The following is a 72,089-nucleotide window of genomic DNA, read 5'->3' on the forward strand; positions in this document are numbered from 1 at the left end:
CCTCCTCGCCCGCCGCCTCCAACTCATCTTTCTGCCTTCAAGGACAACACCTCGGCGTCCTCCGCATTGGCTGCGATCTTCACCTTCTTTTCTTCGAGTATCATCTTCTTCTCCCCGAGCATGGCCTTCTTCTCTTCGATCAAGGCCCTCTTCTCTTCGAGCGCTAGCTTCTTCTTGGTCGCCTCCATCAACAGTTTGAACCTCTTCGCCTTTTTTTTCCTTCTTAATGTCCGAGCACTTGACGTATGCCTTCCTCCTCCTTCGACAAGATGTCATCGAACCTCTCCATCATCTTGACCGCCACACCTTCTCGCTTTTCCCTCTCCTCCTCCCACTTCTTTCCCCGAAACCCTCTTCTAACCTTCTTGGGTGGTTCTTTTGTTGGGTCGTTTGGGTCACTGGTTCGCCAGGAAGTTGGGTGGGCTCATCATGAATTAGGTCGGGGTGGCTGGTGGTTTCGGGATCCCGTAGAAAATGCGTCTTTTATGCCTCGGGTATTAGCCACAGCTCGTATTCATTTAGCAAGTCTATCCCTTCTTCATTTTTCGACCTCGCTTCTGAATATTTTGACTCTTCTTTCTTCCTCGGTGACTTGGGCGGCGGTCCTGGCTATGAATAGGTTCCACTTCGGTTGCCTGCTACAAAATTGTGCATATCCGCCTACAAAACTATGCATATTCGGCTATAAAACTGTGCATATTCGGCAAATGATCAGCAAAACTATGCATATCCCGCCAATGGTCAAGAAAACTATGCATATCCAGCCAATGATCAACAAAACTATGCATATCCGGCTACAAATCTATGCATATCCGGTCAAATGAACTTACTTGCTCGGTCATTTGGGCACCACTAGGCCACCGTGCGATGAGATGCACCAAGTGGCCGAATGCTTCATCACGGCCTCTACCATCGATGATTGAGGGACTTTGGTTCACGGTTGCGGATGATCGCATCGGAGTAGCGCGCAAAATGCTTGTGTTCATGGAACCACGTGTGAATATTAGCCCAAAAAGTTGAGCCCTTTTGCTCCGTGCCATGGATCGAACCGAGGCTAGTAGCCAACCATGCATTGTGCAACAACTCGTCCTTCCGCATGTTGAAGCTTTCTCCTCTACCCTTCTTCTTCGGATCACCGCCAAAATCATCCGGATCATCGTCCTTGCCATCCTCCTCCTCCTCCACCTCCTCCTCCTCCGCCTGTCTGGCGGCCCAATCCTGCTGCTGTGTGCCCATGCCGGTCTGGGTGTAGCTCTGCTGCATGTGGGTGTAGTTTCCGTACTAGGTGGGATCCGAGTCTTCCACTTGTCCGTCCTCATAACCTCCTCCCCCCGCCTCCATCATGGATGATGTCGAGCATCTCACTGTCCGTGTTTCCGTAGGCCTTCTCTCCCACCCCGCCTCGCTTTATGCATAGGATTGAATAGCGTGCATGAACCCATGTGCTCCCCGCTCGGTCGTCCGTGCCGGGACGAGCCGTGGCGAAGAAGACTCCGAGAAGAGCAGCGGTGCCGCATTTACATCGATGATGTAAGGCACTTAATTACCTGGCGGCGGTTGTCGTAGACAACCTACTAAGTTGTTTGGCGGCATAGTAGTATAGAGTCTTGTAATGCTCTAGCCATGGTGGCGTCTAGACGGTCGGCGACACCATCTAGGCTCCGCGACCACGTCCGCGACCTCCACCGCATTCGCAACTAGCACGTCCACCACCACAGACGCCATCAACACGCCCTCTGTCGGCCTTCCGCTTCCTGAGCGTTTCCTCCTCTGCGGCCCTCACTTTGACGGGCGATTTTTGTTGGGTTTCGTAGTAATTTCAAAAATTTTCCTACGCACACGCAAGATCATGTGATGCATAGCAACGAGGGGGAGAGTATTGTCTACGTACCCTACGCAGACCGACTGCAGAAGCGATGACACGACGTAGAGGAAGTAGTCGTACGTCTTCACGATCCAACCGATCAAGTACCGAAACTACGGCACCTCCGAGTTCGAGCACACGTTCAGCTCGATGACGATCCCCGGACTCCGATCCAGCAAAGTGTCGGGGAAGAGTTCCGTCAGCACGACGGCGTGGTGACGATCTTGATGAACTACAGCAGCAGGGCTTCGCCTAAACTCCGCTACAGTATTATCGAGGAATATGGTGGCAGGGGGCACCGCACACGGCTAAGGAATAGATCACGTGGATCAACTTGTGTCAACTTGTGTGTTTAGAGGTGCCCCTACCTCCGTATATAAAGGAAGAGAGGAGGGGAGGCTGGCCGGCCAAAGGGGGGGAGGCGCAGGAGAGTCCTACTCCCACTGGGAGTAGGATTCCCCCTCCAATCCTAGTCCAACTAGGATTCCTCGGAGGGGAAAAGAGGAGGAGGGGGCCGGCCACCTCTCCTAGTCCTAATAGGACTAGGGGAAGGGGGGGGGGGGCGCAGCCCATCTAGGGCAGCCCCTTCTCTTTTCTACTAAGGCCCACTATGGCCCAAATAGCTCCCGGGGGGTTCCGGTAACCCTCTCGGTATTCCGGTAAAATCCCGATTTCACCCGGAACACTTCCGATATCCAAATATAGGCTTCCAATATATCAATCTTTACGTCTCGACCATTTCGAGACTCCTCGTCATGTCCGTGATCACATCCGGGACTCCGAACAACCTTCGGTACATCAAAATGCATAAACTCATAATATAACTGTCATCGTAACCTTAAGCGTGCGGACCCTACGGGTTCGAGAACAATGTAGACATGACCGAGACACGTCTCCGGTCAATAACCAATAGCGGGACCTGGATGCCCATATTGGCTCCTACATATTCTACGAAGATCTTTATCGGTCAGACCGCATAACAACATACGTTGTTCCCTTTGTCATCGGTATGTTACTTGCCCGAGATTCGATCGTCGGTATCCAATACCTAGTTCAATCTCGTTACCGGCAAGTCTCTTTACTCGTTCCGTAATACATCATCTCACAACTAACATATTAGTTGTAATGCTTGCAAGGCTTATGTGATGTGTATTACCGAGAGGGCCCAGAGATACCTCTCCGACAATCGGAGTGACAAATCCTAATCTCGAAATACGCCAACCCAACATCGACCATTGGAGACACCTGTAGTACTCCTTTATAATCACCCAGTTACGTTGTGACGTTTGGTAGTACCCAAAGTGTTCCTCCGGTAAACGGGAGTTGCATAATCTCATAGTCATAGGAACATGTATAAGTCATGAAGAAAGCAATAGCAACATACTAAACGATCGGGTGCTAAGCTAATGGAATGGGTCATGTCAATCAGATCATTCTACTAATGATGTGACCTCGTTAATCAAATAACAACTCATTGTTCATGGTTAGGAAACATAACCATCTTTGATTAACGAGCTAGTCAAGTAGAGGCATACTAGTGACACTTTGTTTGTCTATGTATTCACACATGTATTATGTTTCCGGTAAATACAATTCTAGCATGAATAATAAACATTTATCATGATTATAAGGAAATAAATAATAACTTTATTATTGCCTCTAGGGCATATTTCCTTCAGTCTCCCACTTGCACTAGAGTCAATAATCTAGATTACAATGTAATGATTCTAACACCCATGGAGCCTTGGTGCTGATCATGTTTTGCTCGTGGAAGAGGCTTAGTCAACGGGTCTGCAACATTCAGATCCGTATGTATCTTGCAAATCTCTATGTCTCCCACCTGGACTAGATCCCGGATGGAGTTGAAGCGTCTCTTGATGTGTTTGGTCCTTTTGTGAAATCTGGATTCCTTTGCCAAGGCAATTGCACCAGTATTGTCACAAAAGATTTTCATTGGACCCGATGCGCTAGGTATGACACCTAGATCGGATATGAACTCCTTCATCCAGACTCCTTCATTTGCTGCTTCCGAAGCAGCTATGTATTCCGCTTCACATGTAGATCCCGCTACGACGCTTTGTTTAGAACTGCACCAACTGACAGCTCCACCGTTTAATGTAAACACGTATCCGGTTTGCGATTTAGAATCGTCCGGATCAGTGTCAAAGCTTGCATCAACGTAACCTTTTACGATGAGCTCTTTGTCACCTCCATATACGAGAAACATATCCTTAGTCCTTTTCAGGTATTTCAGGATGTTCTTGACCACTGTCCAGTGATCCACTCCTGGATTACTTTGGTACCTCCCTGCTAAACTTATAGCAAGGCATACATCAGGTCTGGTACACAGCATTGCATACATGATAGTGTTGGAAATATGCCCTAGAGGCAATAATAAAAGTATTATTATTATATTTCCTTGTTCATGATAATTGTCTTTATTCATGCTATAACTGTATTATCCGGAAATCATAATACACGTGTGAATACATAGACCACAATAAGTCCCTAGTGAGCCTCTAGTTGACTAGCTCGTTGTGATCAATAGATAGTCATGGTTTCCTGGCTATGGACATTGGATGTCGTTGATAACGGGATCACATCATTAGGAGAATGATGTGATGGACAAGACCCAATCCTAAGACTAGCACAAAAGATCGTGTAGTTCATTTGCTAGAGCTTTGCCAATGTCAAGTATCTCTTCCTTTGACCATGAGATCGTGTAACTCCTGGATACCGTAGGAGTGCTTTGGGTGTATCAAACGTCACAACGTAACTGGGTGACTATAAAGGTGCACTACAGGTATCTCCGAAAGTATCTATTGTTTTATGCGGATCGAGACTCGGATTTGTCACTCCGTGTAAACGGAGAGGTATCTCTGGGCCCACTCGGTAGGACATCATCATTTGCGCAAATGTGACCAAGGAGTTGATCACGGGATGATGTGTTACGGAACGAGTAAAGAGATTTGCCGGTAACGAGATTGAACAAGGTATCGGTATACCGACGATCGAATCTCGGGCAAGTAACATACCGATAGACAAAGGGAATTGAATACGGGATCGATTGAGTCCATGACATCGTGGTTCATCCGATGAGATCATCGTGGAACATGTGGGAGCCATCATGGGTATCCAGATCCCGCTGTTGGTTATTGACCGGAGAACGTCTCGGTCATGTCTGCATGTCTCCCGAACCCGTAGGGTCTACACACTTAAGGTTCGATGACGCTAGGGTTATAAAGGAAGCTTGTATGTGGTTACCAAATGTTGTTCGGAGTCCCGGATGAGATCCCGGACGTCACGAGGAGTTCCGGAATGGTCCGGAGGTAAATATTTATATATAGGAAGTCCTGTTTCGGCCATCGGGACAAGTTTCGGGGTCATCGGTATTGTACCGGGACCACCGGAAGGGTCCCGGGGGCCCACCGGGTGGGGCCACCTGCCCCGGGGGGCCACATGGGCTGTAGGGGGTGCGCCTTGGCCTACATGGGCCAAGGGCACCAGCCCCAAGAGGCCCATGCGCAAGGAAACTTGGAGAGGGAAGAGTCCTAAAGGGGGAAGGCACCTCCGAGGTGCCTTGGGGAGGATGGACTCCTCCCCATCCTTAGCCGCACCCCTTCCTTGGAGGAGGGGGCAAGGCTGCGCCCTCCCCCTCTCCCTTGGCCCTATATATAGTGGGGAAAAGGAGGAGCAATCAGACCTAAGGCCTTTGGTTGCCTCCCTCTCCCTCCCGTGACACATCTCCTCTCCCGTAGGTGCTCGGCGAAGCCCTGCTGGATTGCCACGCTCCTCCACCACCACCACGCCGTTGTGCTGCTGTTGGATGGAGTCTTCCTCAACCTCTCCCTCTCTCCTTGCTGGATCAAGGCGTGGGAGACATCGTCGAGCTGTACGTGTGTTGAACGCGGAGGTGCCGTCCGTTCGGCACTTGGTCATCGGTGATCTGAATCACGACGAGTACGACTCCATCAACCCCGTTCACTTGAACGCTTCCGCTTAGCGATCTACAAGGGTATGTAGATGCACTCCCATTTCTACTCGTTGCTGGTCTCTCCATAGATAGATCTTGGTGTTGCGTAGGAAATTTTTTGAATTTCTGCTACGTTCCCCAACAGATAGATCCTATGGCTGATGCATAGGGAACATCTTTCATATTCTCTCTATCTTCTGCAGTGGTCGGGCATTGAGTCTTACTCAATTTCACACCTTGTAACACAGGCAAGAACCCTTTCTTCGCTTGATCCATTTTGAACTTCTTCAAAATTTTGTCAAGGTATGTGCTTTGTGAAAGTCCAATTAAACGTTTTGATCTATCTCTATAGATCTTAATGCCTAATATGTAAGCAGCTTCACCGAGGTCTTTCATTGAAAAACTTTTATTCAAGTATCCCTTTATGCTATCCAGAAATTCTATATCATTTCCAATCAGTAATATGTCATCCACATATAATATCAGAAATGCTACAGAGCTCCCACTCACTTTCTTGTAAATACAGGCTTCTCCGAAAGTCTGTATCAAACCAAATGCTTTGATCACACTATCAAAACGTTTATTCCAACTCCGAGAGGCTTGCACCAGTCCATAAATGGATCGCTGGAGCTTGCACACTTTGTTAGCTTCCTTTGGATCGACAAAACCTTCCGGTTGCATCATATACAACTCTTCTTCCAGAAATCCATTCAGGAATGCAGTTTTGACATCCATCTGCCAAATTTCATAATCATAAAATGCGACAATCGCTAACATGATTCGGACGGACTTAAGCATCGCTACGGGTGAGAAGGTCTCATCGTAGTCAATCCCTTGAACTTGCCGAAAACATTTTGCGACAAGTCGAGCTTTGTAGACAGTAACATTACCATCAGCGTCAGTCTTCTTCTTAAAGATCAATTTATTTTCAATTGCTTGCCGATCATCGGGCAAGTCAACCAAAGTCCATACTTTGTTCTCATACATGGATCCCATCTCAGATTTCATGGCTTCAAGCCACTTTGCGGAATCTGGGCTCACCATCGCTTCTTCATAGTTCGTAGGTTCATCATGATCTAGTAGCATGACTTCCAGAACAGGATTACCGTACCACTCTGGCGCGGATCTTACTCTGGTTGATCTACGTGGTTCAGTAGTATCTTGATCTGAAGTTTCATGATCATTATCATTGGCTTCCTCACTAACTGGTGTAGGTGTCACTGAAACCGTTTTCTGTGATAAACTACTCTCCAGTAAGGGAGCAGGTACAGTTACCTCGTCAAGTTCTACTTTCCTCCCACTCACTTCTTTCGAGAGAAACTCCTTCTCTAGAAATGATCCATTCTTAGCAACGAATGTCTTGCCTTCGGATCTGTGATAGAAGGTGTACCCAACAGTTTCCTTTGGGTATCCTATGAAGACACATTTCTCCGATTTGGGTTCGAGCTTATCAGGTTGAAGCTTTTTCACATAAGCATCGCAGCCCCAAACTTTAAGAAACGACAACTTTGGTTTCTTGCCAAACCACAGTTCATAAGGCGTCGTCTCAACGGATTTTGATGGTGCCCTATTTAACGTGAATGCGGCCGTCTCTAAAGCACAACCCCAAAATGATAGCGGTAAATCTGTAAGAGACATCATAGATCGCACCATATCTAGTAAAGTACGATTACGACGTTCGGACACACCATTGCGTTGTGGTGTTCCGGGTGGCGTGAGTTGTGAAACTATTCCACAGTTTTTCAAATGTACACCAAACTCGTAACTCAAATATTCTCCTCCACGATCAGATCGTAGAAACTTTATTTTCTTGTTACGATGATTTTCAACTTCACTCTGAAATTCTTTGAACTTTTCAAATGTTTCAGACTTTATGCTTCATTAAGTAGATATATCCATATCTGCTCAAATCATCTGTGAAGGTGAGAAAATAACGATATCCGCCTCGAGCCTCAATATTCATTGGACCACATACATCGGTATGTATGATTTCCAACAAATCTGTTGCTCTCTCCATAGTACCGGAGAACGGTGTTTTAGTCATCTTGCCCATGAGGCACGGTTCGCAAGTACCAAGTGATTCATAATCAAGTGGTTCCAAAAGTCCATCAGCATGGAGTTTCTTCATGCGCTTTATACCGATATGACCTAAACGACAGTGCCACAAATAAGTTGCACTTTCATTATCAACTCTGCATCTTTTGGTTTCAACATTATGAATATGTGTATTACTACTATCGAGATTCAATAAGAATAGACCACTCTTCAAGGGTGCATGACCATAAAATATATTACTCATATAAATAGAACAACCATTATTCTCTGATTTAAATGAATAACCGTCTCGCATTAAACAAGATCCAGATATAATGTTCATGCTCAACGCTGGCACCAAATAACAATTATTTAGGTCTAATATTAATCCCGAAGGTAGATGTAGAGGTAGCGTGCCGACTGTGATCACATCGACTTTGGAACCGTTTCCCACGCGCATCGTCACCTCGTCCTTAGCCAATCTTTGCTTAATCCGTAGCCCCTGTTTCGAGTTGCAAATATTAGCAACAGAACCAGTATCAAATACCCAGGTGCTACTGCGAGCATTGGTAAGGTACACATCAATAACATGTATATCACATATACCTTTGTTCACCTTGCCATCCTTCTTATCCGCCAAATACTTGGGGCAGTTCCGCTTCTAGTGACCAGTCTGCTTGCAGTAGAAGCACTCAGTTTCAGGCTTAGGTCCAGACTTGGATTTCTTCTCTTGAGCATCAACTGGCTTGCTGTTCTTCTTGAAGTTCCCCTTCTTCTTTCCTTTGCCCTTTTTCTTGAAACTAGTGGTTTTGTTAACCATCAACACTTGATGCTCCTTTTTGATTTCTACCTCCGCAGCTTTCAGCATTGCGAAGAGCTCGGGAATAGTCTTGTTTATCCCTTGCATATTATAGTTCATCACGAAGCTCTTGTAGCTTGGTGGCAGTGATTGGAGAATTCTGTCAATGACGCAATCATCCGGAAGATTAACTCCCAATTGAATTAAGTGATTATTATACCCAGACATTTTGAGTATATGCTCACTGACAGAACTGTTCTCCTCCATCTTGCAGCTATAGAACTTATTGGAGACTTCATATCTCTCAATTCGGGCATTTGCTTGAAATATTAACTTCAACTCCTGGAACATCTCATATGCTCCATGACGTTCAAAACGTCGTTTGAAGTCCCGATTCTAAGCCGTAAAGCATGGCACACTGAACTATTGAGTAGTCATCAGCTTTGCTCTGCCAGATGTTCATAACATCTGGTGTTGCTCCAGCAGCAGGCCTGGCACCCAGCGGTGCTTCCAGGACGTAATTCTTCTGTGCAGCAATGAGGATAATCCTCAAGTTACGGACCCAGTCCGTGTAATTGCTACCATCATCTTTCAACTTTGCTTTCTCAAGGAACGCATTAAAATTCAACGGAACAACAGCACGAGCCATCTATCTACAATCAACATAAACAAGCAAGATACTTTCAGGGACTAAGTTCATGATAAATTTTAAGTTCAATTAATCATATTACTAAAGAACTCCCACTTAGATAGACATCCCTCTAATCTTCTAAGTGATCACGTGATCCAAATCAACTAAACCATGTCCGATCATCACGTGAGATGGAGTAGTTTCATCGGTGAACATCATTATGTTGATCATATCTACTATATGATTCACGCTCGACCTTTCGGTCTCCGTGTTCCGAGGCCATATCTGCATATGCTAGGCTCGTCAAGTTTAACCTGAGTATTCTGCGTGCGCAACTGTTTTGCACCCGTTGTATTTGAACGTAGAGCCTATCACACCCGATCATCATGTGGTGTCTCAGCACGAAGAACTTTCGCAACGGTGCATACTCAGGGAGAACACTTCTTGATAATTTTAGTGAGAGATCATCTTATAATGCTACCGTCAATCAAAGCAAGATAAGATGCATAAAAAGATAAACATCACATGCAATCAATATAAGTGATATGATATGGCCATCATCATCATGTGCTTGTGATCTCCATCTCCGAAGCACCGTCATGATCACCATCGTCACCGGCGCGACACCTTGATCTCCATCGTAGCATTGTTGTCGTCTCGACAATCTTATGCTTCCACGACTATCACTACCGTTTAGTAATAAAGTAAAGCATTACATCGCGATTGCATTGCATACAATAAAGCGACAACCATATGGCTCCTGCCAGTTGCCGATAACTCGGTTACAAAACATGATCATCTCATACAATAAAATTCAGCATCATGCCTTGACCATATCACATCACAACATGCCCTGCAAAAACAAGTTAGACGTCCTCTACTTTGTTGTTGCATGTTTTACGTGGCTGCTACGGGCTTAAGTAAGAACCAATCTCACCTACGCATCAAAACCACAACGATAGTTTGTCAAATAGACTCCGTTTTAACCTTCGCAAGGACCGGGCGTAGCCATACTTGGTTCAACTAAAGTTGGAGAGGCAGTCGCCCGCAAGCCATCTCTGTGCAAAGCACGTCGAGGGAACCGGTCTCGCGTAAGCGTACGCGTAAGGTTGGTCCGGGTCGTCTCGTCCAACAATACCGCCGAACCAAAGTATGACATGCTGGTAGGCAGTATGACTTGTATCGTCCACAACTCACTTGTGTTCTACTCGTGCATATAACATCAACATAAATAACCTAGGCTCGGATGCCACTGTTGGGTTTCGTAGTAATTTCAAACATTTTCCTACGCACACGCAAGATCATGTGATGCATAGCAACGAGGGGGAGAGTATTGTCTACGTACCCTACGCAGACCGACTGCGGAAGCGATGACACGACATAGAGGAAGTAGTCGTACGTCTTCACGATCCAACCGATCAAGTACCGAAACTACGGCACCTCCGAGTTCGAGCACACGTTCAGCTCGATGACGATCCCCGGACTCCGATCCAGCAAAGTGTCGGGGAAGAGTTCCGTCAGCACGACGGCGTGGTGACGATCTTGATGAACTACAGCAGCAGGGCTTCGCCTAAACTCCGCTACAGTATTATCGAGGAATATGGTGGCAGGGGGCACCGCACACGGCTAAGGAATAGATCACGTGGATCAACTTGTGTCAACTTGTGTGTTTAGAGGTGCCCCTGCCTCCGTATATAAAGGAGGAGAGGAGGGGAGGCTGGCCGGCCAAAAGGGGGGAGGCGCAGGAGAGTCCTACTCCCACTGGGAGTAGGATTCCCCCTCCAATCCTAGTCCAACTAGGATTCCTCGGAGGGGAAAAGAGGAGGAGGGGGCCGGCCACCTCTCCTAGTCCTAATAGGACTAGGGGAAGGGGGGGGCGCGCATCCCATCTAGGGCAGCCCCTTCTCTTTTCCACTAAGGCCCACTATGGCCCAAATAGCTCCCGGGGGGTTCCGGTAACCCTCTCGGTATTCCGGTAAAATCCCGATTTCACCCGGAACACTTCCGATATCCAAATATAGGCTTCCAATATATCAATCTTTACGTCTCGACCATTTCGAGACTCCTCGTCATGTCCGTGATCACATCCGGGACTCCGAACAACCTTCGGTACATCAAAATGCATAAACTCATAATATAACTGTCATCGTAACCTTAAGCGTGCGGACCCTACGGGTTCGAGAACAATGTAGACATGACCGAGACACGTCTCCGATCAATAACCAATAGCGGGACCTGGATGCCCATATTGGCTCCTACATATTCTACGAAGATCTTTATCGGTCAGACCGCATAACAACATACGTTGTTCCCTTTGTCATCGGTATGTTACTTGCCCGAGATTCGATCGTCGGTATCCAATACCTAGTTCAATCTCGTTACCGGCAAGTCTCTTTACTCGTTCCGTAATACATCATCTCACAACTAACATATTAGTTGTAATGCTTGCAAGGCTTATGTGATGTGTATTACCGAGAGGGCCCAGAGATACCTCTCCGACAATCGGAGTGACAAATCCTAATCTCGAAATACGCCAACCCAACATCGACCATTGGAGACACCTGTAGTACTCCTTTATAATCACCCAGTTACGTTGTGACGTTTGGTAGTACCCAAAGTGTTCCTCCGGTAAACGGGAGTTGCATAATCTCATAGTCATAGGAACATGTATAAGTCATGAAGAAAGCAATAGCAACATACTAAACGATCGGGTGCTAAGCTAATGGAATGGGTCATGTCAATCAGATCATTCTACTAATGATGTGACCTCGTTAATCAAATAACAACTCATTGTTCATGGTTAGGAAACATAACCATCTTTGATTAACGAGCTAGTCAAGTAGAGGCATACTAGTGACACTTTGTTTGTCTATGTATTCACACATGTATTATGTTTCCGGTAAATACAATTCTAGCATGAATAATAAACATTTATCATGATTATAAGGAAATAAATAATAACTTTATTATTGCCTCTAGGGCATATTTCCTTCAATTTTGCCTTGTCGCCGAGTTGATCTTCTGGGCAAGGGTGACGGTCAAATCCTCCTGCACCTCCATCTCCAGCAGGTCCTCGTCTGGTTTCATGCATCGATGGAGGCAGCGAAGAAGAAAGTAGGAGAAAAAAGGGCGGGAATTGGATGGAGAGTGGCGGGATGGAAGGAGAGAGTGGAGGATTTTGGCGTGGAAACAGTGTGGGACGCTACAAAAGGGCGGGCTTTGCCTTCTTTTTTGGGTGGACCATGGGTGTATGAGTCTGACGTATCTTGTGTCCGGACTCCCGCAAAGCCTCCCCCTCCCCCCCGCCCCCCGTTTGGTTCTAGTCTGCAGGAAAAACATGGTCCGAACCGCTCGGTGGACCGATACAGGCCCGCATTGGATGGCTTCTGGGGTCCGGACCCCGCGGTCCGGATGCATGTGCGTGGTTTAAAGGTCGGCGTTGGAGATGCCCTTAGCCAACACCAAGACGACAAGGCAATGCACCGAATAGGTCGCCCTCCAGAAACCTTGGCTGGGCTTTTTTTTAGGGTCAAAGCAATAGCTTTATTACTCAACCAGGTTAGGCAAATCGCCTAGTACAGAGGCCGCCACAGAAGGCGGGACAGTAGCCTCCCACATAGTGGGTTCATTTTCATTACAATCATATCCAAGCTTTGCTAGTTCATGAGCCGCGCAATTGGCCTCTCTTCTACATGCAATACCTCATATCGTGAGAACCAGAGCTTCATTTGGACCTTCAGGTCCTCCAGGACCGATGCGTACGCCGTGAGAGAGTCCGTTTCTATGCAGATCCTGATCGCTCCAAGGTGTGTGGCTAGCTCCAGAGCCGCCGCTGCCGCTTGTAACTCAGCTGTGAAAGCATCATGGACATGCTCACTCTTCCCAGCCATGCAAGCAGCAACATCCCCGGTATGGTCGCAGGCGATGACCCCCCATGCAGACTGGGCGCTCCCCGGCATGTGTGCTCCGTCAATGTTGAACTTGAGGATCCCGTCATCTGGAGCCCGCCACCTGGTCTGATCTTTAGGGCTTTGCTGTTTGTGCTTCCCCACTACCTCCCAATATTCCATGGTAGCAAGCTTGACCCGGTGCACGAGTTCCTCAGTCTGCATTCTCTTCTCTTTCGTCCTGACCCTGTTTCGCTCATTCCACCATTCCTACCAAAAGTACATGATCTGCACTCTGTCCTCCATTTTGAGTGTCCATAGGTGATCCATGACATCACCCACTACATTATATCTCTCCAGGTCTCTTCTCACTGCTTCCATGCCCATTGCACGCCACACCATTTTCACTTCTTTGCATCTTATAAACAGGTGCCCACCATCCTCGGCATTCCTGGAGCATAGCGGACAGCTAGTATCCTCGATCACCATCCCCCTCCCTGCTAGGTTTGTGCGCAGAGCAAGCGAGTTATGTGCTAGTCGCCATGTGAACATTTGGATTTTGCTTTGGCAAGGCATCTTCCAAATACGGCTCCAGTACGTGCTTTCCCATACATCCAGCAACCCATGCGCATCTCCGCTCCCGCCGGCCTCCTGATCCGCCATGATCTCATGCATTTTAACATGTAGTTTGTATGCCTGCTTCACTGAGTGCACGCCCTTCTCATCGAAATGCCATGCAATGAAGTCTTGCATGCCGTTCCTCATCGGGGTCGCAAGGATCATGCTTGCATCTTGTGGGACGAAGATGTCCCTCACCAGATCATCGTCCCATAGCCCAGTGAGCGGATTTATGAGCTCATGCACCTTTTCCAGGAGGATGCCGTTCCTCGGCGTTTGGACTCGACGCGACCATGCTCTCGGCAGCCAAGGGTCCTCCTAGATGTTCACTTGCTGCCCGTCACCTATACGCCATATGTAGCCCTGCTTCACCAACTCTAGGCCATGGAGCAGGCTTCTCCAAGTATAAGAGATGCCGTCCTTCGGTGCTGCGTTCAACAGCTGTGCATAAAGGCTCTCCGGTTTTTGGATCAGACGCCAAATCTGACGTGACAACATCGCAATGTTGAAAGAGTGGATATCTCTGAATCCTAGGCCCCCATGTGCTTTCGACTGTGTTAGTTTTGGCCACCCAATCCAATGGATCTTGGACTCATTATCTTGCTGGCTCCACCAAAACCTTGCAATAAGCGAACTTATTTCCTCACAGAGATTTTTCGTGAGGTAGAAGCATGACATGGCATATGTCGGGATAGCTTGCGCTACCGCCTTCACGAGCACTTCCTTCCCAACTTTGTCAAGTAGTCTCTTCTTCCAGCCTTGCATGCGACGCCATATAGCATCTTTGACATATGCAAAAACCTGTTTGCGAGATCGGCCCACATACACAGGCAAACCAAGGTATCGCTCGTTCCAAGTTTCAGATGAGATTCCGGTTCCTTGTTTCACAATCTCCTTCTGCTCCGTACGGGTATTGATGAGGACATGACTACCTTGGATAAGACCAAAAATATTGCATACATGCATATTTGTCAGGTGATTTCTAGTGCAAACTATTCAATAATCTATTTATGTTATCCAGAACAAAAATACTTCACACATTTTTGTGTTTTATCTAATTGCAGGTGTATGGGACATTTGTACAATCCACATATGAAGATAAGGGAAAAGGAGAAGTTTATGTGCTGTTCTAAAAGTCCTCTCACGTCACTTTTGGGCCAAGAGATGATAGAGTCCAAGTCTCTCACGTTCTGAATTCAGATTCGGACTGCACAGACATACCTGACTCAAAACGCCAACAACTTTTTCATACGGACTTCAAATTGGGTGATTCTTTTTTTGTTGGAAACTAGATTTCGTGCACTTTCCAACCCAATTGGATGCACCTTCAATTTCGTCTAGAGCGTTGAGTTATGGACGAAACAATCAGATGCTGCAGCAGAATCCGAGTTAAACTACAAGTCCAAAGGTGTTACATCACCTCCACTTGGGCCCATTGGCCTTGTACGACCTAGGGTTAGTTTTAGGCTGCCTTGGGATGTCCTCCCACCTCCTTGGCCGTCACCCCTTGCTCCTATATAAGTAGATCCATCTACTAGCTTTTTCCTTGGGATTTGTTTAGTTAAAAGTTAGCCATTGCAACTTCGTGTACTTCGTTTGTGTCCAACGACCAGACCAAGACCGCTTACGGATCCCCACCTTTATCAATACTTCATATATACTCGCAATATTTAGATTGCTTTTATCATATTCTTGCTTGTTCTTCGATTGCTTGCAGGAATAGACCTTCGTGGTTAGGTTGATTGTGCTCCGGCGTGGTCAATAACCTCTCGGAGTTGGTTTAGCGATTGCTAAGGCGCAACGTCGTGCATGTTTGTAGTCGTATCGTCAAAGTCGTCTCCACCAAAATGATAGTTATCATCTCATCGAAAGATCGGGACACCCCGCCTCTATCAAGTGGTATTAGTTTTCAGGTTGCTCGGTGAGAATTTCCAGTTATCCTTAGATTAGATTTATTTTCTTACCTTTTGTCCAAGAAAAAGCCACAAAAAAAGATAGAGAAAAAAAGAGAGAAAAAAGGAAAGAAAAAAAAGAAAAAGAGAGGGAAGAAAAAGAAAAAAAGTGGGAAAAAAAGAGAGAAGAATTTTTTTTCTTCAGATCTATCTATAATCAATCTCGTACCTGAATTCGGATTGGAATCTGTTTTGCACATTGTTCAGTAAAACAGGTGTATCTTCCTCATACAAAGTCCGTTTTGGCCCCGTGAGTACTCAAATTAAAGTTAGCGACGAGCCGCATCTAAATAGTTGCAGAAGGTACTTCAATATTTGACACCTCAAAATTGGCTTCTAAATAGGTCTTTTTGCCCTCCGAAGTTTGTGAACACAACTTGTTCTAATATCTCAGGTCAGCTTTAGAATTCTTTGACTCCTCATATCAATTCAGAATTGAGTGATTCTTTCTGCATTGGAAAGCTTGAGTTAGTACCATTCTTTGAAAAATTTATCAGAAAATTGGCTCAAACTTTTCAAGAGGAAAGTTGGAGAGAGAGTTGTTGTATATCCTGCTTGGCAGTTTTTTCATCATTATCTTCACTGCCGTTGCGATCTTCACTTATATCTTGCTGTCCAGAGCTACTTAGTATCCTTTATTGATGTCAGTTGTGCTACGCAGTGACCTCATTAGTGTTCTTGGCTCGCGTCTCTAGTCCGGTCTAGCCTAGGACCAGCACAATACCGTCATTGAGTGTTTATTCAACATTGCATCTTTGAATTGATTATTGCTAATTTTTTGCTACCATATATAGCCAACCCAGCTCCACATATTTCTACACCATGCATACGTACGTTTCCCTGGCAATCGCTTTACACAATCTTTAGAGTTATTTGACACCGCTGGTTGCTTGTCACCACCTGCTGCATGGTAAGAACTTGTAAGATATTGATATTTGCTATACCGTGAGCGTTTTACCACCGCATCCTAGTAGTTCATAGGAACATTATTCTCGAATTTTGTTTCTTGTTTCTACTAATCATGACAGGTTCCGGAGATAGAAGTTCTTGGATGACGGACACATCTCCACCATCACAAGAGTTGGGACAACACACACAAGTACATGGTTAGGTTATCTCTTTACCGTCATTTGAGGGTAGATTTAATCCTGCTATTTATCTTGCTTGGGAGCTTGAAGTAGAACAGGTTTTTAGTCACCATGACTTTTATGAACTTGAGCGAGTACGAGCTGCCACTAGAGCATTTACTGGTTTTGCTTCTGTTTGGTGGAGTGTGCATTGTAAGAAAAACATTAATAACCAACCCACAACTTGGAAAGATTTGAAAGATGTAATGAGACAACAATTTTTCCCTCCTTACTATCGTCGTGAATTGCTTTGCAAATTTGAACAATTTAAACAAGGCAACAACACTGTTCACGCTTACTACCAAGATTTCAAATCTTATATGCATCATTGTGACATAGAAGAATCTAAGGATGGTACAATGAATATATTTTTTGGTGGTTTGAACCATAATATTCAAGCAAGATTTCAGTATATTCCTCATTGCATTACTGGTATGTATGTTCGTGCTTGTACCTTTGAGAGACAGTTACAGGAGAATGCACTGGGTGACTACAACAATTACTATTCCAATTCATGCTCACTACCATCGGTTGATTCCTCCATCGTTGCACCTTCTAGAGTAGCCACACCTCAGATTGTGAGTGCGACATCATCTCAAGTGTATGATATATTGCCATTGTCCATACCTACATCAGCTACATCTTTGCGACAAGGTAACAGTAAAGGTATTGATGATATAATTTCACATGAGAATGATGCATGCCTAATTAACTTAAATACATTATGTGTTGAGTTACCTGTTGATTTGAGCACGCCACCTAGTTTAGAGAATCATGTTACTATCATGAATGCATCATGTGATCAAACAACTGAAATACCAACAATTTTGACTGCGCCCATTGAATTAACTGTTAATGTCAAAGAACCATGCGAATCAGGATATAATTCAGATTTGGACCAAATACATTTTAAAATAATTGTGCCAATGTTTAATCATTTTGATATGACCTCTAATCTTGGTGATCATTCTGTGTCAAATGACTTATTGCATGTTTTCTTATTTAAGCATGTTGTAGCATATAAATTTGATGTACGTAAGGTTTATTCACCAATGTTGGGATGGTTCAATGATGAATATTGCTAATCTTTTTATATGAATAAGAGCTTCACTTATATGTGCAAACTGAGTTGCAATATTTTCATGCATTCTACTTATGATAATATTTTGGCTTTATATTTTATAATCTATGAAGGTTCCTCATATACACATGTGTCATATGTGCAAAAATCAAGGGAAGTAAAAATGGATGACATATACATATACAACATGTACACCTTGTCTATTTTGTTAGCCACATTTCAGATTAAGCAACGCCGAGGACGGCTTTGTTTTTAAGAAGGGGAGGATGATGAAGACATGACTACCTTGGATAAGACCAAAAATATTGCATACATGCATATTTGTCAGGTGATTTCTAGTGCAAATTATTCAATAATCTATTTATGTTATCCAGAACAAAAATATTTCACACATTTTTGTGTTTTGTCTAATTGCGGGTGTATGAGACATTTGTACAATCCACATATGAAGATAAGGGAAAAGGAGAAGTTTAGGTGATGTTCAAAAAGTCCTCTCACGTCACTTTTGGGCCAAGAGAAGATAGAGTCCAAGTCTCTCACGTTCTGAATTCAGATTCGGACTGCACAGACATACCTGACTCAAAACGCCAACATCTTTTTCATACGGACTTCAAATTGGGTGATTCTTTTTTTCTTGGAAACTAGATTTCGTGCACTTTCCAACCCAATTGGATTCACCTTCAAATTCGTCCGGAGCGTTGAGTTATGGACGAAACAATCAGATGATGCAGCAGAATCCGAGTTAAACTACAAGTCCAAAGGTGTTACATCACCTCCACTTGGGCCCATTGGCCTTGTACGACCTAGGGTTAGTTTTAGGCTGCCTTGGGACGTCCTACCACCTCCTTGTCCGCCACCCCTTGCTCCTATATAAGTAGATACATCTAGTAGCTTTTCCCTTGGGATTTGTTTAGTTAAAAGTTAGCCATTGCAACTTCGTGTATTTCGTTTGTGTCCAACGACCAGACAAAGACCGCTTACGGATCCCCGCCTTTATCAATGCTTCATATATACTCACAATATTTAGATTGCTTTTATCATATTCTTGCTTGTTCTTCGATTGCTTGCAGGAATAGACCTTCGTGGTCAGGTTGATTGTGCTCCGGCGTGGTCAATAACCTCTCGGAGTTGGTTTAGCGATTGCTAAGGCGCAACATCGTGCATGTTTTTAGTCGGATCGTCAAAGTCGTATCCACCAAATCGATAGTTATCATCTCATTGAAAGATCGGGACACCCCACCTCTATCAGGTATTGTCACTAAACATGATTGCACTCTTCTCCTTGTTAATGCATTGTCCCGAACATTCCTCATAAAGGTCCAGAATCCTCTTTAGTTCTCCGGCTTCACCATTGCTTGCTTTGATCATTAGGATGGAATCATCTGCGAAGAATAGATGGGTGATGGTAGGTGCCCCTTGACACACTTGGACACTGGACAACCTCCTGATATGTCTCCGTCGTATCTATTTTTCCAAACACTTTTGCCCTTGTTTTGGACTCTAACTTGTATGATTTGAATGGAACTAACCCGGACTGACGCTGTTTTCAGCAGAACTGCCATGGTGTTGTTTTATGTGCAGAAAACAAAAGTTCTCGGAATGACCTGAAACTCCACGGAATATCTTAGAATAATTAATAAAAAATCCTCGCCAAAGATGAAGGCCAGGGGGCCCACACCCTATTCACGAGGGTGGGGGGGTGCGCCCCTCCCCCCTGGGCGCGCCCCCTACCTCGTGGGCCCCCTGGTGGCCCTCCGACGCCAACTCCAACTCCATATATTGGCTTTCGGGGAGAAAAAAAATCAGAGAGAAAGTTTCACCGTGTTTTACGATATGGAGCCGCCGCCAAGCCCTAATCTCTCTCGGGAGGGCTGATCTGGAGTCCGTTCGGGGCTCCGGAGAGGGGGATTCATCGCCATCGTTATCATCAACCATCCTCCATCACCAATTTCATGATGCTCACCGTCGTGCGTGAGTAATTGCATCGTAGGCTTGCTGGACGGTGATGGGTTGAATGAGATTTATCATGTAATCGAGTTAGTTTTGTTAGGGTTTGATCCATAGTATCCATTATGTTCTGAGATTGATGTTGCTATGACTTTGCTATGCTTAATGCTTGTCACTAGGGCCCGAGTGCCATGATTTCAGATCTGAACCTATTATGTTTTCATGAATATATGTGTGTTCTTGATCCTATCTTGCAAGTCTATAGTCACCTACTATGTGTTATGATCCGGCAACCCCGAAGTGACAATAATCGGGACCACTCCCGGTGATGACCATAGTTTGAGGAGTTCATGTATTCACTATGTGCTAATGCTTTGTTCCGGTTCTCTATTAAAAGGAGGCCTTAATATCCCTTAGTTTCCAATAGGACCCCGCTGCCACGGGAGGGTAGGACAAAAGATGTCATGCAAGTTCTTTTCCATAAGCACGTATGACTATATACGGAATACATGCCTACATTACATTGATGAACTGGAGCTAGTTCTGTGTCACCCTATGTTATGACTGTTACATGATGAACCACATCCGGCATAATTATCCATCGCTAATCCAGTGCCTACGAGTTTTCCATATACTGGTTTACACTTATTTACTTTTCCGTTGCTACTGTTACAATCACTACAAAATACCAAAAACATTACTTTTGCTGCCTTTACTTTTGTTACCGTTACCACCACTATCATATTACCTTGCTACTAAACACTTTGATGCAGATACTAAATTTCCAAGTGTGGTTGAATTGACAACTCAGCTGCTAATACTTGAGAATATTCTTTGGCTTCCCTTGTGTCGAATCAACAAATTTGGGTTGAATACTGTACCCTCGAAAACTGTTGCGATCCCCTATACTTGTGGGTTATCACCTCCCCTCCCTCTTGGCATCATGCAGCAGTGCTGAGAGCCCCTCGGCATAGATAACAAAAAGATACGGCGAGAGTGGATCCCCTTGCCGTAAGCCCCTGGTTGGTACAAACTGCTCCATGAGGACCCCATCAATCTTTATCTGATATCGTACCGTAGTAACACACTTCATCAGTAGTCGAACCCAAGCATCAGAGAACCCCGGTCTCTCCAGCATCACCTTGAGGAACCCCCATTCGACCCTATCATATGCTTTGCTCATGTCAGCTTTGATCGCTGCATAGCACTCCTTGCCTTTCTTCTTATTCAAGAGCATGTGTGAGAGTTCATACGATATTAGCACATTGTCTGTAATTAAGCGTCCAGGTACAAATGCACTTTGGTTCTCCGAGATCACCTCTGGAAGGATGAGTTTCAGCCTGTTGGCCAACACCTTTGAGACAAGTTTGTAGAGCACATTGCACAAGCTTATGGGCCTTAGATCCTTTATTCTGTTTGGGTTTTTAACCTTCAGTATCAAGACCACAAAAGTATCATTCCAGCCCTCCGGCATTGGTCCACCATTGAGCACGTGCAGCACCTCATCAGCAATCTTTTCTCCCATCATGCACCAATGTTTTTATACACCAATGATGGCATGCCATCCGGCCCTGGTGCCTTTAAGTTTCTGATGTGATCGAGGGCAGTTTTGATCTCCTCACGTGTGAACTCCTTCTCCAAGAACTCGTTCATTTGCGGTGTAACCCGCCTCTGAACTTTTTGTGCGAGCTCCTCCATCCTTCTACTCGGTTTAGTAGTAAACAAATCCTAAAAAATGAACACACGTAATTAGTCATCTCGGGTCCCTCCTTCACCACTGAGTCATCTTCCCTCCTTAACTCCTTGATCTTGTTGTTCTTCTTCCTTGCCGTAGCGCATTTATGCAGGAACTTTGCATTCCTTCCCCACCCCTTAAGCCACCAGACATGTGCTCTTTGTCTCCACTTAATATGCATTAGTTCCTCCAACTTTGCTACTTCCCCTCTCCACCATGCCTCCTCCTTAACTTTCTCCTCCATAATGTCACGACGCCGCCACTTCTCAAGCTCGCAGTTTGCCTTCTTCAACCTCGTCCCCAGCTGACCCACAACCTCTTTGCTCCATTTCGTCAGCCTCCTCGCCACCCCTGCCAACGCCCAAGACACCTCCCCTCCTCCTTCCGGCCAGCTTTCCTCCCAAGCTTGCTTAAGTACTTCGTCATATCCCTCCTCCATCCAGCGGGCCTCAAACCGATATTCTAGGACCTTAATAAGGACCAAAACGCTTCAGTCTGGAGAGGTGCGAATGAATCGTTCGGACCAAAAACCAGTCATGCAATCGAACGAAAAAAGAGCACGCGATCATTCGTGCTACCGCGTAGCCCGCGCGAACGGCCAGTCAGTTGGGCTCAGTAAGCCTGTGTCTTCCGAGTTGGGCCTTCCTGAGCAACATTTGGTAAACCTGCAAAACAAAACAACAATACCTACAGTAATAGGAGTATCTGCTATGATAAACAATGAAAAGAGTAAAAAAACTACATCATGTGGAGAACTTGGCACGTGCGTAATGAGATCACGCATGAAAAAAAGCCACCTCCAACTGAATCCTCTCGGTGGTTCCTTCATGGATATATCAGCTCCTTGTTGTGCCTCAAGCAATACCTTAATGGCGATGTTGTTAAGGAGAAAATGATGATCAATGCTGCGCCACCAGCACATACAGCCAGCGTCCTAGCTCACATTTCTCTCATTAAAAGTAGCCACTCTGCCCCCGCGTCGTCTCGGCTGAGGCGACACGGGCGGATCCCAGCCCGTGCCGCCGGTCCGCCCTCCCGCCCCCCTTCCTCCCCTCGCCGTCGCCGGAGGAGGCCGCCGGGCTAAGCCCGGGCGGCGGACGACGGTGGTGGGGTCGGCTTCCTCTCGCCAGGCCGCGGGATCTCGGGGTGGGGAGGCTCGATCCCCTTTCTGCGTCGAGAGTTGGATCCGTACGAGGGCTTCGACTGCGTCGCCGGTGGACCTCCGGGCTTCTTCTCCAATGGGACGGCTCCCTGGCAGCGACTCTCGCGGGTGGCGGTCGCGGGCTGCGTTGAGGACGGGCGACTGGTCTTCGGCCAGCTGCTCCTCTTCGGCGGTCAGGGCGGGCTCGGCCCCCTCGCCTGCCTTGTGGGGCGTGTCCCTGGTCGGGCCGGTGGTGTGCTGGCCTCGGGTGGCTCCTGTTCGGCGCTGCATTGGTGGGATGCCAGATCGGCCGGATCTAGCCCGTCTACGTCTTCTTGACCGGCGGGGAGGTGAAGTGCTTGGTGGCTCTCTGGTGCTGCTGGCGTGGTGGCACTGCGAGAGGTGGGCGGGTCAGCGAAGGTGCAGTGCGTGAGGGTGTTGGGGATACTCCGGGCGAAAGCTTGGCTGGAGATCGTTTAACCTCCTTGGAGGCGCCGTTGTGGAGTCCGGCATCCTCTTACACCCTCGGATCTTGCTCTTCGGATGAAAGTCTAAGGCCCGGTTGGGTCGGGCGACGGTGTCGACATCGTCGCTTCCCTCTTTGGGGTGTCGCCTTGAAGAGCTTCGGATCCCGGTTGCGTGCTTCATGGGCTGGACGCTCGCGGCATTGTGGTCGGCAGGTGCCCGTCTGGCAATGCGGATGTTGCGCGGCTTCCTGTTTGTGGCAACGATGGTGGCTTCGGGCGGAGTCAAGTTTGCTGATGGTTCTTGGTAGTCGGTCTCTTCCGGCGTGTTCGAGGGGTCGCCGCTCTGGCGCTGGCTCGGCGCAAGCCCAACGCTTTTCTCCTGCAATGCTCGTCGACAGAGTCGGAGCTGCCTGGACGCCAGCATGTGTGGTTGACTGTTTGGCATCGGCCGGCACAAGCCTCGACGCTTCCCCTCGGCGGCGTGTGTGCGTTCTTGTGTGGGTTGCCAGGTCGCCCTGTGTTCCTTGTTTCTGCGGGCCAATTGTGACGGTTTTCGCTCGGTTTTCCGTTTATTAACCGGGCAATTCTCTTCAAGCTTATTTAATGAATCGGGCCCTAAGGGACCGCGTTTCAAAAAAAAAAGATGCTGAGCTTGGTCGCTCCTGCTACAGGATGGACTAAGTTGAACATGGACGGAAGCTTTATACCGGCTACAGGTATGGCAGGGGGTGGGATGATCCTCCACGATTCTCAGGGAAACATCATCTTCAACGCTTGCCGTGAACTCTGTACATGTGGTAACGCGTTGGTCGCCGAGCTCGTGGTGTGTAGGGAGGGGCTGGAGCTAGCCCTCCACCGGACGAAGCTGCCAATTTTGGTAGAACTAGATAGTGCCGAGGCAGTGTCGCTGATCATAGCAAAATCCGATGATAGATCGGTACATCGCTTTGTGATCCAGGAGATTAAGAGCTTGGCCTCATCTGAGGATAGGGAGATTTCCTTTACTCTTTGTTGTCGTTCGCAGAATAAGATTAGCCATGAGCTTGCCGCTTATGGCCGTAGTACCCCCGAACCGCAGTGTGGTTGTACTCGGGGTTAGATTTCATTGTAAATTTGGTCGTAGTTGAGAGGCCCCTTGAGTAATGAAAATCTCCTTTACCCTCGCATTTTTTTACATGAAATAGTCATGCTGCAGCAAAACTAAATACATACATGGCAAAAGTATGCCAAAAAAGTAAATCGAAAAAACCAACATGATATTGCCACGTTGAACTATAGAAAGAAGATCACACGTGGCAAAATGTGCATAGTAAAATTAGTACAAAAGAATTTTCCATGGCAGTTGCATATTAGAAATGACCATTGTGCAAAGAATGAATTTGCGATGGTACATGAAAAATTGTAAAATTTCCATGGTAAAAACTTTATAAAGATCACAATTACATACATTTGTCGTGTGACTATTCCATTATATTGCTCAATGAACTAGAACTTTTAGGTGCATATTAAAAAAATATGTGCAAAATTGCCATGGGAGATACATGTTAGCCATTATATTTTTGCCAAGTGTTATGGTGTGATTGATTTTTTTTAACAAATTTGTTGCGGTGAAATGTGGTTTTGGCAATCGATCGGCGCAAGAAGCCACGTCCAAGTCCACCCCGTATGCCTCCTCCACCTCCGCCTCTGTGGCTGTCCGCCGAGCTTGTGGGAATCGCATCCATGCGGGTAGGATTGGGAGGATGGAGAGAGAGAGAGAGAGAGAGAGAGAGAAGGGGAAGAGTGTGGAGAGAAGCTATCGCGGGGAAGGGAGAAGATACATCACAGAAATTATTAGCTCGGTTCGGTCGTTATTTCAAACGTTCTCAAAAAGTGACGTACAACCAGGCTTGCTTCAAGATCCGTGCAAATCATCCAATGGTCAGAAGGGCGTTCGGCCCCAAATGCCAAAAATCGGGCGTTCGGGGTTTATCTTTTTCTATAGTCTACTAGAATCATTCCCAGTATTTGCATTTTGTTTCCAGCTTGCACCGCCATTGTACCATCCCGTATGGACTACATTTCTTAGTAATTACTAATCAGGATCATCTTCAAAGTGGTCCTGCCACAGGTTCCATCCATTTCCGGTGACAAGCAAAATAATCCATTGCATTTTCTTCAACAAGTTAGTCCACATCATCCATCCAAAAATGTCGCCCAAAAAGGTCAACATGCCGCCGAAAAATCAAAGTTGATGGCAGGACGTTCGATTCTTTTTTTCATTTTTGAGTAGTTTGCGAGAAAGACCCGATTGATCCCATGAAAAGAAGGCAGCAGCATCTCTCGTGTTGCACACATGTCAGGGGTTGTTTTGTTAGTGCGCATTAAGATTCAGCCATCACTCACATGCAAGCACATCCAGAGCCTATAATCCAGCCATACTTCCCACATTTCCGTTTAGAGCCAACATTTAATTCTTTCGTCAGGCTCTATTACAACAATTTCATTTAATTAGAGCCAACCTTAATTCCTTCACTCCCGCACCATACCGTTCGTTCTCGACAACTATCCGGTGTATATAAATTGATGGATTTTTGTGGATCAAAGCGAGGTGGGATAAATATTCATGCGAACCGTCTCTATCTAAAAAAATGTTCGCACTTTTAAAATTTTCAAAATCCAGTTCGTGTTTTCGTATTTGTAAATAAATAAAAAATTGGATTTTCAAATAATGTTCAAGTTTTGAAAGTTTGTTCGGAATGGTTTTGTTCTATTTTTTCACAACTTTTAACACGTCAGAATTTCAGAAAAGGTTGCTGTTTTCACAGATTGTTGACAAATCTTAAAAATGTTCATGTTTTCATTCACAAATTGTTGACGTGTTTTGAAATTTTGTTTGGGTTTTTCAAAAATTGTTTGGAATGTTTTGTTCAAAATTTTCACAACTTTTCAGAATTTCTATTGGAATTTCAAAAAAATGTCCGTGTATCCACAAATTGTTCATTTTTTTAAATGTTCATGCTTCAATTTCTTTTCTGGAATTTCATTTTTTTATGTGTTCCCAACTTTGTTCCCAGTTTAAAAAAATGTTTGTGTTTCCACATTTTGTTTTGGAATTAAAAAAATGTTCTTGTTTGAAAAAATGTTCATGATTTTCAGAAAATATTCGTGTTTTAAAAAAATATTTCATTTTATTAAAATATGTTTACAAATTTGTAAAGTGTTTGCACTTCACAAGACATTCTGGTATTTTTTTGACAACAGTTGCGATCAAATATTTAAAAATATTCGTATCTGCGCTAGAAATTGGTTCTTAAGATTCTGCACTGTTTTATAACCAGCAAAGCTCAGCAGGTCAATTGGTTGGTGTGTGATGTTTCTAATATGACATCCTGAGTTTGATCCCCAGACAGGCATCTTTTTTGGAGCTACAAAATATGTTTACAAATTTGTAAAGTGTTTGCACTTCACAAGACATTCTGGTATTTTTTTGACAACAGTTGCGATCAAATATTTAAAAATATTCGTATCTGCGCTAGAAATTGGTTCTTAAGATTCTGCACTGTTTTATAACCAGCAAAGCTCATCTGGTCAATTGGTTGGTGTGTGATGTTTCTAATATGACATCCTGAGTTCGATCCCCAGACAGGCATCTTTTTTGGAGCTACAATATGTCATCGGACCCTATTGCTATTTTCATGGGCCGGCCCAGATGTTTGAGAAAATAATGTACGATCGTAACAATTAACGCAGTGCCTCATGACGGACGAAAAATATTATGACCAAACCAAGAATACCTATTCCCTTTAATAGTAGGTATAGATATAGATATGTTAGCCCATGATTACTTCCATAATAGTGTGATTATCTAAATAATTGTTTATCAATTCATGCCTGTGATTAACCTACCTAAATAAATTTTAAAATTTTATTTGATAGTCAGTTATTTGGTAAAAACTTATTGTCTTGCCAAAAAAACATAACTTTATTTAGCAGGTCAATAAAAGACAAGAGGAAAGGGGATGCTGGACGAAGGATAAGGTGGATAACACAACGTTAGACTCTTTTTAAGCAGGAGAGATACGGGTATCCTAGATCTATCTTGGAATCCGTTTCTGAACTGCTCCGGTGGTCACTTTGTCCACAGCCAGACGGCATAAATAGGGGGCGGCGCTCACAATCTTTTCCACACCGAAACCTGCCTATCCATCGCTACCAATACACGACCGACCACCTAGCAGTAGCTAGCGTGCTGCAACTTTGTGTGACAGTCAGATCAGATGGCCTCGCCGGCTCTTCTCCGCTACCTGGTTGTGCTACTCCTCCTAGTAGGCTGCCTCGGGTGGCCCGTCCCACCTCCTCCGAGGATGGTCGATGGCATCACGGCCATATACAACTTCGGGGACTCCATATCGGACACCGGGAACTTCATCCGGGAAGGCGCCGTCGGGCTGATGGAGCACACCGGGAAGCTCCCCTACGGCTCCGCCATCGGCGGCCCCACCGGCCGATGCTCCGACGGCTACCTTATGATCGACTTCCTCGCCCAGGATCTTGGGCTGCCGTTGCTGAGCCCGTACCTCGACAAGGGCGCCGACTTCACGCACGGCGTCAACTTCGCCGTCACGGGCGCCACCGCCCTCGACACGGCGGCCCTTGCCAGGATAGGGGTCAACATGACACACACCAACAGCTCCCTCGCTGTCCAGCTCCAACGGTTCAAGGATTTCATGGCCAGCACCTCCAAAACCCCCTCGGAGGCGCGCGAGAAGCTGGCGAGCTCGCTGGTCCTGGTCGGAGAGATCGGCGGGAACGACTACAACTACGCCTTCGCCATGAACAGCCCTCAGCCCAACGGCGGCCTCAACAACATCGGGCGCATGATAACCGGCGCGGTGGAGTCGCTGGCCCTTGTCCCGCAGGTCGTCAGGTCCATCACGGGCGCGGCCAAGGAGCTGCTCGACATGGGCGCCACGCGGGTGGTGATCCCGGGCAACTTCCCGCTCGGCTGCGTGCCGAGCTACCTCCACGCCGTGAACGAGACGGACCGGGCGGCATACGACGGCAACGGCTGCCTCATCGGGCTCAACCTCTTCGCGCAGATGCACAACGTGCTGCTGCTGCAGGGCATCCGGGAGCTGCGCCAGCTCTACCCGTCCACGACCATCGCCTACGCCGACTACTTCTCGGCCTACGTGCAGATGCTGAGGGGCGCGTCCAAGATGGGATTCGACGCGGCGGCCGCGACCAAGGCGTGCTGCGGCGCGGGCGGCGGCGCGTACAACTTCGACATGGACAGGATCTGCGGCGCGCCGGGGACGGCGGTGTGCGCGAGGCCGGAAGAGTACCTTAGCTGGGACGGCGTCCACCTGACGCAGCATGCCTACAAGGTCATGACCGAGCTGCTCTACCACCGAGGCCTCGCGTCTCCTGCGCCGGTGAATTTCCCGCGCATGTAGATCGCCTGTGGTTGGTTTCGAGTTTCGACACTTTCAAAGTGTTCGCCCCGCCGTTTGTATTTTATTTTCCTTTTCGAGTCTTGTGGAGTGTGGACGGTAGTTTGGTGTTGATGTATGTAAGAACTTTTGTGGCGGCACATGAATGGAAGAAATAACATGTGATTGTGCATATGGGAACCCGAATTCGGAAGTTTCCGAGGCCATTGTGTATCTGAGACCATTCAGGTGAACAGGTGTTAGTTTCATTGTGTATGTGAGGACATACACTACAGGAAAAACATGTGTTGCCTTGGTATTTCTTTGTAAGCCGGGTGTAATTTATCGGTCACTCAGCTTATAGCAGGGTAAGCCAAATATTTACATCAAGGCACACGACGAAGAAAGTGCCCTCGGCTTACGACGTCGTACGCCGAGAAACTCCCGAAGAACACTTTTTCCTGTCCATATTATGTCATCTTGCTTATTGTGATAATCTGTTTCTTGCAGACTTAATATCTTGAAATGCATGCTGAATAGTAATTTTGAGATGAAGTATTAGTAGTAGATGCAGTCGGATTAATGGTCTACTTATCGCGGATGTAATGCCTATATAAGATTATACCATGAATGATCAGAATCATAAATATTGCAGTTTGGTCGATTGCCCAACTATAATTTGTTACCATACCATTCGCCTATTTTCGCGAGAGATACCACTAGTGAACATATGGCCCCTGGCTCTATTATCAATTATTGAATTCCTGTACACAATTGCTACTATTTACTTGTTACTTTGTTACTATCTATCTCGATCATTTGCGTTTGATCATGTAATTAGCAAACAAGGGGGCAAGTGTGTGTGTGTGTTTTGTGTGCGGGTGCTATTGACTTTGCTAGTTGGGAGACTCCTACTGAATTGGTAACCTTGGGAAGACTCCATTAGATTATGATGTGTACACATACATAATAGTGTCATGCAGATGTATGACTTGACAATGACAAACTACTCCCTCCGTTCCTAAATATTTGTCTTTCTAGACATTTTAAATGACTACTACATACGGATGTATGTAGACATATTTTAGAGTGTAGATTCACTCATTTTGTTCCGTATGTAGTCACTTGTTGAAATGCCTAGAAAGACAAGTATTTAGGAACGGAGGGAGTAAGACCGAGTGTGCGGACACATCTCCTTCGGGACAGGAACTGTCGGGGCTACGGTGTCTGTGGCGGCACAAGAACATACTGCACATTGACCATCGGATCATTAGAGCTATTAGTACTTCTGCTTGGGGCTGGAACATGGATTGATGGACTTGATGTTGGGGCTAAAAGATGGATGTACGATTGTGTTGATGAATTGGCAGGTGCAAGAAAAACTGCTTCATCAAAAACCATGCCGCTATATATATATATATATATATATATATATATATATATATATATGTGTGTGTGTGTGTGTGTGTGTGTGTGTGTGTGTGTGTGTGTGTGTGTATGTATGTATGTATGTATGTGCCCAGTACTAGCATCAAGACACTTATATTCCTTGTGGTGCAAACTATTACCAACAAAGATGCATTCTTTGGATCGGAAAACAAGTTTTCTAGAATTATAGGGGCGAAGATGTGGCCAACACGTACAACCAAAGAATCTCAACATGGTGTAGCCGGGTTTGGCACCAAAAAGACACTCCATGGGAGAAACATTATCGATGACTAATGTTGGTAGACGATTGATAAGATAGGTAGTGGCGAGGAACGCATCATCTCAAAAGTGAACACAAGCATGTAGGCATGAGCAAGAAGAGCAAGTATGGTGTCCACAATGCATTGGTGTTTGTGTTCAGCTGCAGCTGGGTGTAGGGACATGAAAGGTGGTGTGCAGTGCCTTGAGCTTGAAGATATTTATGCAAACCTTGATATTCACCACCCAAATCAGATTGAATGCATTGATTTTTTTTTCAATTAATAGACGTTCGACATGGCTTGAAAACAAATGAAAAATTTACTCAACACCAAATTTCACCAAAAATGACTACAGCAAGGAGCATAAGCACTTGAAACATTCAGTGTTCACCGTGCGCGTGGATGCTGCAATCCCTGGCGTCCTCTAAGCTCGTTGGCATGCCTTGCCATGACGCATGTGTCCTGCCCCACCTCCGTGCATCATCCCGCTCCTGCTTCATGCGAGGGTTCGATGAAATCCACACTCCCCTCGAAGTCACTTCACCGTGGATCTTGGGCGTCTGTCGTTTCTGCTTCTGCTAATTCAACAACCCAGTCTGAAGTGGTGGTGCAGTCCGCTCTGGATCAGACTATGCTGCTGCAAAGCTGTCTGGCGCGGGTTGAAAGTTTTTTGGAGCGAGCGGTGGCTGCTTTGAGTGGACTCTCCGCTGTGCTGAAAATGTTGAAGACTACTCTGACGTCGCATGCTCCTTGTGCAAACGGTGTTTGCTTTGGAGAGGACAAGGGGGCGGAGTTATTCGGATGTTTCTCCCCTCGTGGTGGAGACAATTCAGCATCGATGCCTACCTCGCCCCCAATATTGTCTTCCACTGAGGGCGAGTCCATGGCCGTTGTCGTGGCTCCGGTGTTGAAGATCATGCCTGAGCTTAGGAAGCTTTGTATGAGTTTGTCAGTGGAGAATATGAAAATGGACTCGTCGGCGACCTCATGCGAGGAACATGACTCATCTTTGCCATGTGTGCATCAAAAGAATGTGGATGCGTGTGGTGTGTTGGCACCGGCTTTTGAGAGCCGCTTGGTGTCTGATCGCTCGACATCCGGCAAGACAGATGGTTGCCTCGTGAAGGTGAAATCAAAGAGAAACAAATGCAAGAAGTGTGACAGCAAAGAGAAGGCATACATGATTTCATTGATGGATAGTGCTCACATTCTCATGTCGTCATCGTTGCTTTGATCTTTTGAGTCATTGCCGTCGTCATTGCTTTGATCTTCTGAATCGTTGCATAGATGTTCTCACCAAGTGTTGAGGGTTGTGAGTGTTGTGTGTTAGGAGCATTGGGTGGGCAGTGTGGTGCTTCGTGCTCCGTGAGTAGCCCTCTTTTGGGTTGTTTGTATCGGTTTTCGTACAATTTTCCGTAAATTAACTGGGCAGTTCTCTTCTTCTTAATTAATCGATGAGGCAATTCTTTTGCCTCAGTTTCGAAAAAAATATACTTTTACAGCCAGTGATTCATGTCTCGACAAAACTAATACTGTAGACATAAGACATTAAAAGGCACAACACTATGAGCACATAAAAAATCTGATCACAAAGATGTAATGTTCGTTTTCAAACTTCCCTTCACTGGATGTTCCATTTCTGCTCCAAGGCACTGCATATTCGATTCAGGCAGCAGGCAGCACTGAGAGGGTAACCGCTAACTGAAAAAAGGTAATATGTCACTACAGTTCAAAGCAAAAGGGGGGGGGGGGGGGGGGGGGGGGTACAATCAATTAACTACTACATTGTAGGGCGATACAACTTGAGGCAGAGAATAGCAATATCTAATTGTCCACGTTATTAAAAAAAAAGATGTCAGAAAGGGCAAGCCGCTGATGCTCAAACCACCAAGAAGCAGAAACGTATTTAATCCAATCCAGTAACTACTCTAAGTTTCAACCAAGTTATCCCAACCCAACTAATTTGGGGCAGTTAATTATAGAAACAAAGGAAATCCAGGAATTGGGTAGTTTGAAAAATATGAAAAGAGACTAAACCTCATTTAATAGCTAATACCAACAAGCTGAACTGAGTAAATAGTACTCCCTCCGTCCGAAAATACTTGTCGGAGGAATGGATGTATCTAAATGCAATTTAGTTTTAGATACATCCATTTTCATTCATTTCTCCGACAACTATTTCCGGACGGAGGGAGTATTCAATTTTAACTGATAAGAGTTGGTTACAACTAACAACATGCTAGAAGTTTCCAATTTTACTGTGAGACATCACTGTATTGATCAACAATACAAGAAAAGAGAACTATTTGAATGGAGCAAAGGAAATATCATAAATGTTCGTTTTCAGGTAATAATTCACTGGGAACAGTGGACTTCTTAAAGTTCAAACACAGCATGCACAACAAACATATGATTCAATTTATCTAACACCCATTTGAAACCTCTCAAAAGATCCAAACAACTGAAAATCACACTGATTTAACAAACATATTAGTATCACCCTTATCAGAAGTTTAGGAAAGTTCTCAGGACTACTGTTTTTATTGCAAACAGAGTTACTTACTCTGTATGTAATCATCTGAGTATTCCTTGTCAACCTTTCCATGGGCCATGGCACCAACCTGGAATAATGTGCAGACAATACGAGATTATGCACAAGGAAGCAACAGATAATAGAAAACAAATTAGTTCAATGTCAAAGCTTTTACAACTCCACTCACCACAAACACAAGAGGTTCATCATCATTGGACTTAGCAACATAGTCAAACAAATTAACTGCCTTCTCCGCACTATATGAAAGGCCTAATGACCAAAAAAATACATCAATTAGCATCCTTATCTGATCCAGATAAAGTTTTAGTAAATACATAATTTTCTCACCAATCTTCCGTATGCCAACAGGTAGATACTGGGTAACAGGATTTTTAATAACATTAAGGAGCTTCTCACGCCTCCCAACTGCAGTGATGCTCAGCTTTTGCAATAACTGTGCTGTGATGTTGTATAACTTGCAGGTCAGCATGGTTCATGAAATATATGACATAAAAGGTGAAGAACATGCACTAGTTCTAGTATTTGCAACTTACACATCAAGCCACAGAAACGTTTGAACGTCCGTGGCATGCGAACATGAGGCTTGATTTCAAACAACACTCCCTTTTCAGTCCTAACATAAACAGCTTGTAACCTCCCAGCCTTAGTTAGAGGGCTATCAAATATTGCAAGCAGTGCCTGCAAAATATTTTTGGCAGAAATTCAGAACAGTCATACTTTGTAGCTATTCAGAGACCCAAACAGGGTTGGACAACCAAAAGAGAGGAAACAAATGCTATGGCATTAGGCCGCGTTGACAACCAAATTAAATTTACTTCCCTTTGACTTACAACAGGAACTTCTGGATGGATAATACTCCCTCAGATCCAAAATAAGTGTCACAGTTTTGAACTGGGTTTAGTTCAAAACTGCGACATTTTTACGGGTCGGAGGTAGTAATAAATAAGACAGCTTTCTATTCATATTACAGCATCAGAAAGAAAATAATAATGACGGAAATTTAGAATACCTGGTGAATGATATCAGGCCTATAATCAGCTGGATTGCGATTCTGCTTCCTCAAATAATTTGCGTGATCATCCGAATTCAAGATTTGCATACCCTATAGAAACAGTTAAAAGAATCACTAAAAGTGACATAAAATAAGGGATTTTTGTTCAGTACGAGGCGTTGATCTCTTTAATCACCAGATATTGTAGAAGGAACGTAACTACTCTGGTGTAATTAGCTAACACTTGCTCTTTACATGCTAGCAGCCACTAATATTTGACCATTGCTACCTACTCATGCACAGCCCACGACATGCATGCACACAATAACCTATCCTCCAAAAGGGAAGAGAAGAAAATAATTACAGATTTACGCCTAGTGTTCACTCAAACCTTGCAAATAAATCAGGACAAAACATGTTCAAGGCTCACTATTAAATTTATTGTGTTCACTAATTCAACTGTGGCATTCTGCAAGTATGCTGCTGCTTAAGACATTAGCATCTTTTTGGGAGCCCACTCTTATACTGTTATGGCAGGGATGCTTCTGGATTCAAACAATTTCAGGACAGTGCAGCTTTTGTTCAACCTTTTCCCGTGCTCGTAAGTTAAAGTAAACTACCACATGAATAAAGCAGCTACTCGAACAAATTTCTCCAAGTCTGAATTCGACCACCAAACGAGAAATAATCGGTCGCATCAGAAATAAACCACTGGTTTATTGGTCGAGAGTCCATACTAGTGTACTAGCAGCATACCTTGCCGACTTTGCCGACCTCGAGGCAGGCCCTCTCAAGTACGAAGATAGCGCCCGGCCGCCGCTTACTGTCGACAGGCTGGGGCACGATGGGGATCCCCTCCCCCACCTCCTCGGCAAAAGCCTCTGCCGCCGCCTCCCCCTCCATCACCTCCTCATTTTCCTTCACCTCTTGCTCCACCGCCTCGGCGTCGGCCGGAGGGGCGCGCGAGGCTTCGCCGCCTTCCAGCTTCCGCTTCTTCTTCCCCTTGACTGCGTACGGCCGCCCCATGTCTTCTTCTCGCTTCGCTTCGCTTCGCGCCGGCGCCGGGCTGCGGGGGTTTGAGTCACAGAGAGCCGCCTAGGGTTCTTCTCCTTTGTCCCCTTCTTTTTTTGAGGGGGTGGGGTTCTTCTTATTGTGTGGGCTCAAAAGGCAAGCAAACGAACCGCACAACAACAAATAGATGCCCATCAACCACAACCAGCCCAAAAGGAAAGAAGTCTGTCAACCACGCCCGGCCTAAATCCGAAGCGCTGACCATATGGCACCGGAACGGACGGCGCCGACGCTCGCGGGGGTGCAGGTGGGGGGCGGTTGCGGCATCTCACGGGCTCCGCTCAAAGCTGCACGATCCCCGATTGTCTCAAGCGGGACAAATTGTCTGATCCCCGATTTCTGAATTCATCGATCGTTAATTTTTCACTCAGCCGAACGGTCCACTGCTAGGTTAGCTACGAAACAAAACGGCACCTTAGAGCATCCACGGCCGAGCGCCACGAACCCGCCTTGTACGTCCGGACCGGTTGCGCGGTCACTGTCCATGATTTTTTGACCCAGACGGCCTCCTCAAACCCGCCCTCAAACGCCTGGTCTGACCAGCACCCTTCATATCCAACCCAAAAATGGAACAAGTATGGAGCGTCTTGGCATGCCTATCACGTCGGACCTGGGCCACGCTGGCCCACCCGACCCACATAAATCCTTTCCATCCACTCACCGGACCAAACCCCAGCCACTTCACTCTCCTCCCCTTCACTTTCATCCGGCACCCAAACTAGTCTCCTACTCCTTCCGGTCGTCTCCAGCATGGCGGACGGTGGATCCGAATCCTTCACCTTCAGATCCGTCGACTCCGAGCTCATCCCACGCGGCCCCGAGGAGGAGATGGACGTACAACTTGCACTCCACCGCGCCCGGGGATGAGGCCCGTGCACAGCTGCGCTCGGACTCCATCCGTCAGGAATCCATTGCGTCCGCCCAAATAGCACTAGGGCAGCCGTAGCTGCCTCGTCGGAGGTTGTGCGGTCCGTCTGGCGTCTGAACGCGCTGTCGGACGCGCAACTCCTCCGGTGGCGCGCTGATATTCGTGACGCACCATCGTCCCACGAGGCCATGGCACGACGTGCCCGCCGTACAAGGCACCGGGCGTAGGAGGCGGCGGCAGACGTCGGCGAGGCGGAGTCGCATTCTCCGACGCCCATATGACGCATCAGTCCGGGTGCCGCAACCACATCGTGGTGGACGTCGATGGCTCGTCCCCGGACGGATCTGTCATCGATCTGACGCCCACCGGCACCCAACGGGTTCCAGGCTGCGACGAGGAAGAGTATGGCATGGGAGACGGCGGCGCATTGAGTCATGTGAGTCGGCTCGTGTCCCATGCCCTACTCTACTTTGCCGGCGACCGGACCAGCATTTTGGGGAGCGCAGCCAGTCGCCGGACATGGCCACGGTGACCGGACAAGCTCCGATTAAAGATCGTTACGTTGCATGTAATAATATGAATTTGTGGTTTCTAATTTGAGATATCCGGATATTTTTTTTTTTGCGGGGTAGATATCCGGATATAAAATGCTTTTTTTGAGGAGTAACCGGTCACTGTCCACGGACGCGCCCGCGGGCGTTTGAGGGATAGAGTTTGCCAAATCGGTCGTGGATGCTTTTAGCTAGTTAGCTCTACGTCATGCTAACTGGCTACATGATTTAACATGTATCATGCGGAAACATGCATGTATCTGTGATTCCGGAAAAAGAAAAGAACATGATCCTTGATCGCACGATTTAAATACTACTACGTAGCAGTGAACCGAAAACGCGATCCATCAAGCAACCTAATTTGCCGGAGCCGCGCTCTGAGCACATGTATGATATATCCAAACCGGAGCTTTCCCCATGTGCCCGGGGGATTTGCTGTCACCAACGGGTTGGCTTTGGCTAGTTTTTAGGGGATAATGCTGATTCCCACGCAAATGTTCGCGCCGCAACAAGGTTACACTATGCCCGTGGCCGAAGCCAGGTTCTCCATCGCGACACGCTACAAATTGATTGATATGGTATGCTCATGGCGGATCTTCCTGCGCCGACTCCATTATTAGGATCAGCATCGATCAGGTCGACCTTGTCATTGTTGGAATTTTTTTTTCTGAAAGGCTGCCATTGCTGGATAGCTTCATTGAGATTTCAGCCAGCCATATTGGCTCATGGGGCCGTAATAATAGCATGGGTACGCCATGGTTGAAGTATGAACACCCGAGGTCCCAATTGAGACACAGAGTAGTAATATTTCCTTCGTCTCAAAATTCTTATTTTAGATTTGTCTAAGTAAGGACAAAATTTTTAGGAGGAAGGGAGTATTATTTAGCACGAAAACCCACATTAGTGATCAATATTAGAGATCCAATGGAAGTCACATGCAAGACTGCTGGAAAGTGGAAAATTGAGCTACCTACGAGCACCTGCCTAGTCAATCGGCTACTCACACCTCGAACCGTATAATTACCCATGTGTTGTATAAGAAAGTTTTTTCTTGTTTATGAAATATAGGTATTTCCGTATCAGGCTCACAACTGTACTTTACATGCATGACAACAATAATATGGCAGACTCACTCTCTCGCTCGCTTCTCCCATATATTTTAAACCATATATTCATTTTATAAACTTTTTTCATATTTGAACTCCTTGCGCCAAAATCTTTAAAATGAGACCAATCTTGAATATTGTTCAACCACATTTAAATTCGAACATACATTTCACATTTTGAAATAATCAATTTCGCATTGATAAATTACAATTTAATTTTTTGTAGGTGCTATTTCACAATTCTAAACCTATATTTCACTTTCCACTGGCTTATTTCACAAAAATAACAACTATTTCAATCGCACATTCCTGAAATAACCTATTTCACTTTTTTGAAATAAATTATTTCACATTTTCAAATAATCAGTTTCACAATGCCAGATTACAACTTCAATTTATGTGGCTACTTCAAAATTTAGAGCCTACATTTCTCTTTCTACAGGCTTGTTTCACAAAAATAATATATTTTTCAATCGGACATTGCTCAAATAACCCGTTTCACTCTTTTGAAATAAATTATTCCACATTTCCAAAATAATCAGTTTCACAATGATATATTATAATTTCACTTGTGATTACTATTTCACAACTCAGAATGACTAGCTTGTTTTACAAAAAACATCTATTTTATTTGCGCATTTCTCAAATGAACTATTTCACTCTTTGGAAATAAAATTATTTCATATTTTCAAATAATCAGTTTCACAATGATACATTATATTTTATTTTCTATGGTTGTTATTTCATAATTCAGAAAACTACATGTCACTCCTGGCTTGTTGCACAAACCTCACCCCTATTTCAATTGCACATTGTTGAAATAAAAAAAACACATCTATTGCAGTTGCACATTTCAGAACCTATATTTCACTTTCCACCGTCTTGCTTCCCAAAAATCACATTTTTCAAGTGAAGTTGGTTTGTTCCACATACGAAATGTGAAACATTGAAATTTAAACATGTTTGAAATGTATCCAAATTTGGTTTAGTTCTAAAGGCCTTGGCATGATTAGTTCAAATATATAAATTATTTCAAAAGTAAACCTATGTTTTAAAGGGTATAAATGTTTTTAATTGGCTAGATGAAATAAAGTCTATGGATTTGCAAGCGAGCGAGAACAAATATATGCATGCGTGTATGAGAGAAGAGAGAGAGTGAGCTGTCACATCCATGCCTCCATGAAGGACAATGGTGGGGACCAATAGTTCTATTTGACCTGGTATTCATTTTGTATAGCAAAAAGGGAGGAATAATAGCTCTCCGTGGCCTGAATCTTAAAGCAACTTATGTGTAGTGAGATCATTACTCGTGTGTACCAAAGCCGCACAAAATGAGTTTGTGAAGACCGATGCCACATCAACCAAATATTCTAGCTGACGCTGTGAGCATGGCCATGGCCACGAAGACCAATCAGGGACAGGACCGTGTCATCGGTCGGCCAACAAGGATCGTCCACTGATACATCCATTTTGCATCATGTTTTCTTACTATTATTTTTATTATTTTAAAGTTATATTCCACTTTTTGATGCAATTCTAATGTCTTTTCTCTCTTAAAATGTAAGATACACCACAAGAGGGAGATTGCCGGCAACTGGAATTCTGAGTTTGAGAAAGCTACAATAGAAATAGCTATTCTCCGGAGGTCCAATTGATGTGAAAATTTATGAACATTTATTTTTTTAATATATAGAAAATACTGTGAGAAAAAGATACTAGAGAAGACCCTCCATAGTCCCACAAGCTCAGGGGCACGTCGACTGCGCTTGTGGGGCCCATGGAGGTCCACCGATGCCCATCTTCTTCTATATGAAGCCATTTTCCCTAGAAAAAAATAAGTAGAGTACTTTCAGGACGAGCCGCCGCCATATCGAGGCGAAACCTAGGCAGGATCACTTTTGCTCTCCGGCGGAGCGATTCCGCCAGGGAAACTTCCCACCGGGAGGGGAAAATCGAAGCCATCATCACCACCAGCACTCCTCTCATCATGGGAGGACTCATCTCCATCAACATCTTCATGAGAACCATCTCATCTCAAAACTCTACTTGTTCCCTTGCTTTCAATCTTTGTATCAAACCTCACATTCGTACCTAGGGGTGCTAGTAGTGTTGATTACAACTTGTAGTTGATGCTAGTTGGTTTACTTGGTGGAAGATTATATGTTCAGATTTTTAATCACTTATTTATCTCCTCTGATCATGAACACAATTATGCTTTGTGAGTAGTTATGTTTGTTCTTGAGAACATGGGAGAAGTCTTGTTATAGGTAATCTGTGAAGTTGGTTTTTGATTAGTGTTTTGATGTAGTTCTTCCTCTAGTGGTGTCATGTGAACGTCGACTACAAGACACTTCATCGTGCTTGGGCCTAGGGGAAGGCATTGTGGGATTAGTCTATAGATGATGTGTTGCGAGGGTGAAAGAAATCTAAACCCCAGTTTATGAGATGTTCTGTAAGGGGCTGATTTGGATTCTTTTGTTTAATGCTATGGTTAGATTTATCTTAATTCTTCTCTTGTACTTGCTGATGCTTGCATGGAGGGGATAATCATAAGTAGGTTGTTTGATCAAATAAGAATAACATCTTAGCTCCGGTCCACCCACATACCAATTTATCAAAGCAATGAATGCGAGTCAATGAATCATGATGAAAGTAACTAGATGAAATTCCCGTTTGTCCTCAAGAACACTTTAATCAGTATAAGAAGTACTTCTGACTTGCCCTTAGTAATATTAAGAACTGTGAAACCTTGTCGCACCTTGCTACTTTGGTTACTTGTTACTCGTTACCAATTATTTTACTATAAATGCACCTTGCTACTTTGGTTACTTGTTACTCGTTACCAATTATTTTACTAGAAAACTATCTGTTACAACTGTCTTACAGCACTTGCAGAGAATACCTTACTGAAAACCACTTATTAATCCCTTCCGCTCCTTGTTGGGTTCGACACTCTTACTTATCCAAAGGACTATGATTGATCCCTTATAGTTGTGGGTCATCATCAACATCACAAGTGATAGTATGGGCCCGAATTGGTCAATGACAAGAGTGGCCCACCATTCCCTCCGCCAACAACTACTTAAAGCTAGGGGTCAACCAGGAAAAGGCATCCAATTGCATCTGGCAAGGTACGATAGTGGCGACTCTCTCTCTTCTCTATTTCCCTTTCTTCTCCCACAAAATCACAGTGTATTTGAGAATAGTGCTTGTGATTTCTATGAAATAGTGAATGTAATTGATCGGGAGCGTAACATTCAAATAAAATGGTACGACACGAGCAACACAACTATGTTTCACATTAAAAAAAGGTATCAAGATCTTTTGAAGTTATCATCTCTGAGTCTAGGTGTGCCTACCAATATTCATTGGAAAAAAACTATGAAGCTAAACAAGTTAGACTAACCTCAAAGATCTTGAATAACCACATGAAATGTTTACTATAGTCAATGGTGGAGCCAAGTGGATCAGCATTTACACAAACTATTTCTTAGTTTAACCAATATATTTGTTGGGGAAAATAGTATTTCAAAACTTTGCCTACGATCACGCAAGATCTATCTAGGATAAGCATAGCAACGAGCGGGGAGAGTGTGTCTACGTACCCTCGTAGGCCGAAAGCAGAAGCGTTAAGTAACGCGGTTGATGTAGTCGAACGTCTTCATGATCCAACCGATCCAAGTACCGAACGCATGGCACCTCCGCGATCTGCACAAGTTCAGCTCGGTGACGTCCCTCGAACTCTTGATCCAGTTGAGGCCGAGGGAGAGTTTCGTCAGCATGACGGCATGGTGACGATGATGATGAAGTTACCGACGCAGGGCTTCGCCTAAGAACTATGACAATATGACCGAGGTGGAAAACTATGGAGGGGGGCACCGCACATGGCTAAGAGATTAACTTGTGTCTATGGGGTGCCCCCTGGCCACGTATATAAAGGAGGGGAGGGAAGAGGTGGCCGGCCCTAGGGGGTGCGCCAGGTGTGGGGAATCCTACTAGGACTCCCCGGTCCAAGTAGGATCCCCCTCCTCTTTCCTATTCCTAGTAGGAGAAGGAGGGAAAGAGGAGGAGGGGAGAAGGAAGGAGGGGGCGCCGCCCCCTCCTAGTCCAATTCGGACCAGCCCAGGGGGAGGGGGGGCGTGCGGACACCCCTTGAGGCCCTTCTCTCTTTTTCCGTATGGCCCATTAAGACCCACTACTTCCCCCGACGAATTCCCGTAATTCTCTGATACTCCGAAAAATACCCGAATCACTCGGAACCTTTCCGATGTCCGAATATAGCCTTCCAATATATCGATCTTTACCTCTCGACCATTTCGAGACTCCTTGTCATGTCGGTGATCTCATCCGAGACTTCGAACAACCTTCGGAACCTGGATGCTCATATTGGTTCCTACATATTCTATGAAGATCTTTATCGGTCAAACCGCATAACAACATACGTTGTTCCCTTTGTCATCGGTATGTTACTTGCCTGAGATTCGATTGTCAGTATCATCAACCTAATTCAATATCGTTACTGGCAAGTCTCTTTACTGTTCCGTAATGCATTATCCTGTAACTAACTCATTAGTCATATTGCTTGCAAGGCTTATAGTGATGTGCATTACCGAGAGGGCCCAGAGATACCTCTCCGACAATCAGAGTGACAAATCCTAATCTCAATCTGTGCTAACTCAACATACACCATCGGAGACACCTGTAGAGCATCTTTATAATCACCTAGTTACGTTGTGACGTTTGATAGCACACTAGGTGTTCCTCTGGTATTCGGGAGTTGCATAATATCATAGTCATAGGAACATGTATAAGTCATGATGAAATCAATAGCAATAAACTAAACAATCATAGTGCTAAGCTAACGGATGGGTCTTGTCCATCACATCATTCTCTAATGATGTGACCCCGTTCATCAAATGACAACACATGTCTATGTCTAGGAAACTTAACCATGTTTGACTAACGATCTAGTCAAGTAGCATGTACTAAGTTTCCGATTAATACAATTCTAGCATGAATAATAAACATTTATCATGATATAAGGAAATATAAATAACAACTTTATTATTGCCTCTAGGGCATATGTCCTTCAGTCTCCCACTTGCACTAGAGTCAAAAATCTAGTTCATATCGTCATGTGATTTCACACCAATAGTTCATATCTTTATGTGATTAGTTCACATGTCCATGTGACTAATACCCAAAGGGTTTACTAGAGTCAATAATCTAGTTCACAACGCTATGTGATTAACAACCAAAGAGTGACCATGTTTTGCTTGTAAGAGAAGTTTAGTCAACGGGTCTACCACATTTAGAGCCGTATGTATTTTGCAAATTTTCTATGTCTACAATGCTCTGCACGGAGCTACTCTAGCTAATCGCTCCCACTTTCAATATGTATCTAGATCGAGACTTAGAATCATCCAGATCGGTGTCAAAGCTTGCATCGACGTAACTCTTTGCGATGAACTCTTTGTCACCTCCATAACCGAGAAATATTTCCTTTATCCCACTAAGGATAATTTGACCGCTGTTCCGTGATCCACTCCTGGATTACTATTGTACCCTCTTGCCAAACTCATGGTGAGGTACACAATAGGTCTGGTACACAACATAGCATACTTTATAGAACCTATGACTAAGGCATAGGGAAATGACTTTTCATTCTCTTTCTATTTTCTGCCGTGGTTGGTGTTTGAGTCTTTACTCTACTTCACACCTTGCAACACATGCAACAACTCCTTCTTTGGCTGTTCCGTTTTGAACTACTTCAAAAACTTGTCAAGGTATGTATTCATAGAAAAAAATTATCAAGCATCTTGATCTATCTCTACAGATCTTGATGCTCAATATGTAAGTAGCTTTACCGAGGTCTTTCTTTGAAAAACTCCTTTCAAACACTCCTTTATGCTTTCCAGAAAATTCTACATTATTTTTGATCAACAATATGTCATTCACATATACTTATCAAAAATTCTGTAGTGCTCCCACTCACTTTCTTGTAAATACAGGCTTCACCGCAAGTCTGTATAAAACTATATATGCTTTGATCAACTCATCAAAGCGTATATTCCAACTCCGAGATGCTTGCACCAGTCCATAGATGGATCGCTGGAGCTTGCACACTTTGTTAGCACCTTTAGGATTGACAAAACCTTCTTGTTGCATCATATACAACTCTTCTTTAAGAAATCCATTAAGGAATGCAGTTTTGACATCCATTTGCCAGATTTCATAAAATGTGGCAATTGCTAACATGGTTCGGATATACTTAAGCATCGCTACGAGTAAGAAAATCTCATCGTAGTCAAGACCTTGAACTTGTCGATTTTTTTTAACAATTCGAGCTTTGTAGATAGTAACACTACTATCAGCGTCCGCCTTCCTCTTGGGGATCCATTTATTCTCAATGGCTTGCTGATCATTGGGCAAGTCCACCAAAGTCCACACTTTGTTCTCATACATGGATTTTATCTCAGATTTCATGGCCTCAAGCCATTTCGTGGAATCTGGGCTCATCATCGCTTCCTCATAGTTCGTAGGTTCGTCATGGTCTAGTAACATGACTTCCAGAAAGGATTACCATACCACTCTGGTGCGGACCATACTCTGGTTGACCTACGAGGTTCGGTAGTAACTTGATCTGAAGTTTCATGATCATCATCATTAGCTTCCTCACTAATTGGTGTAAGAATCACTGAAACTGATTTCTGTGATGAACTACTTCCAATTCGGGAGAAGGTACAATTACCTCATCAAGTTCTACATTCCTCCCACTCACTTCTTTCGAGAGAAACTTTTTCTCTAGAAAGGATCCATTCTTAGCAACGAATATCTTGCCTTCGGATCTGTGATAGAAGGTGTACCCAACAGTTTCCTTTGGGTATCCTATGAAGACGCATTTCTCCGATTCGGGTTCGAGCTTATTAGGTTGAAACCTTTTCATATAAGCATCACATCCCCAAATTTTAAGAAATGACAGCTTAGGTTTCTTGCTAAACCACAGTTCATATGGTGTCGTCTCAACAGATTTAGATGGTGCCCTATTTAGCGTGAATGCATCTATGTCTAATGCATAACCCCAAAACAACAGTGGTAAATTGGTAAGAGACAGCATAGATCGGATCATATCTAATAAAGTACGGTTATGACGTTCGGACACACCATTATGCTGTGGTGTTCCAGGTGGCGTGAGTTGCGAAACTATTTCACATTGTTTCAAATGAATACCAAACTCGTAACTCAAATATTTGCCTCCGCGATCAGATCGTAGAAACTTTATTTTCTTGTTACGATGATTTTCCACTTCACTCTGAAATTCTTTGAACTTTTCAAATGTTCCAGACTTATGTTTCATCAAGTAGATATACCCATATCTGCTCAAATCATATGCGAAGGTTAGAAAATAATGATATCCGCCATGAACCTCAACACTTATCGGACCGCATACATTAGTATGTATTATTTCCCAAGTCTGTTGCTCGCTCCATTGTTCCGGAGAACAGAGTCTTAGTCATCTTGCCCATGAGGCATGGTTCGCAAGCATCAAGTGATTCCAAAAGCCCATCAGCATGGAGTTTCTTCATGCGCTTTACACCAATATGACCTAAACGGCAGTGCCACAAATATGTTGCACTATCATTATCAACTTTGCATCTTTTGGCATCAATATTATGAATTTGTGTATCGTTACGATCGAGATTCAATAAACCATTTATATGAAGTGTATGACCATAGAAGGTTTTATTCATGTAAACAGAACAACAATTATTCTTTGCCTTAAATGAATAGTTGTATTGCAATAAACATGATCCAATCATATTCATGCTCAACGCAAACACCAAATAACATTTATTTTGGTCCAACACTAATCTTGAAGGTAGAGGGAGTGTGCGATGGTGATCTTATCAACCTTGGAATCATTTCCAACACACATCGTCACTTTGCCCATAACTAGTCTGTGTTCATTCTGCAACTCTTGCTTTTAGTTACTACTCTTAGCAACTAAACCAGTATCAAATACTGAGGGTTGCTATAAACACTAGTAAAGTACACATCAATAACATGTATATCAAATATACTTTTGTTCACTTTGCCATCCTTTTTATCGCCAAGTATCTAGGGCAGTTCCACTTCCAATGACCATTTCCTTTGCAGTAGAAGCACTCAGTTTCAGGCTTGGGTCTAGCTTTGAGCTTCTTCATGGGAGTAGAAACTTGCTTGCTATTCTTCTTTGAAGTTAATCTTTCTTTCCCTTTGCCCCTTTCTTGAAACTAGTGGTCTTGTTAACCATCAATACTTGACGCTATTTCTTGATTTCTACCTTCGCCAATTTCAGCACCGCGAAGAGCTTGGGAATTACTTTCGTCATCCCTTGCATATTATAGTTCATCACTAAGTTCTAGTAACTTGGTGATAGTGACTAGAGAACTTGGTCAATTACTATCTTATCTGGAAGATTAACTCCCACTTGATTCAAGCAATTGTAGTACCCAGACAATCTGAGCACATGCTCACTGGTTGAGCTATTCTCCTCCATCTTGTAGGCAAAGTACTGTCACAGGTCTCATACCTCTCGACATGGGCATGAGTATGAAATACCAATTTCAACTCTTAGAACATCTTATATGCTCCGTGGCGTTTGATACGTCTCCAACGTATCTACTTTTCCAAACACTTTTGCCCTTGTTTTGGACTCTAACTTGCATGATTTGAATGGAACTAACCCGGACTGACGTTGTTTTCAGCAGAATTGCCATGGTATTATTTTTGTGCAGAAATAAAAGTTCTCCAAATGACCTGAAACTTCACGGAGAACATTTTTGGAATATATAAAAAATACTGGCAAAAGAATCAACACTAGGGCTCACACCCTGTCCACGAGGGTGGGGGCGCACCCCCTGCCTCGTGGGGCCGCTGCTCCACTGACCTCAACTCCAACTCTATATATTCACATTCGGGGAGAAAAAAATGGAAAGAAGGATTCATTGTGTTTTACGATACGGAGCCACCACCAAGCCCTAATCTCTCTCGGGAGGGCTGATCTGGAGTCCGTTCGGGGCTCCGGAGAGGGGAATCCGTCACCGTCGTCATCATCAACCTTCCTCCATCACCAATTTCATGATGCTCATCGCCGTGCGTGAGTAATTTCATCGTAGGCTTGCTGGACGGTGATGGGTTGGATGAGATTTATCATGTAATTGAGTTAGTTTTGTTAGGGTTTGATCCCTAGTATCCATTATGTTCTGAGATTGATGTTGCTATGACTTTGCTATGCTTAATGCTTGTAACTAGGGCCCGAGTGCCATGATTTAACATCTGAACCTATTATGTTTTCATGAATATATGTGAGTTCTTGATCCTATCTTGCAAGTCAATAGTCACCTACTATGTGTTATGATCCGGCAACCCCAAAGTGACAATAATCGGGACCACTCCCGGTGATGACGTAGTTTGAGGAGTTCATGTATTCACTAAGTGTTAATGCTTTGGTCCGGTACTCTATTAAAAGGAGGCCTTAATATCCCTTAGTTTCCAATAGGAACCCGCTGCCATGGGAGGGTAGGACAAAAGATGTCATGCAAGTCCTTTTCCATAAGCACGTATGACTATATTCGGAATACATGCCTATATTACATTGATGAACTAGAGCTAGTTCCGTGTCACCCTATGTTATAACTATTGCATGAGGAATCACATCCGACATAATTATCCACCACTTTTCCAATGCCTACGAGCTTTTCACATATTGATCTTTGCTAGTTACTTTACCGTTGCCACTGTTACGATTACTACAAAACTGCTACTGTTACTTTTGCCACCGTTACCGTTACTTCCATACTACTTTGATACTAAATACTTTGCTACAGATATTAAGTTTTCCATGTGTGGTTTAATTGACAACTCAACTACTAATACTTGAGAATATTCTTTGGCTCCCCTTGTGCCGAATCAATAAATTTGGGTTGAATACTCTACCCTCGAAAACTGTTGTGATCCCCTATACTTGTGGGTTATCAAGACTATTTTCTAGCGTCGTTGCCAAGGAGCATAGCTCTATTATTTGAGTCACTTGGGATTTATATTTGTTGATCACTATGAGGAACTTGAAAGACGAAAAAACCAAGATTTATGCCTCAACCACGAGGGGAGGTAAAAATCTGCCATCTAGCTCTGCACTTGATTCACCTTCTGTTATGAGTAAACTTGCGACACCTACTCCTGCTATTGATTCTGATATGTCGCATGTTATTGATGATGCCACTTCTGTTATGCATGATACTTATGATGAAACTACTTCTATGCTTGATAATACTGTGCCATTAGGTCAATTTCTTGATGAACAACTTGTTAGGGTTAGAGAGAATGAAATTATTGAAACTGATAATATTGATGAAAGTGACGATGAAGATTCTCCCCCTAGATATGAATTGCCTGATGTGCCTGAGGGTTATGTCATGGATGAAGAAACTGCTAGAGATCTTTTTGCTTGAAAAGATAGATATGATCTTAAGAAACTGTTAGCTAAGCTGAAAGAGAAGACTTTGAATGCTAGAATGAAATATGACCCTGCGTTTGCTACTTCACCTATCTGTATTTCTGATAAGGATTTTGATTTCTCTGTCAACCCTAAGTTAATTACTTTGGTTGAGTCTGATCCTTTTGTGGCTATGAATCTGAAACTGTTGTGGCACATCTTACTAAATTGAATGATATAGCCACCCTATTTACTCATGAGGAAAAAATTTGTTACTACTATATCCTTAAGTTATTTCCGTTCTCATTAAAGGGTGATGCTAAAACATGGTTTAATTCTCTTGATCCTGGTAGTGTGCGTAGTCCCCAGGATATGATTTATTACTTCTCGGCTAAATATTTTCCCGCTCATAAGGAACAAGCTGCTTCAAGGGAGATATATAATTTTGTGCAAATTGAAGAAGAGAGTCTCCCACAAGCTTAGGGGAGGCTTATCCAATTACTTAATGCTTTGCTTGACCATCCTCTCAAGCAAAATGAAATACTTGATATCTTTTATAATGGACTAACCGATGGTTCCAGAGACCACCTGGATAGTTGTGATGGTTGTGTTTTAAGGGAAAGAATTGTTGATCAAGCTAAATTGCTATTGAATAATATGTTGAGTAATGGTAATAATTGGACACTTCCTGAACCAACTCCTAAACCAACTCCGAAGAAAAGGGGTATTCTATTTCTCAATCCTGAAGATATGCAAGAGGCAAAGAAATCTATGAAAGAAAAGGGTATTAAAGCTGAAGATGTTAAGAATTAACCACCTATTGAAGAAATACATGGTCTTGATAACCTGACACAGGTAGTAGAGGTAAATTCTCTCTATAGATTTGATAAGGGTGAAATCCCATCTACTAAGTTTGCAAGCCAATGCTTGGATGAGTTTGATGATTTTATTGTTAAACAAGAAAACTTCAATGCTTATGTTGGTAGACAATTGAAACGTAATGCTTATATGATTGAACACTTGAGTGATTATATGTCTAGAGTTAAAGGTGAACTTAAACTTATTAGTAAACATGCTTCTATGGTTACCACTCAAGTAGAACAAGTGCTTAAAGCTCAAAATGATTTGCTCAATGAATTAAATAATAAGAAAAATGATAATGTTGTTAGAGTTATGACTAGAGGGGGTAAAATGACCCAGGAACCTTTGTATCCTGAGGGCCACCCTAAGAGAATTGAGCAAGATTCTCAGAGAACTAATGTTGATGCACCTAGTCCTTCTAAAAAGAAGAAAAATAAAAATGATAGGACTTTGCATGCTTCTACTGAACGTGTTGTTGACACACTTGAGAATCCCAATGATATTTCTATTTCTGATGTCGAAACACAGTCTGGTAATGAACATGAACCTAGTGATAATATTAATGATGATGTGCATGTTGATGCTCAACCTAGCAATAACAGTGATGTAGAGATTGAACCTGCTGTTGATCTTGATAACCCACAATCAAAGAATCAACGTTGTGATAAGAGAGAATTCGTTGCTAGGAAGCACGGTAAAGAAAGAGAACCATGGGTTCAGAAACCCATGCCTTTTCCTCCTAAACCATCCAAGAAAAAGGATGATGAGGATTTTGAGCGCTTTGCTGAAATGATTAGACCTATCTTTTTTGCGTATGCGTTTGACTGATATGCTTAAAATGAATCCTTATGCTAAGTACATGAAAGATATTGTTACAAATAAAAGAAAGATACCAGAAGCTGAAATTTCCACCATGCTTGCTAATTATACTTTTAAAGGTGGAATACCTAAGAAACTAGGAGATCCAGGAGTACCAACTATACCATGCTCCATTAAAAGAAACTATGTTAAAACTGCTTTATGTGATCTTGGAGCCGGTGTTAGTGTTATGCCTCTCTCTTTATATCATAGACTTGATTTGAATAAGTTGACACATACTGAAATATCTTTGCAAATGGCTGATAAATCAAGAACTATACATGTCGGTATTTGTGAGGATGTGCCTGTTGTGGTTGCAAACGTTACTATTTTAACAAACTTTGTTATTCTTGATATTCCCAAGGACGATAATATGTCTATTATTCTTGGTGGACCCTTTTCTGAATACTACAGGGGCTGTTATTGATTGCAACAAGGGCAATGTCACTTTTCATGTTAATAATGAGCATACGATACACTTTCCGAGGAAACAACCTCAATTCCACAGTATCAATTCTATTGGAAAAATTCCAGCGATTACTATTGGAGGTTTTGAATTCCCTCTTCCTACTGTCAAGAAGAAATATGATATTCTTATTGTTGGGGATCTTCATATCCCCGTTGAGGTAACTTAGTGCGATTCGAAAATTCTCCGGTTTCATGTGATTCAGAATGAGTTTGTTAACAAGACTTGATCAACCTTATTAGTGAATTCCTTTTGATGAGCATGAGATGGATGAAGTTAGAAAGCACAACTCTCTGTACCCTCCTTTTACTTTTTGTTATTTAGATTAAATAAAGAAAAGTAGTATTTTCTGTCTGTTTTCTAAATTATCCTTGCAATAAAAATACCCCAAAAATAAAAGTTCTCCAAATGTCCCAAAAATGAAATTTGATTTTTTGTAGAATACTTCAGAAATTTGGCACTAAAAACACACCAAAGGGGGCCACCACCTGGCCACGAGGTCTAGTGCGTGCCCACCCCCTGGGGCGCGCCCCTGCCTTGTGGGCCCCACGTGCCCCCTCCACTTATTCCAGCACCCACACACTTCTTCTTTCTCCAGAAAAAATCCTCCCCTAGCTCAACCCCGTGTTCTAGCTCATCTTGCTGCGACTTTCGATCTCCTTGCTCAAAGCTCCACTCAGAAAACTGCTTCGGGGAATTGTTCTTCGGTATGTGACTCCTCCAATGGTCCAATTAGTTTTTGTTCTAGTGCTTTATTTATTGCAAATTTTTGCTGCTTAGGTGATCCTGTTCTTTAGCTTGCATGTCAAATTTATATGGTCCCAAGTAGTTCTAATGCATGATATAGTCTCTAGGCACTCGTGGGAGTAGTTGCTATCAATCTTGTTGAGTTTGATTCACTTTTATTTTGAGTCACTAAAAATTTCAGAAATTTTTCAGAGGGAGAAAATGTTGAAGAGATTGTTGAGAGGCTCTTCTAGCCGAAGCTCGAAGGATAAGCAAAGTGAAGAGAATAAGAAGCCCAAATATAATCTTCGTCGCACTGCGGAGGTTCGGCCATGCGAATGGCCTTGTGATGAGTTCTTGTGAGCCGCCAGAATCTATGATGATTTTTATTACTTGGCTGAGAATGCAGGCCTCACTAACTGTCAGGACCCCGACTCGATGTCACATCGATCTAGCCGGTAACACCTCATATCACTTTGCGGCCTCACGCACGGTATCCCCACGGGTGTCGCCTTACCTTTGCCCGGGACCGTTTGCGCCTTTTGGCTCACGTATATGATAGTGTCGCTAGCATCCATATGATAAGGAGCCCGGGCTGACATGACTAGTCATAAACCCAAAGTGGCACAGACTTACAGGGACAGGCATCCATGACCCAGCATCGAACGTGTCGGTCATCAGCGAGTGAATCCAGGCTGTAGCACTGGGCTAGCAGGACTCCGGTGAACCGGGCTGTAGCGGGCTAACAGGACTCCGGTATTCATCGCGTGACATTTCCCCGAGGGGACAGACACATGAACGAAGAAGGACACATGCCGGCCAGCCTAAGTGTTCCGGAGCAGTAGCAAGCTACCATGGCTCAGTGGAAACACTAGGAGACATTTCCCGGTAAGAGAGGCTACTAAAGATAAACAACTAGATGGTCAGATCCCACACATACCAAGCATTTCAATAACATACACACAATATGCTCGATATGTGCAAATACAACATGGCATCACAACATGTCTCTACGACTCAAGTAATTATTCATTAGGCTCCGAGGAGCGAGATATTACAAACATGGGTCTCATGACCCAACAATCAGAGCATACAAGTCAAAGCACAAGCGGAAGCTATCATGTCTGAGTACAGACATCTACAAATGAAAAAGGCTGAGAAGCCTGACTATCTATCAGATCCTGCCGGGGCACAAGATCGTAGCTGAGGTAACAAGCTAAACGTCGAAGTCCACGTGGAACTACTAGCGAGACTGAAGTCTCTCTGCAAAAACATAAAATAGGCAAACGTGAGTACAAATGTACCCAGCAAGACTTACATCAGAACTATCTACATATGCATCATTATCAACAAGGGGATGGTGGGGTTTAACTGCAGCAAGCCAGCTTTGACTCGGTGGCTATCCTAAACTACGACTGCAAGCGACTCTTTTGAGGTGGCGCACACGAGTCCACATATTCACCATATCAATACACCACTATGGATCCGCTCCCGTCTCCCTACGAGAACGCCATCCATAGCACTCACGCTTATCTTGCGTATTTTAAAGTATCCACTTTCACTTGTCTACGAACTGATATAAGCAACCCAGAAGTCCTTCTCCGCGGACACGGCTATTCGAATAGATCATATTAACCCTGCAGGGGTGTACTTCTTCACACACGCTCTCACCACTTACCGCCGTTTACACGACATGTACTCGGCAACCTTCAAGCGGAAGCCCAACGTGGGTGTCGGCCACGGCCTACCTAAACACTCAAGTCTCTAGTCCAGGTTTATCGCCTATTCGGGTTCCATCCATGAGGAGATCCGGCCGGAGTTTCGCTCACAGCCCCAAACGATGTGTACAGGGTTCCGTGACACCAAACGGGCGCCCGGTTTACCCGGCCACGTGCCTACCGCATCACAGCCCACCCCTACGGTCAGCGCTGCGCACGGCCTCTAGCATTCTACAAACACCAGAAACTACTTGCAACTCCTGGACAGAGGACAAGGGTGATTAAGAAGCCGAGAGGGTCCATTGGTTTCGGGCCCAATGCGTGGTAGTAGCTGAATCATGGATCACAAACACAGAACTCAGTTCCTGAGGACGGCTGCAATGAGACAACCCACCATGTACTCCTACATGGCCTCTCACCGCTACCTTTACCAAATCGTGTTCACACACTTAGCTCACACACAGTAGGACATGTTCACACGCCTCTGATTCATCCCCGATGAATCAGACCTGACTCAACTCTAAGCAGTAGCAGGCATGACAAACAAGCATGAATGAGTAAGCACAACAGGGCTCAAACAACTCCTACTCATACTAGTGGGTTTCATCTATTTACTGTGGAATGACAGGTCATGCAAAGGATAAAGGGGTTCAGCTACCGCAGCAAGTAACAGATGAATCGGTGTTGTCCTAATGCAGTAAAAGAGAGCAGGAGCGAGAGAGTAGGATTGTATCGGAATGAACAAGGGGGTTTTGCTTGCCTGGCACTTCTGAAGATAACATTGAGTCTCCATCAGTGTCAATGATCACATCATCGATACAACGTCTATCGAGGGGGAACAACACCGGCAAACAGAAGGAAACACAATCAATGCAATGCACAATATGATGCATGCTATGACATGGCAACATGCTGGTGTTTTGAGCTAATGCATCTAGCAACAAGTTAAATGGAGTTGGTTTGAATCCTAGGTTCAAATTCAAACTCCATATGTGATTATTTAAATGCCATTTACTTCATTTGTCCTAAACAGTAGTGATAAGTTATTCTAACATGCATGAAAATGGTACAGATGGATTCCTTGAATTTTTCTGATAATTTTTCATATATAAATTATTTAATTTGGAGTTACGGTTAATTTCCTATGATTTATTGAAGTTTTAGCTATTTTCTGAAATTTCCTGAATATTTAGAATTAAAAAATAATTCCAGAAAATGAGTTATGACATCAGCACTGCGTCATGCTTGCATCAGCAAGTCAACAGGGCTGCCCCGGGTCAAACCTGACGTGTGGGGGCCACACGTCAGTGACACAGTGCTGGCTGGAGTCACAGACATGTGGGGCCGGTCAAAGGCCACGTCAGCGAGGTCAACGCCGACGCGTGGGGCCACTGCAATTAGATTAAACTTAATCTATTTTAGTTAGCCGGTTAGTTAGGCCGTGGGGCCCGGCTGTTAGTGGCTCTGGGGGGTTAGTTAGTGGGGTCATTAGCGCTAATGACGACGCCACGTCAGATACGCCGGCGATGAGTCGCCGGTGACCACAGAACACGGCGGGGCACGCCGGACTTGCGCTAGAGGCGTCAGTTTGGCGCGCTGAGGGCACCAGGGGATGGCCCTTGCTCCCGCGCATCCAGAGGACCGAGTGGGAGGTCGTGGGGTCGACGGAGCTCGTCGGAACGGAGCTCGCGGCGGCGCCGGAGTTCGGTGAGTGCGGGGCTGGCGCTGTGGTGCACGGGAGGGCGAGTTAGGATAGGCATTAGACTCCTGGTGGCTTCCTGAGTGCGGTGACACGCTCCGAGACGAGCTCAAGCGGCTGTAGTGACGGCGGTGACGAGGTCAGCGGCGGCCGGAGTTCGGCCGCGGCGGAGCTATGGCCTAGAGCTCGCAAACGCGAGGGGAGAGAGAGGGGTTCTGCACGGAGGCTCACCGCGGAGCTGTAGGGAGGGTTAGTGGGCTCGGGGGCGGCCGGAGTGCAGCGAATCGATGGCGACGACCTCCGGTGGCCGAGGAGGGGAACGGCGACGTGGGCGGCGATGCAGGGCGTCCGGGGCCTCGTGGCTTGGTGGAGAGGACGACGACGTCGTGGCGGAGCTCGGAAGCGCGTCGGAGAGGAGAGGGGGTGGCTGTGGTCATGGCTACGGCGACGATGGCGGCGAGCTCCGCTCGGTGGTGTGCGCGAGAGGGAAACAGAGGAGGGAATGGGGTCGAGGGGGTGAGAGGCGGTCAAGGGGGGTCGAGGCCGTCTCCGTGGCGTCGCGAGGGGGGTCGGGGAGGCTGCCACGGCGAAGCAGGAGGTGGCCGGCGTCGGCGCGCGTGCGTCCAGCACGCAGCTGCTTCGTGCGCTGGCACGGGAAGAAGACAGGAGAAAGGGGCCAGGTGGGCTGGGCCGGCTGGGGGGGGGGAACTGGGCCGGCTGGTGGGCTGCACGGGTGAGGCCAGGTAGGCCAGGTAAGTTTCTGTTCTTTTTTATTTAATTCTGTTCTGTTTTTCTTTTTTATTTAATTCTTTTGCCATTGTTTTGAATTTAAAAATAATTCAAACAATGCCAAAGCTCCTCTGAATATTTTTGTTTTGCTAGATGGACTTTTCCAAAAGCTCATAAAATATTTCAGGGATATTTGAAATTATATTCTAATTATATGAATATAATTCAAATTCAAATAGCTAATGAATTAAATCCAAAGTCCCAAAAATAATTCCTTAAAAATGTTCAATATTTTGGTTGGGACCAGAACCCTTACCAAAAATTATCAAACAATTAAGAAAAGCATTTTGGAGCAATGAATGAGATTTCTAGGGTTTTTGCCCCTCTTTTATTTAGGGTTTTGAGGCTTCCAATATTCCTCAATTCAAGTTTCAAAAATATAGACATGATGCACACATGAAGCTAGCCTAGAGCAATGCCAGAAGCTAGGGATGTGACAACTCACCCCCACTAAACAAGAATCTCGTCTCGAGATTCAAGCGTAGGGTAAGGTGAAGGGTAACGCAGACTAGTATAATCTCCACGATCCAGGTTGCACTTCAACTGAACGTTGATTTGTTCACCATCATTTTCTCGAAGTCTTGCTCTGAGAACTCCAACTAACATGACAACGAGAGGAAAGGAAAGACCCTAAAAGAATCGTTCTTCTCGGAGGTCGAACAACTCAGGATTAACTCACGGAATGAGACATAGGACCATCTCTCGGGTTGAAACACGAGATACACATCAAGAGGGGTGGAAAGAAACGGATGACGAAGGTTCACTAGGTAGAACACAATTCCACACCTAAGAAGGTGGTATACGTTTGTCCACGTAGCGAGGAGTTGAGTTGCTATGATACCACGACGAAACATCCTGGAGGAGGGTGATTCGTAGATTATTACCTTGAGTGGCAAAAAGAATTACCTTTGATATAGAGATCATTGAGACTCTCTATATCAGCCTAAGGCAAATCACAGCAATCGACTGGCGGGGGTCGGTAGAATGGCATACTCAAACTTGGATGGTGTGGATTACCTTGTTGAAGACAACGTAATGGATGAATTTGCTTATCACCGGAAATGGAAGAGACCCATGGTAGAATGGCACATTGGCGGTGCAAGCTGGGAACAAAATGCAAATGCTGGGAATGATTCTGGTAACTGGGGAAGGACCCAACAATAGAGAGTGAATTCACTGTTTGAGTGGTTATAGCATAACCGAGGAAATCTGGGGCAATCCCAGCTAGTGCCGATGATAAGACGTAGCGCTTGTGCGTGCTCTCAAGAACTTGAGCATTTCCACAATCATCAAGGTTTTATCAACAACCGCGTCAAGGGTGCTGACAACACAACATACTACCATGATGAATAGCGATGGACGATGCAGATGCGAAGGAAGATAACACTTTCTCAGATTTCACCTTAGCGAGGCCAAGCAAATAAAATCTGGATGATCGACCGAGAGACATTTAGCACTCCGCTTCTAATGTTCTCCTTGATGTGCTAGTGTAACCCAATCATAGATATGGTTTGCTAACTAGAACATCAAGTAAAGGTCGGACTTCGGGATCTCAAAATCCATAGGGGCAACTAGGGAGTAAATCCTACGAAATCCCTATGGGGAGGTGGCCAACTTCCTCAAACAAGATATTACAATAATAGGTATTCCGACTGGGTGTTTTGGCCACGACATCCATTTTACCAATTATCGAGGGACCAATATTATAATTCTTGGGAAATGTTCCAACCATCACATCTGCCTGAGATTCAGATCTGGTTGGTGTCAGGATATCCCAGACTCATCGAGTCTTAGGAAGAAAAATGAAAGTTTGCAACACAAATCGACGAGATGACGTTGCGGGATTCTCGGGAGATGAACTACGATAGCAAGCTCCAAAACATGAGCTGGTTCTGCTACAAACATGTGAACACGTTGTCCCAGACAAGCATGACCACGTGGTAGTCTTATAATAAAACACTACCGAGTTCAGGAGGGGGAACCATCAACGAGGGTATCGAAGTTCTTTCATAAGTCCGGATTAGCTCTTATGAAGGAACTCCTTCTCCTTGAACAAATCAATCAGTGGCTTGGTGTGCTAGGGATACATATAGATTGAAGGTTGCAAGTCTTCAAACCACAGCATTCTTCGCACGTGTGCATGACTGATTTGGAATGATTCCAAAGAAAGCAACATTGACTTTCTCGAATCCACGGCGGCAACTTGCATCAGATGCACATGAATTAAAGGAAGTCACTACCTTCATCCAAACATATGCTTCATGAGCTAGCATGAACAAATGCTTTCAAAAGTTTCCAACACTAGCTTAATGTTCAGCAAAATTATGGAGAAGACAAGGATGTTGTCAATGGGCACAACAACAATTCATCTGGGTTTCCTTTTAAAAGGAATTCCATAGTTAAGTGAACAAGTGATAGCATTGGTCAGACCTAAAAGATATAATGGTGTATGCTCGAGGGATCAACCACGAATAAGACAACATTACGAGCATCGTTGGTACTGATTTGATTTGACGATAGCCCACACTCAAATCAAAGGATTGATAAGACAATAGGTCCAGCAACTGATCACAAGGACCAATCGATGAAGATATCATCTTTCTTCAACACACACTACACAAGAATATCCTTTTGGAACGAACTAAGTCAGACAAGCTTTTATCTTCCAACTCTCCAAGTTGTTGTCTAGCTTAACCAACTAGCTCAGGGATATCTAACACCAATTCTTGGAGAGAAGGTGGTTCACAAGAAACCAACTTGATCACGAACTCAACATAGCGGTCAGGTGACAACCCGGTAACACCTCCAAGAAGATATTTGGAAAGTCACGAACCACCGGTATGTTACTAAGCTCGAGAACAATCTTGCTTTTGAGGGCAAGACGATATAATCAAATGAGTGAGGACTTGACAAGATCCTAACTCATCAATCGAAGGGTGCACCGAAATAAGGACTAGGTAGCACGATCAGTCTTAGAAGGATGATTCGAAAACCAACATACTAAGAATGAAATTATTATCCTTTAACTACCAAGCAACAGAGTTGCTAGCAGTATTGATTTCACACATCACAATTCATTTGTCGGTATTCCGGTTGCATCAACACGAGGGCCGAGGAATGAACAGTGATGGCAAGAAGTATCACTGTACCAAGAGTTCATGGGATGGTGTGCAATTCCTATAACAATCTCGATATAAAATATGTAATACTCCAAGGTAGAGCAGAACCAAAAGCTGGATTGGCATTTTGATCTGCGGAGCACAATTGCTTTGACCCAATCCTAGATATGGAAGAGGTACTGGAGTTTGTTTCTCCAAGTCATTCAGGACAGAATGGCTTGACGGACCACAAGAGTAATAGGCATCGATAAACGAACGCACGCATACTCTTGACTATCAATTGATAGACGAGGGTCAGAATGCAACTAAAGAGAACAACTCAAAGGAACATATAACTTTCTGAGTTGTGGATGCATAGATTAGTATGTCGAACCAAGTTCAACATATTTCTTCCGGATAACCCATGCAGAAAGGTAGAACTGGCAGAGTCACGATTTATGAATGGAGAACTCCTCAAGAGTACTCTAATTGTGATTTTTTTTTGATCCAATAAACATCTGCCATAAGTAGTTCATGGTATTTGGAAGAAGAAGATACCACGGACTTCAAGGGCTATCGCAAAGGTTACTAATATCCTAAAGGCACTAGCAATTACTATCAACATGAAGTAGGTAGAGTGAATCTCGGGTTCAGAACCCAGGAGTAGAATACCTACTACTAAGTAGCATCACGGGATGCTTCCGAGAATAAAGGCCAGAATCTTCACACTAGGACACAAATCATGGCTAGACCACTAGATGATCCCCTAAGCACTTAGGGTCATAATAATATCTCCAACATATATGTCAAGGTAACGAAGTACCTCAACTCACTGATTAGTGTGGTTAATCTGGCCCATGGGAACATTGGAAACAGAAGGAAGGGATTTGCAAACGCATCGGACTATTTAGAAACTTGGGATGACTCGGACAGCATAACGGCTGTAAATGCTCAGAAAGGATTTGAGACATTCACAAAAATGGTGGCATAACCACTCAGAAGTACAATATCAAGGTTTCGAGATCAACAATTAACATACGGAAGTAGTAGGAACTGAAACGAGGCTTAAGTCCAACAATCTATAAGTCTACGGATTAGTAACACATGATCCTGATAGAAAGAAGAGATAGCCTAGTTCTTAATCCCCGCAGGAAAGATAAGATGACTCAGATCAGAAGGGCATGAGGTATAAGGAGTAAAAAGAGCCTTACGTTCCATCCCACAATCAATTCCCTTATATAACTAAAGAATTTCTAGACTCAACTTCGACCAGTTTGGCTTGGTAATCCTACAGGCAGTCAAGCTCTGATACCAACGCTGTCAGGACCCCGACTCGATGTCACATCGATCTAGCCGGTAACACCTCATATCACTTTGCGGCCTCACGCACGGTATCCCCACGGGTGTCGCCTTACCTTTGCCCGGGACCGTTTGCGCCTTTTGGCTCACGTATATGATAGTGTCGCTAGCATCCATATGATAAGGAGCCCGGGCTGACATGACTAGTCGTAAACCCAAAGTGGCACAGACTTACAGGGACAGGCATCCATGACCCAGCATCGAACGTGTCGGTCATCAGCGAGTGAATCCAGGCTGTAGCACTGGGCTAGCAGGACTCCGGTGAACCGGGCTGTAGCGGGCTAACAGGACTCCGGTATTCATCGCGTGACATTTCCCCGAGGGGACAGACACAGGAACGAAGAAGGACACATGCCGGCCAGCCTAAGTGTTCCGGAGCAGTAGCAAGCTACCATGGCTCAGTGGAAACACTAGGAGACATTTCCCGGTAAGAGAGGCTACTAAAGATAAACAACTAGATGGTCAGATCCCACACATACCAAGCATTTCAATAACATACACACAATATGCTCGATATGTGCAAATACAACATGGCATCACAACATGTCTCTACGACTCAAGTAATTATTCATTAGGCTCCGAGGAGCGAGATATTACAAACATGGGTCTCATGACCCAACAATCAGAGCATACAAGTCAAAGCACAAGCGGAAGCTATCATGTCTGAGTACAGACATCTACAAATGAAAAAGGCTGAGAAGCCTGACTATCTATCAGATCCTGCCGGGGCACAAGATCGTAGCTGAGGTAACAAGCTAAACGTCGAAGTCCACATGGAACTACTAGCGAGACTGAAGTCTCTCTGCAAAAACATAAAATAGGCAAACGTGAGTACAAATGTACCCAGCAAGACTTACATCAGAACTATCTACATATGCATCATTATCAACAAGGGGATGGTGGGGTTTAACTGCAGCAAGCCAGCTTTGACTCGGTGGCTATCCTAAACTACGACTGCAAGCGACTCTTTTGAGGTGGCGCACACGAGTCCACATATTCACCATATCAATACACCACTATGGATCCGCTCCCGTCTCCCTACGAGAACGCCATCCATAGCACTCACGCTTATCTTGCGTATTTTAAAGTATCCACTTTCACTTGTCTACGAACTGATATAAGCAACCCAGAAGTCCTTCTCCGCGGACACGGCTATTCGAATAGATCATATTAACCCTGCAGGGGTGTACTTCTTCACACACGCTCTCACCACTTACCGCCGTTTACACGACATGTACTCGGCAACCTTCAAGCGGAAGCCCAACGTGGGTGTCGGCCACGGCCTACCTAAACACTCAAGTCTCTAGTCCAGGTTTATCGCCTATTCGGGTTCCATCCATGAGGAGATCCGGCCGGAGTTTCGCTCACAGCCCCAAACGATGTGTACAGGGTTCCATGACACCAAACGGGCGCCCGGTTTACCCGGCCACGTGCCTACCGCATCACAGCCCACCCCTACGGTCAGCGCTGCGCACGGCCTCCAGCATACTACAAACACCAGAAACTACTTGCAACTCCTGGACAGAGGACAAGGGTGATTAAGAAGCCGAGAGGGTCCATTGGTTTCAGGCCCAATGCGTGGTAGTAGCTGAATCATGGATCACAAACACAGAACTCAGTTCCTGAGGACGGCTGCAATGAGACAACCCACCATGTACTCCTACATGGCCTCTCACCGCTACCTTTACCAAATCATGTTCACACACTTAGCTCACACACAGTAGGACATGTTCACACGCCTCTGATTCATCCCCGATGAATCAGACCTGACTCAACTCTAAGCAGTAGCAGGCATGACAAACAAGCATGAATGAGTAGGCACAATAGGGCTCAAACAACTCCTACTCATACTAGTGGGTTTCATCTATTTACTGTGGAATGACAGGTCATGCAAAGGATAAAGGGGTTCAGCTACCGCAGCAAGTAACAGATGAATCGGTGTTGTCCTAATGCAGTAAAAGAGAGCAGGAGCGAGAGAGTAGGATTGTATCGGAATGAACAAGGGGGTTTTTCTTGCCTGGCACTTCTGAAGATAACATTGAGTCTCCATCAGTGTCAACGATCACATCATCGATACAACGTCTATCGAGGGGGAACAACACCGGCAAACAGAAGGAAACACAATCAATGCAATGCACAATATGATGCATGCTATGACATGGCAACATGCTGGTGTTTTGAGCTAATGCATCTAGCAACAAGTTAAATGGAGTTGGTTTGAATCCTAGGTTCAAATTCAAACTCCATATGTGATTATTTAAATGCCATTTACTTCATTTGTCCTAAACAGTAGTGATAAGTTATTCTAACATGCATGAAAATGGTACAGATGGATTCCTTGAATTTTTCTGATAATTTTTCATATATAAATTATTTAATTTGGAGTTACGGTTAATTTCCTATGATTTATTGAAGTTTTAGCTATTTTCTGAAATTTCCTGAATATTTAGAATTAAAAAATAATTCCAGAAAATGAGTTATGACATCAGCACTGCGTCATGCTTGCATCAGCAAGTCAACAGGGCTGCCCCGGGTCAAACCTGACGTGTGGGGGCCACACGTCAGTGACACAGTGCTGGCTGGAGTCACAGACATGTGGGGCCGGTCAAAGGCCACGTCAGCGAGGTCAACGCCGACGCGTGGGGCCACTGCAATTAGATTAAACTTAATCTATTTTAGTTAGCCGGTTAGTTAGGCCGTGGGGCCCGGCTGTCAGTGGCTCTGGGGGGTTAGTTAGTGGGGTCATTAGCGCTAATGACGACGCCACGTCAGATACGCCGGCGATGAGTCGCCGGTGACCATAGAACACGGCGGGGCACGCCGGACTTGCGCTAGAGGCGTCAGTTTGGCGCGCTGAGGGCACCAGGGGATGGCCCTTGCTCCCGCGCATCCAGAGGACCGAGTGGGAGGTCGTGGGGTCGACGGAGCTCGTCGGAACGGAGCTCGCGGCGGCGTCGGAGTTCGGTGAGTGCGGGGCTGGCGCTGTGGTGCACGGGAGGGTGAGTTAGGATAGGCGTTAGACTCCTGGTGGCTTCCTGAGTGCGGTGACACGCTCCGAGACGAGCTCAAGCGGCTGTAGTGACGGCGGTGACGAGGTCAGCGGCGGCCGGAGTTCGGCCGCGGCGGAGCTATGGCCTAGAGCTCGCAAACACGAGGGGAGAGAGAGGGGTTCTGCACGGAGGCTCACCGCGGAGCTGTAGGGAGGGTTAGTGGGCTCGGGGGCGGCCGGAGTGCAGCGAATCGACGGCGACGACCTCCGGTGGCCGAGGAGGGGAACGGCGACGTGGGCGGCGATGCAGGGCGTCCGGGGCCTCGTGGCTTGGTGGAGAGGACGACGACGTCGTGGCGGAGCTCGGAAGCGCGTCGGAGAGGAGAGGGGGTGGCTGTGGTCATGGCTACGGCGACGATGGCGGCGAGCTCCGCTCGGTGGTGTGCGCGAGAGGGAAACAGAGGAGGGAATGGGGTCCAGGGGGAGAGAGGCGGTCGAGGGGGGTCGAGGCCGTCTCCGTGGCGTCGCGAGGGGGGTCGGGGAGGCTGCCACGGCGAAGCAGGAGGTGGCCGGCGTCGGCGCGCGTGCGTCCAGCACGCAGCTGCTTCGTGCGCTGGCACGGGAAGAAGACAGGAGAAAGGGGCCAGGTGGGCTGGGCCGGCTGGGGGGGGGGACTGGGCCGGCTGGTGGGCTGCACGGGTGAGGCCAGGTAGGCCAGGTAAGTTTCTGTTCTTTTTTATTTAATTCTGTTCTGTTTTTCTTTTTTATTTAATTCTTTTGCCATTGTTTTGAATTTAAAAATAATTCAAACAATGCCAAAGCTCCTCTGAATATTTTTGTTTTGCTAGATGGACTTTTCCAAAAGCTCATAAAATATTTCAGGGATATTTGAAATTATATTCTAATTATATTAATATAATTCAAATTCAAATAGCTAATGAATTAAATCCAAAGTCCCAAAAATAATTCCTTAAAAATGTTCAATATTTTGGTCGGGACCAGAACCCTTACCAAAAATTATCAAACAATTAAGAAAAGCATTTTGGAGCAATGAATGAGATTTCTAGGGTTTTTGCCCCTCTTTTATTTAGGGTTTTGAGGCTTCCAATATTCCTCAATTCAAGTTTCAAAAATATAGACATGATGCACACATGAAGCTAGCCTAGAGCAATGCCAGAAGCTAGGGATGTGACACTAACTTCCTCCACGACCAGCTCGAATAGTGTCTCCTACTCACTAATTTTTTTGTGCAAAATTTTCATTTCCATGCCAGGAGATCACCACCTTGGTTGATTTTTATTTATATGATGAGTTTAAGGAGATGTCACTCTATGATTTTTGTGTGGCTTGCAAGTTGCCTTTTGAGGGCAGCGTCGAGGAACCACATCCTAGTGATGTGGCAGAATTCATTGATGAAATTGCTGTAGGGGAAAATAGAAAAGTGTCAGATGCAAGAACTACTAGTATACATTTTCCTGTTCTACGTTACTATGCAATATTTGCTAGTAGATGTTTAATTGGTCGCGGGAAAAGCGGAGGCCTTAGTGCTCCTGACATCGCCATTTTGTGCCATGCTTTACTCCACGACAAAACTTTCAGCTTAGGCGCTATGGTTGCTAAACGGTTAAGTCTAAAGTGTACAAAGGGCCCCATTTTTGGAGGTATCTTTGCTTCACGTCTTGCTAAATATTTTGAGATACCTATTAGACACTAGGAAAGAAAAAAAGGTGTTGCCCCCTATTTTCTTAGACTATAGAAGTATGGTAGCACATGATTTTATTTGCAATGATAAGGAGAAGAGACTTATTTATAACCTGGTAATCAATGAAAATACTTATCAAATTATTACCTTGCCTGCACCTTCTTTGTTTAACATTTATTCAGGCACATACATCATCCTGCCCGATGACATTTATGCATATTGGGAGCGAATACGATTCCCAGTGCCTGAGCCAGAGCCATCTCCTGATCCATATCAGGAGTCTATTTATCAGTGGGATCCGCAAGAGCTCGCTAACCAATGGCACCCCGAGGATCCTCCTCAGTACACTGGAGAGGACCACTCTGATTCATGGGCATAGACCAACTTAGGCCAAAAGCCTAAGCTTGGGGGAGTACGTATTTCTCACCGACATTACATTCATATTTACACACTCATGCCAGTTGTCGGTGCACATACTTTTTCATTGTAATATCCATGCTGGTTTATTTTCTGTTTTAAGCCTTCTTCTTGTGTGTTTGAAAAACCTTATGAAAAACCAAAAAAATTAGTTGTAGCTCTTAGCTAGTTTACTTTCCATGCCTGTAGTAGTAGTAACTAAAAGAAAACCCAAAAAGATTTCCCGTTCTTCTTTTGCTTGTTGGGAGCTTTCCCGTGTAAATAGTTTTACTTCTTTTCTTTGGGGGTCGAGAGGAGAAGAACATGATGAAAATGAAGTGGCTCTTATATGCATTATTGTTGATTTAACAAAGAGCCCATATTACCTTGTCTTCTCCCTTGTATTAAATGCTTGCAGATTCCAGCTTAGTCCAATGCACGTGCACTATTATCATTATCCACACCGTTCAGTCGTGCAAGTGAAAGGCAATAATGACGGTATATGATGGACTGATTGAGATGAGAAAAGCTGGTATGAACTTGACCTATCTTGATTTTGTAAAGATGATTAGCTCATCGTTCCTGATTCGGCCTATTATGAATGAAACATATTTGCAATGACAATTAGAGATTATAGTTTCTTATGCCATGCTTAATTAGCTAGGAGTTTATAATGGTTTACCTTGCATGCCAACATGCTATTAAAATGGTTGTGATGTGGTATGATAGGGTGGTATCCTCCTTTGAACGATTCGAGTGGCTTGACTTGGCACATGTTCACGCATGTAGTTGAAACAAAATCAACATAGCCTCCACGATATTTATGTTCATGGTGAATTATATCCTACTCATGCTTGCACTCAGTGTTGATTAATTTTAATGCATGTTCATGACTGTTGTCGCTCTCTAGTTGGTCGCTTCCTAGTCTTTTTCTAGCCTTCACTTGTACTAAGTGGGAATTTTTCTTGTGCATCCACTTCCATAAACCTCAAAGTTATTCCATATGAGTCCACCATACCTTCCTATATGCGGTATCTACCTGCCGTTCCAAGTAAATTTGTATGTGCCAAAGTCTAAACCTTCAAATGAAATTCTGTTTTGTATGCTCGAATAGCTCATGTATCAACTAGGGTTGTTTGTATCTTCCATGCCAGGTGGGTTATTCTCACGAGGAGTGGACTCCGCTCCTCACTCACGAGAAAATGGCGGGTCACCGGGATGCCCAGTCCCATGCTCAAATCAAAATAATTGCAAACAAAACTCCCCCAGGACTGTTGTTAGTTGGAGGCACCCGTTGTTTTGGGCAAGCCATGGATTGATGCTTGTTGGTGGTGGGGGAGTATAAACTTTACCATTCTGCTTGGGAACCGCATATAATGTGTGTAGCATGGAAGATATCGAGATCTCTCGGTTGTTATGTTGACAATGAAAGTATGCCGCTCAAAATATTATTCATCTCTATTTCAAAACTCGAGCTCTGGCACCTCTACAAATCCCTGCTTCCCTTTACGAAGGGCCTATCTATTTACTTTTATGTTGAGCCATCATCCTCTTATTAAAAAGCACCAGTTGGAGAGCACTGATGTCATTTGCATGCACTACTATTAGTTTACATTGAGTATGACTATGACTGGATCTCTCTTACCATGAATTACAATGGTTAGTCAGTCCTTGAACCTCAGAGGTGCTCTGCATTTATGTTTTGCAGTCTCAGAAAGGGCTAACGAGATACCATCTTGTTATATCATATTATGATTGTTTTGAGTAAGTGTTGTCATCTGAGATTCACTATTATTGCTCGCTAGTTGATTATGCCATTGATATGAGTAAACATGAGACCTAAATGTTATTGTGAATATGGTTAGTTCATAATCTTTGCTGAAAACTTGAATGCTGGCTTTACATATTTACAACAACAAGAGCAAACAGAGTTTGTAAAAGTTTTTTCTTTATCACTTTCAGTTTGTTAACTGAATTGCTTGAGGACAAGCAAAGGTTTAAGCTTTGGGGAGTTGATATGTCTCCAAAGTATCTACTTTTCCAAACACTCCTGCCCTTGTTTTGGACTCTAACTTGCATGATTTGAATGGAACTAACCCAGACTGACGCTGTTTTCAGCAGAATTACCATGGTGTTATTTTTGTGCAAAAATAAAAGTTCTCAGAATGACCTGAAACTTCACGGAGAATATTTCTGGAATATATAAAAAATACTAACGAAAGAATCAACACCAGGGGGCCCACACCCTGTCCACGAGGGTGGGGGCGCACCCCCTGCCTCGTGGGCCCCCTGAGGCTCCACCGACCTCAACTCCAACTATATATTCAGGTCCGGGGAGAAAAAACCAGAGAGAAGGATTCATCGCGTTTTACGATATGGAGCCGCCGCCAAGCCCTAATCTCTCTCGGGAGGGCTGATCTGGAGTCCATTCGGGGCTCCGGAGAGGGGAATCCGTCACCGTCATCATCATCAACCTTCCTCCATCACCAATTTCATGATGCTCACTGCCGTGCGTGAGTAATTTCATCATAGGCTTGCTGGACGGTGATGGGTTGGATGAGATTTATCATGTAATCGAGTTAGTTTTGTTAGGGTTTGATCCCTAGTATCCATTATGTTCTAAGATTGATGTTGCTATGACTTTGCTATGCTTAATGCTTGTCACTAGGGCCCGAGTGCCATGATTTCAGATCTGAACCTATTATGTTTTCATGAATATATGTGAGTTCTTGATCCTATCCTGCAAGTCAATAGTCACCTACTATGTGTTATGATCCGGAAACCCCGAAGTGACAATAATCGGGACCACTCCTGGTGATGACTGTAGTTTGAGGAGTTCATGTATTCACTAAGTGTTAATGCTTTGGTCCGGTACTCTATTAAAAGGAGGCCTTAATATCCCTTAGTTTCCAATAGGACCCCGCTGCCACGGGAGGGTAGGACAAAGGATGTCATGCAAGTTCTTTTCCATAAGCACGTATGACTATATTCGGAATACATGCCTATATTACATTGATGAACTGGAGCTAGTTCTGTGTCACCCTATGTCATAACTGTTGCATGAGGAATCGCATCCGACATAGTTATCCATCACTGATCCAATGCCTACGAGCTTTTCACATATTGATCTTTGCTTAGTTACTTACCGTTGCCACTATTATGATTACTACAAAACTGCTACTGTTACTTTTGCCACCGTTACCATTACTTCCATACTACTTTGCTACTAAATACTTTGCTGCAGATATTAAGTTTTCCAGGTGTGGTTGAATTGACAACTCAACTGCTAATACTTGAGAATATTCTTTGGCTCCCCTTGTGTCGAATCAATAAATTTGGTTGAATACTCTACCCTCGAAAACTATTGCGATCCCCTATACTTGTGGGTTATCAGCGTTCAAAACGTTTTTGAAGTCCCGGTTCTAAGCCGTAAAGCATGGTGCACTAAACTATTAAGTAGTCATCATATCGAGCTTTGTCAAATGTTCATAATGTGTGCATTTACTCCTGCAATAGGTCGTCACCTAGCGGTGCATCAAGGACATAAATCTTCTGTGCAGTAATGAGGATAATCGTCAGATCACGGACCAAGTCTGCATCATTGCTACTATCATCTTTCAACTTATTTTTCTCTAGGAACATATCTAAAATAAACTGGAAGCTACATCCCAAGTTATTGATCTACAACATAGATACGCAAATACTATCAGGACTAAGTTCATGATAAATTAAAGTTCAATTAATCATATTACTTAAGAACTCCCACTTAGATAGACATCCCTCGAGTCATCTAAATGATCACGTGATCCATATCAACTAAACCGTGTCCGATCGTCACGTGAGATGGAGCAGCTTTCAATGGTGAACATCACTATGTTGATCATATCTACTATATGATTCACGCCCGACCTTTCGATCTTAGTGTTCCAAGGCCATATCTGCATATGCTAGGCTCGTCAAGTTTGACCCGAGTATTCTGCATGTGCAAAACTGGCTTGCACCCATTGTGTGTGAATGTAGAGCTTATCACACCCGATCATCACGTGGTGTCTCGGCACGACGAACTATAGCAACGGTGCATACTCAGGGAGAACACTTGTACCCTGAAATTTAGTGAGAGATCATCTTATAATGCTACCGCCGTACTAAGCAAAATAAGATGCATAAATGATAAACATCACATGCAATCAATATAAGTGATATGATATGGCCATCATCATCTTGTGCCTTTGATCTCCATCTCCAAAGCACCGTCATGATCACCATCGTCACCGGCTTGACACCTTGATCTCCATCGAAGCATCGTTGTCGTCTCGCCAACTATTGCTTCTATGACTATCGCTACCGCTTAGTGATGAAGTAAAGCAATTACATGGCGATTGCATTTCATACAATAAAGCGACAACCATATGGCTCGTGCCAGTTGCCGATAACTGTGTTACAAAACATCATCATATCATACAACAATTTATATAATCACGTCTTGACCATATCACATCACAACATGCCCTGCAAAAACAAGTTAGACGTCCTCTACTTTGTTGTTGCAAGTTTTACGTGGCTACTACGGGCTTCTAGCAAGAACTGTTCTTACCTACGCATCAAAACCACAACGATTATTTGTCAAGTGTGATGTTTTAACCTTTAACAAGGACCGGGCGTAGTCACACTCGATTCAACTAAAGCTGGAGAAACAGACACCACTAGCCACCTGTGTGCAAAGCACGGCGGTAGAACCAGTAATGTCGATCTAAGCCGCTTCATCCAACAATACTGCCGAATCAAAGTATGACATGCTAGTAAGCAGTATGACTATTATCGCCCACAACTCTTTGTGTTCTACTCGTGCATATAACATCTATGCATAGACCTGGCTCGGATGCCACTATTGGGGAACATAGTATTTCAAAATTTTGCCTACGATCACGCAAGATCTATCTTGGAGAAGCATATCAATGAGCAGGGAGAGTGTGTCTACGTACCCTTGTAGACCGAAAGCAGAAGCGTTAAGTAACGCGGTTGATGTAGTCGAACATCTTCGCGATCCAACCGATCCAAGTACCAAACGCACGACACCTTCGTGATCTGCACTCGTTCAGATCGATGACGTCCCTCAAACTCTTGATCCAGTTGAGGCCGAGCGAGAGTTTCGTCAGCACGACGGCATGGTGACGGTGATGATGAAGTTACCGATGCAGGGCTTTGCCTAAGCACTACGACAATATGACCCAGGTGGAAAACTGTGGAGGGGGGCACCGCACACGGCTAAGAGATCAACTTGTGTCTATGGGGTGCCCTCTGGCTACATATATAAAGGAGGGGAGGGAGGAGGTGGCCGGCCCTGGGGGCGCACCAGGTGTGGGGAATCCTACTAGGACTCCCCAGTCCAAGTAGGATTCCCCTCCTCTTTCCTATTCCTAGTAGGAGAAGGAGGGAAGGAGGAGGATGGGAGAAGGAAGGAGGGGGCGCCGCCCCCTCCTAGTCCAATTCAGACCAGCCCAAGGGGCACGCGGCCACCCCTTGAGGCCCTTCTCTCCTTTCCCGTATGGCCCATTAAGGCCCACTACTTCCCCCGACGAATTCCCGTAACTCTCGGTACACCGAAAAATACTTGAATCACTCGGAACCTTTCCAATGTCCGAATATAGCCTTCCAATATATTGATCTTTACCTCTCGACCATTTCAAGACTCCTCGTCATGTCCGTGATCTCATCCAGGACTCCTAAAAACCTTCAGTCATGAAATCACATAAACTCATAATACAAATCGTCATCGAACGTTAAGCGTGCGGACTCTACGGGTTCAAGAACTATGTAGACATGACCGAGACTCACTTCCGGTCAATAACCAATAGTGGAACCTGGATGCTCATATTGGTTCCTACATATTCTATGAAGATCTTTATCGGTCAAACCGCATAACAACATACGTTGTTCCCTTTGTCATCGGTATGTTACTTGCCCGAGATTCGATCATCGGTATCATCATACCTAGTTTAATCTCGTTACCGACAAGTCTCTTTACTCGTTTCGTAATGCATTATCCCGTAACTAACTCATTAGTCACATTGCTTGCAAGGCTATAGTGATGTGCATCACCGAGAGGGCCCAGAGATACCTCTCCGACAACCAGGGTGACAAATTCTAATCTTGATCTATGCCAACTCAACAAACACCATTGGAGACATCTGTAGAGCATTTTTTAATCACACTAAGTGTTCCTCCGGTATTCGGGAGTTGCATAATCTCATAGTCAAAGGAACATGTATAAGTCATGATGAAAGTAATAGCAATAAACTAAATGATCATAGTGCTAAGCTAATGGATGGGTCTTGTCCATCACATCATTCTCTAATGATGTGATCCCGTTCATCAAATGACAACACATGTTTATGGCTAGGAAACTTAACCATCTTTGATTAACAAGCTAGTCAAGTAGAGGCATACTAGGGACACTCTGTTTGTCTATGTATTCACACATGTACTAAGTTTCCGGTTAATACAATTATAGCATTAATAATAAACATTTATCATGATATATGGAAATATAAATAACAACTTTATTATTGCCTCTAGGGCATATTTCCTTCAATTGGCTTTGGTACATACCCCGCATGGAAACCTAAGGCAGTTGGACATATCATGCAAGTTAAGATGTCGCACCACTACTTACTTGTTAGATCTCTTGGGCTCCATGTGGGGTCAACTAGGGTAGGACAAAATGATGGAAACACTAACCCTCAAACAACCTAGTCATAGTGGGGGGGGGGGGACTCAAACAACCTTGGCACGACCATTACTAACCGAGGCTAAAAAAGGGAAGAATAATACATTGGATTCAAAGTTGTCGATCTAATGGATCAAAAACACCGTGGACTCCATGGTGTAGGCATCGACCGCAATGGCCACAGCCGGCAGAGATAGATCCTAACATGGGTGAAATATAATCTAGGCCCCAAGAACTGATCCAGGTTTCTCTCGCCTCCTGCCACTAGATGAGCTGCTGGAGTGAGAAGAATCACCTGAAATTTAAAGAACAATGAAGATGATGATTCAATCGCTAGGATTTCATGACTCACCCTGGCTCCAAGAGTTCATCCATGCTTCCTTCGCTTCCGTCACTAGGTGAGCCGCTAGTGGTTAAGGAGAATCATTTGAAACATAGAGGATAACGAAAACAACACTTCAACTACTAGGATTTCATGACTCATTTTTTACCACAAAACATGGTGATTTTCTTCCTGTAATATGTTAAGCCATTTCTTAGGAAATAGTTGTTAGAAGGGACAGAAAGGATTGGTGGAATAGTTCGTTGCATTGCTTGAGCCTCGTGGGCATATATATAGGAGTACATGGTCTTCTTGGAGTACAAGGCAAGGTAGAATAATAATCTACGCTATCCTAGCTTTCCTAATAATCATGATACTCAACATCCACCCGCAGTCACAACGG

At 44.6% G+C, this 72,089-nt stretch overlaps 2 protein-coding genes across 2 annotated transcripts; one reads left to right on the forward strand and one right to left on the reverse strand.

Annotated features, from left to right (window-relative positions):
- The first annotated feature begins 27,404 nt into the window (after window positions 1-27,404).
- LOC123134193 (acetylajmalan esterase) lies at window positions 27,405-28,865 on the forward strand. Its single transcript, XM_044553492.1, has one exon. The coding sequence runs from the start codon at window positions 27,516-27,518 to the stop codon at window positions 28,692-28,694; it is 1,179 nt and encodes a 392-aa protein (XP_044409427.1). The 5' UTR covers window positions 27,405-27,515; the 3' UTR covers window positions 28,695-28,865.
- A 2,909-nt stretch (window positions 28,866-31,774) lies between these two features.
- On the reverse strand, window positions 31,775-35,133 carry LOC123137347 (ribosomal RNA small subunit methyltransferase nep-1). The gene is made up of 7 exons (XM_044557061.1): window positions 34,660-35,133; window positions 33,922-34,014; window positions 33,446-33,590; window positions 33,240-33,350; window positions 33,079-33,161; window positions 32,922-32,979; window positions 31,775-32,059 (listed from the first exon to the last, which is right to left on the reverse strand). The coding sequence occupies exons 1-7, from the start codon at window positions 34,927-34,929 to the stop codon at window positions 31,980-31,982; spliced, it is 840 nt and encodes a 279-aa protein (XP_044412996.1). The 5' UTR covers window positions 34,930-35,133; the 3' UTR covers window positions 31,775-31,979.
- Window positions 35,134-72,089: the final 36,956 nt, after the last annotated feature.

This window comes from Triticum aestivum, chromosome 6B (genome assembly GCF_018294505.1).
Source record: "Triticum aestivum cultivar Chinese Spring chromosome 6B, IWGSC CS RefSeq v2.1, whole genome shotgun sequence".
Taxonomy (NCBI): Eukaryota; Viridiplantae; Streptophyta; class Magnoliopsida; order Poales; family Poaceae; genus Triticum; species Triticum aestivum.

Bases quoted from the DNA above. Each gene is read 5' to 3' on its own strand.
- LOC123137347 (XM_044557061.1), bottom strand. From the start codon at position 34,929: ATGGGGCGGCCGTACGCAGTCAAGGGGAAGAAGAAGCGGAAGCTGGAA. The intron at 33,591-33,921 runs GTATTCTAAATT...AATATTTTGCAG, and splicing joins GGCCTGATATCATTCACCAG to GCACTGCTTGCAATATTTGA. The intron at 32,980-33,078 runs GTGAGTGGAGTT...ACATTATTCCAG, and splicing joins ATGAACCTCTTGTGTTTGTG to GTTGGTGCCATGGCCCATGG.
- LOC123134193 (XM_044553492.1), top strand. From the start codon at position 27,516: ATGGCCTCGCCGGCTCTTCTCCGCTACCTGGTTGTGCTACTCCTCCTA.